Raw genomic sequence first — 68,909 nt, 5'->3', positions numbered from 1 at the left:
ACAAGATGAAACACGCCAACATCCCAAGGGACAACACCATGGGACTGATGGAAAAAGCATCAGATGGATCATGAGGGAGACAGAGGCGTTCTGTACGCACCAGATGTACTCGGCGATGATCTTCTCGGTGCAGTCCGAGAGGTCGAGGTTGATGAGATCAGAGAGCAGAGCCATGGCGACGACGAAGGCAGAGTAGCAGAGAAGTGTGATTGATCTCTGTGTGCTTGTGCCACAGCCGTAGCTGGCTGCCCCTCTATAAATAGGGGCGGGGCAGTGAAGGGAAGGAAGGGCCCGGAGAGCAAGAGAGTGGTAGGTGTGGTGTGGGCTTGGGAAGTGCGTTCCGTTGACCATGGCTCTAGAATTCAATTATGGAAGCAGCCTCCGTCTCCGTGGTACGGTTGACCATCCTCGCGACTGCAGACGTTTCCGGCTGCATGCATGTGCTGTCACTAGTGAATTTTGGAGGGCTTTGGTAACTGGAAAGTGGGTTTCTTTTTTACATACATGGTGCTTGGTTCCGTTTGCTATGTTATCATTCGGTTTGCTAAGGCTAGTCTCAATACATGTTTTATGAGAGTGTCATACACATTAAATAGGGTGTCACATAAGCAAAATTGCTGACTTGGCAGAGTCATTAAATGAAGGAGTTTCATCAGATGAGAGATGCTCCATGAAACTCCCGTGGCTCGGTTACCTAGTTTATAGTCTTGGTAACTGTGTCATGAAACTATGCATTGAGACTAGCCTAATACCGTTTTACGTGTTTCATAGGCCAGAATAGCATCGAGAGTGGAGTTATTATTTCTATGGCTAATCCGGTCACAGATCATCTGAGTAGATTTGCCTAAAAAGAGAGTTTTGCTCCGGTCGTCCTTTCAAAGAGTTGAACGGTGTAAAGAAACAACTAGAGCAAATCTTTTTTTAACTATATTTATTCTAGACAGAGAGAAATAATGGGTTGATATTTGTATATCTATTAATTTGATATCTACGTTCTGTGCTATTTATCTCTCTTCTATCTGTCTATATATCTACATCTTAATAAAATATTTATATATGCTACTTAATTATCTATCTCTTCTCTATCTATCTGTATCTCTATCTATATCTAATAACATTTGTATCCGTAAGCTCTCTAATGACCAAGGCTTAGGATATATATTTTTCTTGAGAGAAACTGGAGGGGTTTAACACCCCTACAGTGAAAACTATTATTAAAAAAATACAGTACAGTACAAGACAAACACGGAAGCAAAGCAAGATAAGGAGGTTCAGGAAACAAAAAAAGAGAGAAAGAAAATAAGAGAAATTAAAAACATTAAACAAGATTGTTTAACCATAGCTCTATGGAAGGAAAATAACTTCTTTTTGCACGAAGAAGGATCAATGCAAATTCTGACTTGAATGCCCGCTTTGTGGCTTCTACTGATGGCTGCACTTGATTGAAGATTAGACCATTTCTTGCATTCCAAATGGACCAACCCATTAGTATAATGATCTCCATGAAAAATGGTACATGCAGCTGTAATTTAAAACTTTCTATATTCCTGTGGAGATCCTCTTGCAGAATGACATGACAGTTAAACCATGCCCAACATGCTTGAGCAAATGGGCAGAGAAGCATTAAGTGCAAAGGATATATATTCCAAGCGTCAACTCCACCGTACCCATCAAATATATGGAGCGTGGAGTTATTTCTATGGCTACTCCAGTCACGGATCATCTGAGTTGATTTGCCTCGAAAAAACGAGTTTTACTCTAGTCATCCTCTCAAAGTCCACTATAACGAAACTCTTTATTTAATTGTATTGTTTATTGTAGACCGAGGGTAATAATTGGTTCATATCTCTATATCTATTATTTTGATATCTATCTTCTCTGCTATTTATCTATCTTTTTTCTATTTATCTGTATATCTATATCATAATATCTATATCTGCTACTTATCTATCCCTTCCCTATCTATGTGTATTTTTTTTTGAAACATCTATCTATCTATATATCTCTACCTATATCTTAATGCCTGTAACTTTTCTAATGACCAAGCCTAACGATATTTCAAGCTTCAACTACACCTGTCCAGGTAGTGACGTCCGGTCATTTGACTTGTCCATTTATGTACCGAAGTTTGCAGACAATAATCACTGAGGCCTTGTGTAGTTCAAAAAAAATTATAAAATTGACACCGTAGCATTTTTGTTTGTATTTAACAAATATTGTTTAATTATAGTCTAACTAGGCTTAAAAGATTCGTCTTGTAAATTACAGATAACTGTACTGTATTTAATGTTTCATGTATGTGCTGCAAGGTTTGATATAACGAAGAATCTGAAAAATTTTACAAAATTTTTTAGAACTAAACAAGGCCTGAGTACGGGAGCAGCAAGACACATACAAAGGACAAAAGCACTTCGACATCATCCGATTCAACCGCATCCGCAATCGATGGTGCGTCGCCCACTTGGCTAGAGGCCGCCAAATACTCTCGCGCCCCCGACCCTCGAGCATCGGCATCCGTTGAAGCGTTGGGCTTTGGACACAAAGGCCGAATTCCTATAGATCGAGGCCGCGCGCTATGGCCGGTGCCGTGTCACTGAGGAGCTCGGCGGACCACACGTCGATCTCGCAGTCCGCAGGGGAGCAACCGCGGCACAGTGCACGCCAGTTTCTCCGCGTATCTTGACCTGAGGACAGGCAGTGTAGTACACGCTTGCGCGGAAAAACGAAGCTGGGATCGATTATGAAGGTGATGCGTCCGTGGTGGCGTACGTACTGCAAGTGAGGTGCGCCGTGATCGAGACCGTGCGTCGTCGTCACGATATTGGTCACGGAATAATAAGGCGTTGGTGGCCGTACTTTGGGACTTGGTGGGCGTACGTGCACGGACGGCGAGTATGGACCGGTCGACCCGCCGGCCGGAGAGATAAGGGGATCTCTCTAGCATCAGCTTCTTTTCACACCCACCGTTCTTTAATCTTTCCGGGGTATTTTGTGGTGTGTATTTCGTGATAAAGGAACGCATGATTGCACACCCTATCAGACCAAGGAACCTAAGGCCCTGTTTAGTTCCCCACTAAAAAATTTTTCATCCATCCCATCGAATCTTTGGACACATGCATAGAACAATAAATGTAGATAAAAAAATAAACTAATTACACAGTTTAGTTGAGAATCACGAGACGAATCTTTTAAGCCTAGTTACTCTATGATTAGCCTTAAGTGCTACAGTAACCCACATATGCTAATGACAGATTAATTATGCTTAATAAATTTGTCTTGCTGTTTCCTGACGAGCTATGTAATTTGTTTTTTTATTAGTTTCTAAAAACCCCTCCCGACATCCTTCCGACACATCCGATGTGACACCCAAAAAATTTTCATCCCCAATCTAAACAGACCCTAACTCCTCCCTAGGACTGATCGACCTAACTTTGGAGATGTGCATCCCTGCAATATAGGTCTTGTTTAGTTCACACTGAAAACCAAAAAGTTTTCAAGATTCCCCGTCACATAGAATCTTTTGGCACATGTATAAAATATTAAATATAGACGAAAATAAAAACTAATTACACAGTTTAGCTGTAAATCACGAGACGGATTTTTTGATCCTAGTTAGTCTATGATTGGATAATATTTATCGCAAACAAACGAAAATGCTACGGTACCGAAAACTTTTCACTTTTCGGAACTAAGGGCTTGTTTAGATGGAAACGTTTTTGGATTTTGACACTGTAGCATTTTCGTTTTTATTTGATAAACATTGTCTAATTATGGAGTAACTAGGCTTAAAAGATTCGTCTCGTGATTTACAGATAAACTGTGCAATTAGTTATTTTTTTATCTATATTTACTACTTCATGCATGTGCCACAGGATTCGATGTGACAGGGAATCTTGTAAAGTTTTGGGTTTTTGAGTGTATCTAAACAGGGCCTAAACAAGCCATAATGTTTTACAGCATGTTACCACATGCCACTTTGCAGCCGTACGTACGTGATTCTGCACATTTCACTACGGTTGTCCACCGGTGCCGCTTCGATCAGGCACAGGGTGCAGCTCATGCACCACACGCAGACAACAAACAAAACGTCTGCGCTGGCAGGCTATCCGCTGATCCATCCACCAGCCTGTAGCTATCTTCAGAGTACGAAATAGTAGCGACCTGTTTACTTCCAACCCAAAACAATTTTTTTTTAAGATTTTCCATCACATCGAATCTACATCGAATCTTTAGACACATACATAAAGTATTAAATATAGATAAAAATAAAAACTAATTGCACAGTTTGATTGAAATCTACAAGACGAATTTTTTAAACCTAGCTAGTTTATGGTTGGACAATAATTACAAAAACAAACAAAAATGCTATAATGTCATAATTTTTTTTTCCGAACGGAACTAAACGCGGCCTATTACCATGATAGAGTCGTATGCTGCAGCTATCGACGATGACTGTGTGACTGTGTCAGTCTCTGAGTTTGACAGAGAAGTGATCCTGAGCAAGGCCTGGTTTAGTTCGCAAAAATTTTCAAAATTCCCTATCACATCAAATCTTTGGTCATATGTACGGAGTATTAAATATAAATAAAAATAAAAACTAATTGCATAGTTTAACTGTAATTTGTGAGATAAATCTTTTGAGCCTAGATACTCTATGATTGGACAATGTTTGTCAAATAAAAACGAAAGTGCTACAGTAGCCAAAACCCAAAAATTTTGCGAACTAAACAAGGCCCAAGTATTATAGTAAGCCAGCTAAATGCTGAAGTGGAGTAGAGAAAAAAAGAGAGAGAGTAAAAACGGACTGTAAGCTTACAGCCGACTCAGACACAAAAACCAAGAAAGACTGTGAGATAGACAAGTGGGCCATGTATTAATAGTGATGAGCTAACCATTATATGAGTAGGCTGCAAAAAGGCTGTAAAGAAATCTTACGATCAGCTGCCTGACTGTATTATAAACAGACACTCGTAGTCACAGTGCAGTCAGCATTGATCTCGTGCACATGCACATGCACATCCGCAGGCGCATGCAGGAAAAGTACAGTATACAGAGCGACGCGTACCAGCGAGAATGCCGGATTTGCCGGCCGGCGGATCTGCTATGCCACGCACCGTGTCACAAGTATCTTCCGATCGGAGTAGTGGAGGAGGCTGGAACTTCATTCTATTATTATATCAAGATTTTTTTTATAAAAAAAAAACATATCACTAGTGCCATGCAGGCATCACCACATGAGGCTGCCGAAAGAGGCCGGCATTAGGCAGCGTCCGTCCAGGTCCAGCGCGACACGACACGACTGCATGAGTGACCCTGTAGGGCGAAACGGACACGGGCGCACGGCGCAGAGCGGAGCCGAGAAGCGAAATCGAAACGTGATACCACCAACGTGAGAACAAAGCGACGAACGACGCCGTGTCACCGAATCCCTGTTCCCTACCAGAGAATCAGAGAGATCGTCCATACTCACTGACGGAGCCACGGAGGCCGTACGCCGCACATGCACGCTGGGCAAGGCCGCGGCCGGCGCGGGCGCGGGCCCTTGAGCTGCTTGGGCAATCGCCACTCGACCACACCACCCAGTACCAACAAGCGCCCGAAAAGCGCATCGCGCAGCTGCGGCAGCAGGAGTGAGCGACCGCGCACGGGCCGTAGTAGTACGTGTGGGGCCTGACGTGCGGCACGGCACAGTAGCAACGCTCTTTCGACACGTTGACATGATGCGAGTAAAGTTGAGCATTCAGCCTGTAGATCAAAGGCACGGCCCAAAACACGGTAATTTGATCCGGTCTAAGCACGGCATAGCTCGATTCCAACCATGTCTATGCTGGCCTGAAGCACGTAGCAGACCGTGGTTGGGCTGACTCCTTGGCCCGCGCGGGTGGCCCAGCTTGGCCCGCTTTTAACAGCAAGTATGGTGTCAGTCTTATGCCTTTTGGCATATAAAATATGATCTTCTAAGTATATTATGTTACTTGAATTATGAAGTATCATATCTATGACTTGAATATGATTTACTTATGCTTATTGAATTCTGTATTAAATTTAGTGTTTTTTATATAGCGGGCCATGGGCCGACCTAAAGGGCTATTGGACCTCGTGCTTTTAGGGCCGACTCGATCCGAATATCGGCCCGTGTACCGTGCCTAGGCCGTCAGGCAGGCACGGTGGCCTGTGAAGGCACGGCTTGATGGCACGCAGGCCATATGGGCCCGTGCCGTGCCGGGCCAGGCCGGCCCGTTGCTCATCTTTAGATGCGAGCAGGCAAGTATAGTATGTGTTCCTCGGCAAAGTTAAATGGGCTCTTGAGGGCAAGTGTTCTCACTCTTTTCACTATTAGATTTATATTGTGAAGTGTGCAAATACCAATCTCAATGAAAATCTGTATTGACATGTATATTTACACACTTCTCAGTACAAATTCAACGGTGACAAGGTGGAGAGCACATATCATTAAAGGCAAAAAAAAAAAAAATCGCCTCCCGTGTTCCTCAGGCAGACCTACCACTTGCAGCGGGTGCAGTAGGTGCAGCCAGATCACGATGAGACTACGATCACAGAATATGAGAATAAATAACTTAATTCCTATATGTATCTCACAGATGGGCATGCACGGCGAAAGATGAACCGGCCAATCCATCGAGGATAAGGAGAATCAATCATCATCATCTTATCTTTCACATGCACAAAAGCACAATTGCACATTTCCAGGTATTCCGTTGCGCTCTTCGCCCCCTCCACTTTTTGTGGGTTGGTGTTCTTTTGTGAAGTTTGGTTGATAAAACAAAACGGCGTGCATAAGAATTCCACATTTGCAGCCTTGCTCGTAAGCTTTCCAGCAAACCTAGCTATACTTGGGCCTTGTTTAGTTCCTAGCATTTTCGTTTTTATTTGACAAATATTATCTAATTATAAAATAATTAGAATCAAAAGATTCGTCTCGCGATTTACAGACAAACTGTATAATTAGTTTTTGTTTTCGTCTATATTTAATGCTTCATGCATGTGCCGTAAGATTCGATGTGATGAAGAATTTTTAAAACTTTTTAAATTTCGGGGTGAACTAAACAAGACGTTGGAGTCGATTTTCCTTCTGGAAGAAGAAAGTACGCAGCGTCGGCCTCCTATCAACTCGCCCCTCCGAACTGAACAGCTCTGAAAAAGAGGCAAAATAAGCACGTCTGAATGTATCCCTCGGTGAATTGCACAAGGAAGGGTGTGCTCCCTTGCATAATTATACACCCCATTTGCCCACAAAAAATACAACTATTTGATTTATGTAGATCAAATTAGCTTACTTGACTAAGTTTGTAGTGGATCGTATTAATAATTATATGTCGACTAGCTTTACTATAAAATATATTTTATAATCAATTTAATGATACTTATCTTGTATCGTAGATATTAGTATTTTTATATAACTTGGATAAAACTATAAATTGTTTGATTCCTCAAGAAACGAGAATTGTATTCTTTTATGGGCAAAGGGAATATATATACATAATACATCAAGACCTTATCTGCTCCTAATAATCATGTCCTGAAAAAATCATATACTTTCTACTTCCCAAAATTAGTATTACTCTCTCCAAGTTGGTAAAAGAAGTCATTTTAGACAAAGTTTGGGTCAAACATTGAGAATACAAATTACGAATATGTTTTAAGTTGTTGAGTTTGAAAATGTGAAAACCATATGAATAATTTGTCTTGAAAAAAAATGCTTTCATTAAAATATACATATATCATTTTTAATATATATTTTATAAAATAAGAAGTCAAAGTTATGATTTCAGACCGTGTCGCTGTCCAAAACGACTTCTTTTACCAACCTGAAGAGAGTATCTTGCATTTCAAGAGCCAACCAATCTTAAATTAACTAGGTTTAAAGAAAAGTAAACTAATATTTATATCTTTAAATAGATTTACTATGGAAACATATGATGTGATTAGTATAATAATATTTATCTGATATAATTAAGAATAGTATTTTTGGTATATATTTGATAGAAGTTGAAATTATTTGATTTCTTCGTAAGATGAAAACTTAATTTGAGATGCAAAGAGTATGTCACATGGTCCTGTATGTACGTAGCTCTGAGATCTCTTAGGCCGTGGGCTTCATTTCAGCTAAAGTTCTTTTTCTCCTTGAACTCTAAAATCGGTAAATAGCATACCTCAATTTTTAAAACCGTTCATTTTACCTCTTGATCTGGTTATAGGTGGTTTCCAAAGCTGGTTTTGTTTTTTTATTTATTTGGCTAATTTTTTGAAAAATAATAGTAAATCGTGAAAATCATAAAAATTGAAAATTTATTTTTCTTGGACTCTAAATGAGTAGATATACACAATGAATATATGATATGGTATGCATTAGTACAAGCTTTTTGTTAAAACTTTAGATGCATGCTTTTCTGTACTTAATTCAAAGCTATGTAGCAAAAGTTTCATGCTCATTGGATGATGTATGACTAAGTTATAGAATTATTTAGTTTTATGTTTATTAAATATTTTAAAAATAGTTAAATATGTGTAAAAATAGAAACGCGTATGAATTTTTTTACTATAGTTAAAACATACAATAGTTAGATCACCATAAAAAATCATCACAATTGAACCATAGAAACTGCAGCTATGAACTGATTATAGATCTAAAACTACAACAAAAAATTTATATTAAAGTATATCATATTATATATTTACTGTGTATATTTACTCATGTGGAGTAAAAAATAATTAGATTTCTATTTTATGATTTTTCTTTGATTTACTATAATTTTTTAAATATTTAGCCAAAAATAAATAAAAAAGAGATAAAATCACCTATAACCGAGTTAGAGAGGTAAAATGAATGGTTTTAAAAGTTGAAGAAGATAATTTACCCGATTTCCTAATCCAGGGAGAAAAACTAAACTTTGAAGATTTCGGCAGCCTGTATGTTTTTCTGCCCTTCACGATAAGCCCACGGGCCACGGCTATACATGTCAATCTGGGTCCAATCGGCGAAGCGCACATTACAGTCCAGCCCACCGGCCCCAACCTGCTATGCCAGAACGATAGGCGCGCGGCACCGTGGGCCCCACTGCATCGCCTCTGCGACCCCCTCCCACCTCCCCCTTTCCGCAGCGCGCCCAGACTTCTTGGCTCTCGCCGACTCGCCGGTACGCGCCGCCGCGGCCCGCCGGGGGCGCGGCCGGAAAAAAGTGGCCAAATGGGGAACCCCACCTAACACGTCCCTGCGCACGGACAAAACCACTGAAAAAGCTCGACCGTTGCAGCTCACAGGAAGCAAGCATGCCGCCCGGGCTGGTCGCTGCCGCGCCAATCGGCCGCCGGCTCTCGACCGCAGCCTCCACGCCGCTGTCCAGCCTCACCGACGCGCTCCTCGCCACCCGCCTCGCTAGCCACCTCCTCACCACGCCACACCTGCCCGCCGCGCTGCTGCCCACGGCGCCGCTGCCGCTCCCCGTCCACCTCCACATCCTCCGCCACCCGGCGCTCCCGCCGGCCTCCAAGCTCTCCTTCTTCCTCGCCGCCACGCCGCCCTCCTCCCCGCTCCTCGCGTCCACCTTCCCCGTCCTCGTCCGCGCGCTCGCCGCCGGCTCGCCGCCGCTCCTCGACGCGCTCCTCCCGTTCGCGCTCTCCTCCGCGTCCCCGTCCACCCTCCTGCCCGCCCTCCTCTCGTCTCTCCTCTCCGCTTCGCGCCTCGACGCCGCGCTCTCACTCTTGGACGCCGCGCCGCCAGACCTCCTCCCCCGCCTCGCCGCAGCTGCTCTCCCTTCCCTCATAGCCTCCCCGAACCTCATCGCTGCGGTCCCCGCCATCCGCAGGCTGCTTCCCATCGCCTCCCAACCACCACCCGTCCGGGCCACGAACCGCCTCCTCCTCGCCTTATCGAAGGAGAACCTCTGCGATGACTTCCGCTATGTGTTCGAAGAATTGTCGAGGAGGGGCCTTCCTTCGAATGTGAGGTTATACAACATTTGCATCCACGCGTTTGGCAAGTGGAGGCAGCTGGGTATGTCGCTGAGGCTTTTCGCAGCAATGAAGGCCGCCACTCCTCCTGTTTCGCCAGACATATGCACTTATAATTCAGTCATCCGGGCACTTGTGGTCGGTGCACGGGTACCTGATGCTCTGGTGATTTTTGATGAAATGAAATCTTCTGGGATTGAGCCAGACGTCTTTACTTATCGAGCAGTCATGAATGGGTGCTGCAAGAGTTTTCGGATGGATGATGCACTGCGTGTGTTTCAGGAGATGCGGGGCAGCAGTGGGGTGAAGAGTGATGTGGTGGTGTACAATTCACTTCTCGATGGGCTGTTTAAAGCAAAGAAGCTTGACGAGGCATGCGGTTTTTTTGAGACAATGGTGGCTGATGGAATCCAATGCTCAGCAAGCACACACAACACTCTGATAGATGGGCTGTTTAAGAATGGGAGGGCAGAAGCAGCATGTCGGCTTTTTTACGAGCTGAGAAGGAAAGGGCAACTGTTGGATGGAATTGCTTATAGTATCATGGTGAGGGAGTTCTGCAAGGAGGGGATGGGGGACCAAGTTGCAGAGGCCGTAGAGTTGGTGAAGGAGATGGAGCAGCAAGGCTTCAGTGTCGATTTGGTTACAATAACATCATTGCTAATAGGTTTTGACAAGAGTAAACGTTGGGACTTGGAAGAGCAAATAGTAAAGTTTATAAGGGGCAGCTCTGTATTGCCGGATGCCATTCGGTGGAAATCAGACATGATGGTTGCCTTGAGGGGACCTCATGGCAGAGACAAAGATGGGACACCACTGTTTTCCTTTGATGGTAATATGGATGATATGATGAGTCTGGTTAACCATGTGGGACATACAGGTACTGATGAAGAAACCCCAAATAGTGATCCCAAGGATGATTGGTCACTGTCACCACACTTGGATCATCTTGCTAAACATGCTGACAGTTTGAACGGCTCTGCTGTATTTACAATGCACAGAGGGCAGAGGGTGCAAGGTATGGGTGCCAAGACTTTTGATGCTGACATGATCAATACATACTTGTCAATTTTTTTAGCCAAAGGGAAGTTGAGTGTTGCTTGCAAGTTATTTGAGATTTTTACGAATCTAGGAAACAAAGGGACAAGTTATACATACAATTCACTGATGACCTCGTTTGTCAAGAAGGGCTATTTGAAACAAGTATGGGCAATTCTTCATGAGAGGGGTGGACAGCTCTGCCCTAATGATGTAGCAACATATAATCTAATCATTCAAGGTCTTGGCCAGATGGGGAAAGCAGAGGTTGCTAGCACAATTATTGACCGGTTGTCAAAGAAAGGTGTTTACATGGACATTGTAATGTATAACACTTTGATCAATCAGTTGGGAAAGGTCGGAAAGGTTGAAGAAGCAGGTTGCTTATTTGAGCAGATCATCAGAAGTGGCATGAAGCCAGATGTTGTTACTTTTAATACATTGATCAATATTAATGCAAAAGCTGGTAGACTAAAGGAAGCTGACAAATATTTGAGGAGGATGATCACAGAAGGCATTGCGCCAAACTACGCTACAGAAACAATATTGATTTTCCTTGATAAGGAGATTGAAAAGAGAAGGAAGCAGCACAAATGAACTAGCAAAAAAATACGAACGAAAACAGTGTGATATCTGTTATTTGTATTAACCATTACAAGGTATGTTCTTGTTATATCCAAACTGGAAAACTGCTGTACAAATCATGATTATTGCAGAGCTGAATATTCAGAACTAATGCAGTTCAGAAGGCTTGGCTGAACCAAACTAATGGAGTGATGATCACTTTTGATATGCTCACTGATATTCCGGTATGGTTATTGATATTCCTGCTTTAACCATAAAGCAAAGCGCTCTTAATCTCTGATGTCTTGGCAGTTTAAAGACGTTATTGTGGGCTTCCAGTAAACAACTTAAGACAATTAGGCAGCCTGTTGGCCAAAGGACATATTTAATTCCACAAACTGCATCAATTGCATTGAATTAGATCTTGTATCACATCACACATCCATGGTCAATCTAAAGTTTTAAACTGCCATGAGGTAAATTTGGCAGCATTTGATTAAATTTGTCATATTTCTCTTTCCGTAGTTTTTTTTTTGGGTCTGTTATCTTTTGGAGTTTGTGTCCAGTAAATGTCAGACAAATGAAACTGCAGTGATCAATAAGGCTAGCTATAATTACTTGATCACAAATTCACAATTGTCTGCTGGAGAGCTCTTTTAATAATTCCTTCTTAGAGTATTGGATAACAGAAATTAAAAGTACTGAGTATGTACCTACAGATATTTTCGTTTCTTTTCTGGAGGGGGGCTCGTGGGGACCTTTCTTTTCCCCTTGAACTCCATGACAAAGATGTTAATTCAGAAATTCCATACAAAGTACTGAGTATGGAGCCATCATTCTTCCATTCATATCAAAAAAATAGGATCCCATGGGATCCGTGGAGTAGGCCGCTTCCTACTAGGATAGGTGCGGGCCCTACAACCAGTGCCTTCTCGTCTGATGATGGTTAAGTCTATGGATGCTTCTCTTCTGTTAATAAGTTAGAGAAGAGCTGTCTTTGGTGTTTAATCGCTTGCTTTTCCAGGGAATGTATCGATCAAGGTTGGTTTAAGGCCGTATCCATGGGGTATGATTGCGGATAGGTTCCTATGGTTCTTCCTAAGCTGGCAATTGACAAAGCTAGGTATGACTCTGTTGCATCACCAGGTTCATTGATCTATGGGCATCAATTGTCAAGAAAACCAGTTGTAAGGCAATAAATAGGGGATCTATGGCCAGAAATTGATATCTGTTGCACTGACTCAGTCATGCTCTGATTTGTCTTTACAAGGTGCAGTTCACATTATGCTATACTATGAGTTTCCATCAAGTGCTTGAACTCTTTCTCCCTTTTTTTTGACATGAATGTGCTATCAGTATGCATGTGTTACAACCAAATGTTTGGAGTATGTTACCTTTCCTATATGTTCTTAGCTTCTTTTATCAAACCCATGCTAAAAAGTATGACTTCTCTCTCTCTCTCTCTCTCTCTCTCCAACTTTTGAACTACGAGACTTTAAGCACAGGAAACAGACTAGGTCACAGAGGCACAGCACTAACAAAATGAGAATAGCAATAAGGTCTCTGATATCTTATTCTAACACTCAAATTTCTCTCTTGGTAACTCTAGCTCCTGGAATGCTTAATGTAGTGAAATAAACATTAGAAAACTTGAAACTCTTTTGTTAATTAGATGTTGAATGTGGCATGTATGTCATTCTACATTTTATTATAGCTTCTTCTAGTCATAACCTACAACAGTGCTTTGTTCCAAGTCCCCAGCTTGGTGTTTTGCCTGTTTTGCGAGCATTATATCCCTTGTATTCAATCACTTGCCCTCAATTTTTTTGGTATAATTTTATTTTTACTATGCTAAAACTGTGGTGCAATTGGTTGCATCAGATAATATGGTAAGCATACTCTAGGTACTGGAACATTAAGACATTATTAGAAGAAAGGGAAAGTCGCAAAAACTCACCTGCAAGTTAGGGGGGTTCAAATACCCACATGCATCTCACTGACTTATAGTCTAAGAACTGCAATAGATTCCCCTCACCCTGTGCCCATTGACTGGTCTATATAGTTGTTGTTTGGCCTCCAGCATCCCTCAACTCGTACCACATACACTTTGGTACTAGAGATTCCCCATTAAGGCCCTGTTTGGTACGACTCCGACTCCGGCTTATCAGGTAGTGCAGCTTATCTGGTGGAGCTAAACATTTGGCAAAAACGGCTCCAGTGATGTAATAAATTGTATTAGGTTTGTGAGGAGCCGTGAGAAGTCAGTTTTTTTGGCCTCAGCTCATCTACCAGAGCTGTTTTTATAGGCACATTTTGCTCGGGACATCGAAGAGACATGGAATTTGCTAGCTCACACCACCAACTTTGAATTTGGCTAAGTACCATTATTAATTCTTTGTTCTTTGTTATAACACACCGCTGCTCAACAGATATGGTTGACTCAATCAAGTTAAACAGGGCGAGCAGTCGAGCACTTGCTTTGCCCTTTGTCATTCATTCTCCATTCATCTCTCTCTCTCTATCATCGACGCCTCTTCCTGGATGACGATGACATCGGCTCCCCTTCTGCTTCCTTCGCTGCAACTTTTTGGTTGGTTGGTTGTGGCTGGTTGATTTGGGATAGGAGGTTCATGGTGATACTTTTAGCATACTTTTCAGTTAAGGTGTACTTGTTCTCTCGGATCAGTGGCATTGTTGCTCATAACTTTTTTTCCCTATATAATACATTTTATCTATAACGTGATTATGTTGCTATGCCTAGAATACTGAAGTGCTATATCATTATATGAAGTTTACTGTTACTGACATAAGGAGCTTGGCAAACAAAATTTGTTTAGAATATTTTGGTCCATGCGTGACACCAATTGTTTGTTCACAATAAGCAGACAGATACTATTTACTGGAAAGCTTAGTTTATGGACATTGTGTACTTTCATGCGAAGCTTAGTTTTGGTCCATATGAAGATGTTAGGATTGAACAGTCTGTACTTTTGTGATCTAGACTAGGAGGATCTCTATCATCAAATTTGTGGCAGATTTCAGTTGGAGAATTGATTGAGATTAGGGATGTACCCAGCAGCAAACTTTTGGGTGGGGGTTGGAGGGATCTGTACTGATGTATTCTGGTGTTGCTATTGCTCACATGTAAAACACTTGTACCAGGGTAATACATTTGGCTTGATATTTTTTTGTCCTCGTACTATATCATGCATCATTATCATGTAACTACCCCTGATCATCGTCCTTTTTAGGAAAAGGATTCTTCAATTAACAATTTGTATTAAGATATACAAAATCATGAAGTGTTTGGACCTCTGAGCACTCCAAGAGGTTGAACAGCTTTTGATTTTGTGCGCCTTTTCAGGGTAGAGTATATAAGGTCTTGTTTAGTTCTGAAAATTTTTTGGTTTTTAAAACTGTAGCACTTTCGTTTTTATTTAACAAACATTGTCCAATAAGAGAGTAAGTAGGCTTAAAAGATTCATCTCGCGATTTACATGTAAACTGTACAATTAGTTTTTATTTTCATCTATATTTAGTGTTCCATACATGTGCCACAAGATTCAATGTAATGGGGAATCTTGAAAAGTTTTTGTTTTTGGATGAACTAAACAAGGCCTAAATACCTCGTGGCAGCCGTGCTTGCATGTTTTAGTGATTGTTACCTGTAGATAAGATAGAGTTGGTAGACGACCACACTGTATCCTGCTTAGTTTATCACTGCAAACAAAGCACCTCCCTGGTTCCAAACAGTTTTGGATCTCATAATCAAATGTCGTAAAAGGCTCGTGCTTTGAGCCAAGTTTGTTGCATACTGATTGAATTTGTAAGACCTGGAGCCGCAATGTGGTCCTCCTCTGCTGTGCTGCGTGGGATGTGTGTCTTGTTTTCACGTGCACGCCTCGGGCATTGGCCGTTGCACGTCCGAAATTAGGTCAGAAAGGTTCTTGCTTTCTGCTCCTCCAACTCGGCGTGAACCGCACCAGAATCGGGAAGAGAACTCTTTTGAGGCCGTGCGTACTCGTCGATCGTCACCTGGTTTGTCAGATTGGATATGCTCTTCAATCCTTTCGTTGCAAAAAAAAAGTGAGGCCAGCCCTCGCAATTTGCTTATGGATGAAGCTCCCACAGGGTTTCTCATTCAATTTTACGAAGATTCCATGCGTTCAAATCTGAATTATTTTTGCATCACAGTTACAATCATAAATTCATGTGATTTACATACTAGTACCTGCTTTGCGACTTCGCATTATACTGATTACCTCATATTCACTCTGTTGTCTATTCTTCGACTTAAAAGTATCATTACCAAGGGAATCCAAGCTTATGTTTTCTTTTCTTGTTTTTGCATTGAAAGTATTGCGATGACTGATGCTGAACTTTGATTCCTCAGCGTACAGAACAGCATCACGCTGTCGGGTGTGGACGAAATGCATCCCTTCTTCCCTTCCCTTTATTTATTACCAACCATTTAAACGTGCCAAAGGGCTGATCTGTCTGATCATTTCCTCTGTGTACTGTCATGGCCTTTTTAAAGGGAGCTATCATCGTTTTTTTTCACATGTCTAATGGAGCATGATTTCGTCAGTCTTATGCATTCCATTTTTTCTGTTGGTAGAGGCAACAGCCATCCGAATCTGAAATTAACCATATGTCATCCACCAAAATAGCTGGTATAATAGCCAAACGTGATGATCACATGTAACCTGGTTTGTTCCATCGAAATCTGTTAGTTTAAAAGCAATCTATTGTAATGGTAGGGAGTAGGAGAATAAAAGCCGATTATAGTTGCGTCGTGGGCAGTTGTATATTGGTGAGTGAATTCACATGCTATGTGTGCCTATGCCGCATAGCTTGAACTCGTGACGCTGCTACCCTACTCCCTCTGTTCTAAAATACAGGCAAAACTATGCTGGTCAAACCTTTTAATTTTGACTAGATCTATAAAAAAATACGTGCAATATTTATATCTTCGAATAAATTTACTATGGAAGTATATTCAATGATCTATTTAATAATACTAATTATATACTAATATTAATATTTTGTTAAATATATATTTGATTAAAGTTTAAAATTGCTGACTTTTTGAGAAGCTAGAATAATTCTTTTTTAGACCAAGGGAGTACGTCACAGCCACAGCCTAACCTACACCACAACCATAGCCACACCCACACCCACACCCAATCATTATTGAAAGGTAAATCAAGACATATAATCCAATTATGAACCGAACTTGGTAATTCTGAAAGTATCGTGTAGTGTCTACACAATATGATGGTACTCCTAGTAGTAAATAAAACACTCATAAGCCAGAAACTAAGCAATATTCTCTTCCTGATATATAGAAGCCCAGGCCCGAGGCAAGTAAAACTTTCCTCGTATTTATCCTAGAAGCCCTTGACCCACGGCAAGTAAAACAATGTTGTAAAGTTCAATCGTGATTTATGCCCTAAGACCGCCACGAGTTCCTGGTTAAAATGGCATAATGCTGAAATGGTGAAAACTCATCTAAAACAGACCTTGAAGTTTTAAAACATTAAAACATGGCACATCCAAAATTCATGTTATGTATTTTGTCATAGATGTTGAGATTCAAGCTTGCTCTAGACTAATCCATGGTATTTTTTATGTTTATGTCGTTTTCAGCGAGCATATAGGCCTCTCATATGGACCTTGCAAAAGCTATTTGGCCTATGCAACAATAATCTCAAGCGTGGCCTATTTAGATCCCTTCCTCTAAACTTTAGAGTTTTAAAAGCTTTAGAGAAATTTAGCTCATTTTTGAACTCCAAAACTCTAATGTAAGGTGGGCTAAAATTTAGAACAAACTTCAGACCACTTGTTTGTAGTTTTAACTCTAAAGTTTAGAGGAGAGGATCCAAACATGTCTTAAATTTGCTTCATTGTTTGTATGTGATTGGATGGTGTTGTAATGTTGTATAGGTAAGGTCTCAAAGGACACCAACCATTAGGGCATGGTTGTTTGCATTAGCCTATATTTAGGCTAGTGCAGCGCAATTTGCCCCACAAAGACTTCCATGCAAGCTTGCACAGTGTTTAAAAATAAGCCCAATTCATAAATAGATAGTACTTTTATATTTGGTAGTATTAAGCAATTCAAATTTGCACAAGTTGATAGACACAAAAAAAGATTTTCACATCCTTCATCTCTACTGAAAACATAATTTGTATCTATAGTACAACATATAGGTGACTACATGTAGCAAAATAGAAATAACCAAGCACAATTTTACCTAATACCATTTGCCTATGTAGACAAACCAAAGATGAAACACCAAGATAATGCATACGTCAATGCTAGCTTATAATTATACTGGCTTAAAGTATACTACATAACTGATCTTCTTAAGAAAAATATGCAACATAAGGCCTAGTATAATCAATCAATCACGTACTAACCAAACATACCCATTGTACATCCACCGTTCCCGTGTAGTTAAAAATTATTCGTCAAAAAGACTCATATTGCACACACCTCAAATTAGGTGTAGGTACACCCTAGAAATATAAAATTGTCCACAATTTCAAAATGTCACCATATATATATGTCCTCCATGATCCAATTTTATGTGATTTATCTTTCTTCAATTCGTTGTAGCTTTGTCATTATACCGCCGTATAGTTTTCTTAGCGACCATGCTTTAACCGTGCCAAAGGCCAAAGCACATATATTTGGCTGCACATAAATCCATCCCAATCCATATGGTTTGAGACCGTCCGTCCCAAACCAAGTGGATTGAGGTGGATTTATATATAGCCAAACAAGCTCTAAGAGTACGAAACAGAACGGTCATAGTAATACTCCATCTATCCTAAATTACACAACACATTTTGATATTCTAGATGTATAGGTTTTCTATGTATCTAAAGGCGTGTTTTATAGGTGTTAAACTTTAACATGTACTAGAATTTTTGTTTTATTGGCATTTAATGTCCAATCATGGACTAATTAGGCTTAAAAGAATTATTTCGCAAATTACTCTTTAGCTATGCTTTTAGTTTCGTAAATAATCTATATTTAGTACTCCATACATGTGTCTAAACATTCAATGCGATGGGAGTTAAAGTTTTAACAACAACAACAACCAAATGGGGCCTAAATATATATATTTATATCAAGATATACATTATAAAATTAATAGATCTAGAAAAGACGTCTTATAGTTTGATGAGAAATTGATGGAGTAATAAGGTAGGTTTAAGGTCTTGTTCAGTTTGCGAAAATTTTTGGCTTTAATTACTATAACACTTTCATTTGCATTTGGTAATAATTGTCCAACTATGGATTAACTAGCCTCAGAAAACCCGTCTTACAAATTACAGACAAACTGTAAAATTAGTTATTATTTTATCTATATTTAATGCTTCATATATGCGTTTTAAAATTCGATATAACAGAAAATTTTGAAATTTTTTAGAATTAAAGCCTTGTTTAGTTCACTAGGTAAAAAAATTTAATGTGATAGAGAATTTTAAAATTAGTTATTTTTTATTTATATTTAATATTTTATGCATGTGCTGAAAGATTCGATGTGACGAGAAATATTAAAAAAAAATTAGATTTTAGATGTAACTAAACCGGACGTAAATAGGCCTAAGCCAAATCTAGCCGTACAAGTAGAGCGCTCTGCCGTGTAGTCAAAAGCTGTCGACGCTGAAACTGTCGAACGCTCGGCCGTGTAGCCGCCGGGGGGCGGCACGGCCTCTGACTTCCGGCGGAGCCCGTACAGGCAGTACTCGCGGAGACGCCGACGGCCGGTCTCGTCGACGTCGAGCTCGTGTTAAGCATGCCCCGCCGGCGCGGAAAACGACGGTAGAAAAGCCAAGCCAAGGAACAGGGGCGCGCGCGCGAACTCGTGGACGGATACGGATCCTGACGCCCTGATCCCACGCGGGCCCCGGCCTCCACTGCACCCCTCCCTCACGCACCCCACAGGCACGAGGCCACGCCCACGACCCCGCGACCCCGGTCCTCCTCCTGTGCCCCGCGCCACATCACATATCAATCCCGCGCCTGTGACTTTGTGACGACGCGTTCCGCCTTTACCCGACGCATAACGAGAGGAAAACAAATCAGAGGAATTCGACGAGGGCACCACCCACCAACACCACACCATGGCGGCCGCCGCCACCGCCACCACCACCTCGCCCTCAGCCTCCTTCCCCGCGGGGGCCTCCCTCCGCCGCGATGCGCGCAGGCCCTACTGCGTAGCCGCCGCCACCGCCGCTGCGGCGGCGACGGCCGCTGAGGCGGGGCTCGCGGCCGTCCCGGCGCCGCCGCCGACGCCCCTGGTGCATGTGGTGCCGGAGTCGCTGCAGCGGGAGAGCGGGTGCCTCGTGGCGGGCTTTCGGGAGCGCGGGGGCGGGGGCGCGGGCGCGGGGGACGCCGCGGTGGAAGGAGGAGGCCCCGGCGCGATGGAGTACCTCACCAGCGTGCTGTCGTCCAAGGTGTACGACGTCGCAATCGAGTCGCCGCTGCAGCTCGCCACCAAGCTCTCCGACCGCCTCGGGGTCAACCTCTGGATCAAGCGCGAGGACCTGCAGCCGGTAATTGATGACGATGCGCAGCCCTTCGTTTGCTTACCCCCGTCACCTTTTTTTGGTTGGCCTTGCGTTCATGGACGTGGATATTTGCGTACTTTTATTCCAAAAAAACAGCATCATTTCTTGGAAATGCTGGGGTTGGATGTTTCAGCTGCTACTTGTGTTTGTGGGATAGATTTGCACTCGCCAATGACCTTGTTCAGTGTCATATCTTTGGGATTTGGGGGTTTACCTTAGTACTGTCGTGTTATGTTGTTCACCGGGTTCCAACGGGATGCTTTGGATTCGCAGAATCACGGGGATAGGTACTCAGACATTCCCTTTGATTCTCCACCTTGGCTTTGATACGTTCTTGTCACGCTTTCTCCGAGAATAGACGTTGCAGGATAGTTTGCACTTTTGACTTGTTATTTATTATCGCTAATACTAGGAGTGCTGAAACCTTGAGGTGGCTGTGTTTTTAGCTTACATACTCTGTGAAACTTGATTCCACAAGTCTATAGGAGCTTATTATCTTAGTCTGTGAAACTTGATTCCACAAGTCTATAGGAGCTTAATATCTTTTTAGAATCTCAAAGCTCAACAAGCTAGACTTGTGAGCTGCAGCATGATTCAGGGTCTTGAGAATTGTACCTGGTCTGCTATATTTGTTTTTTGTGTGTTATTAGCAACAGCAAAAAACCACAATGAAAGGACGTTATTTGCATATTCTTTGGAGAAGGAGGAACCCTTGTATGCATATTAAAGATAAATTTCCCTATCTGGTATTTTGCCATACACACGTTTTATACATAATAAGGTTACTAATTTAATTTTGTTTGACTTTATTTAGCGTTTATATGTGCTATTCCAAATTCATTGAAAACTGCTATTCTACTTCTATGTTTTCTTTACTTTCCTCATATTTTGTTTGCTTGGTGTACAGGTGTTCTCATTCAAATTGCGGGGAGCATACAACATGATGGCAAAGCTCCCCCGTGAGCAGTTAGAGAGGGGCGTCATATGCTCCTCTGCTGGAAACCATGCCCAGGGTGTTGCTCTTTCCGCTCAGAGACTGGGATGCGATGCTGTCATCGTCATGCCTGTGACAACTCCAGAAATCAAGGTTTCTGATCTTTAGATGCTGAACTTAAGACACCCCTTTACATGATTCAGTTTACTTTAGTGCTAACTGAATAATAACGTAACACCTTAATTCCAGTGGAAATCAGTGGAGAGGTTGGGTGCAACGGTGGTCCTTGAGGGGGACTCTTATGATGAAGCTCAGTCATATGCAAAATTACGATGTCAGCAAGAAGGCCGCACATTCATACCTCCCTTTGATCATCCTGATGTCATCACTGGACAAGGAACTGTTGGCATGGAAATTGTTCGGCAACTGCAAGGTCCACTGCATGCAATATTTGTACCTGTTGGAGGTGGTGGATTAATTGCTGGAATTGCTGCCTATGTAAAACGGGTTCGCCCAGAGGTCTGCTTTCCATCTTTTAAAAATCCTATGCTGAAGATAACAGAGTTCCTTTACACGCCTTCATGGAGACTGTCGTGTCCCTGATATTTTAAGTTGAATCGTTTCATATTGGATCAATCTTGCTAATATAATTTCTTTCTGGATCTTGCTGATATTTTTTTGGAATGTTTTTGAAACATTTTTCTTTGTACAGGTGAAAATAATTGGAGTGGAACCCTCAGATGCAAATGCAATGGCATTATCCTTGTGTCATGGTAAGAGGGTCATGTTGGAGCATGTTGGTGGGTTTGCTGATGGTGTAGCTGTCAAAACTGTTGGGGAGGAAACATTTCGCCTGTGCAGAGAGCTAGTAGATGGCATTGTTATGGTCAGTCGAGATGCTATTTGTGCTTCGATAAAGGTGAGAACTATACATATGGGTGTTTTTACTGAATACTGTTAGAAATTTATAGTCTGAACTCACTTCGAGCTCAGTATACAATGTTGAAGAAAAGGAAGATAGTAATTTTGTTGCACCAGTATTCTCTGCTGTAGTGGTCTGTCAATATAAACCACCCAGTCATGAGTATTTTTAAGTTACATATTCAAAACACTGTGTAGGGGGAATGTTGTATAATGTTATGTCATTAACTATGTAATCTAGCATCAATTCCTGTGAATTGTAGAGTGTTGTCTAATTTAGTGAGGTGTTTGGGTTGTATGGATACACATATAGGATGCATAAATATTATGCAATGTCTATTGCATTCCAATCTTACATTCATACTCCTATCATCCTTCTTGACCAATGCTGCATTGTACATGCATTTTGATCCTTCTATATTCTTGGTGCTGAAATGTCTTTTTATGTGTGCAGGATATGTTTGAGGAGAAAAGAAGTATCCTTGAACCTGCTGGTGCCCTTTCATTGGCTGGGGCTGAAGCCTACTGCAAATACTATAACTTGAAAGGAGAAAATGTGGTTGCAATAACTAGTGGGGCAAATATGAACTTTGATCGACTTAGACTAGTAACTGAGCTAGCTGATGTTGGCCGAAAACGGGAAGCAGTGTTAGCTACATTTCTGCCAGAGGAGCAGGGAAGCTTCAAAAAATTCACAGAATTGGTATGCCTTATGAGGTAGTTCTGCCAACACATAATTTTAAGATCCATTTCCTGTCTTATGATTTCTCATTCTGCAGGTTGGCAGGATGAATATTACTGAATTCAAATACAGATACGATTCTAATGCAAAAGATGCCCTTGTTCTTTACAGGTATATATATCAAAGTTCATTGTTTTTCTTTAATTATGTATCCATATCAAACTACCAACATTATATACCTTGACTAAGATATATATATTTAGTTTATTTATCTAAGATTTTTATTTATTAGTATGTACAGCAACGGTTAGCTTAGATGCTTAGGTTATTATCTGTAACAGTGTCGGCATCTACACTGACGATGAGCTCGGAGCAATGGTGGATCGCATGGAATCTGCCAAACTGAGGACTGTTAACCTTACTGACAATGATTTGGCAAAGGACCACCTTAGATACTTTGTAAGTTGCATCTTTCACACTCTGTTGGCAAAATTATTTTGTCAAAGAGATCAATTGTAATTTTAGTTCATTTTTAGTGTTAATATGACAATAGTTAACTGGATTTGCATTGTGTGACATAGGACCCTATCAAAATTGTTTTACTTACCTCGCGTCCATTTTTGTGCGAATTTCTGCTATCTTGTTCATGATATCACATTATCAATTTTTCAGATTGGAGGCAGATCAGAAATAAAAGATGAACTGGTTTACCGGTTCATTTTCCCGGAAAGGCCTGGAGCCCTCATGAAATTTTTGGACGCGTTCAGCCCTCGTTGGAACATCAGCCTTTTCCATTACCGTGCACAGGTACATGATGAGTTTTGTCTGTAGCCTTCTTATAATAGTGTCCATTATGCAATCTCATAATTTGAAAGGATGATTGATTTTCACTTCTTTGAAAGCCAGAACTTGAACAGGAAAAAACATCTCTGCTCTTCAAATGATCATATGCCCCTTCCCATTAAAAAAAAATGTATGCCTTGCTGAAGTTGGTCTGGGACGTGTATATTACTTGTATTGATGGTACTAAACAATGGAGAGAACCAACAAGGGTTGCAATTATATACATTTCATCATCTGATCTAATTCTCTTGTTCAGGGTGAAGCTGGAGCAAATGTATTAGTTGGTATACAAGTGCCGCCAGCAGAGTTCGATGAATTCAAGAGCCATGCTGAGAATCTCGGGTACGAGTACATGTCAGAGCACAACAATGAGATATACCGGTTGCTGTTGCGTGACCCAAAGGTCTAATGTCATATGGCTTTGCTCCCATAAGTTGGTGACACTTTTCAAGGAAGATTCTGCTACAAGGTAGAAGGTGCAAGTTTCTTCTAAAGTTGAAATGAAGCCATCAGCAAATGTAGCTTCAGTGTGCCATCTGTTTATTCAGATCATGTAGTGTATCAGTTGTGTATCATTATTGTTGTTGTGCTTCGTGATCTCAATTTATCGGTTTGTGGCACCTAGGGTTTGTCAAATAATGATAACCAACATGTTATCTAAATATCTGATAATAATTATGTAATTGTGATTTGGGATGCATCACTGTTGTAAAGTGTAAACCCTTGTCTCTTTACAATATCGAGTTATCAACAATTTGAGTAAGATCTGAATGTTCTTTCTTTTTTGTGTATAACAAGAGTTGTAACTGAAAATAGATGGAAGGCATATTAAACCTCCTTTGTGCCGTTTGTTGTTGTCTAAAGTTCAAACTACGAGAAAGTCTTTCATTTTATTAGCATTCTCGTGTAAAGTGTGCCCAGCTTTATTTTACAGAATGCATATCATGTGACAAGAAATTGAGAATGTGTGGTCTAATGTTTTGTTTACATTGTTTCGATTGGAATGGTATTCTGTTACATTGTTTCGATTGGATTGGATGGATGGTGTCATGGTGAGAGAGCGATTGAGAATGTGTGTTGATGCTGTGTACTTGTGTTGCCGTTACTCAGAGTTGCAGCGAGGAAAAGGTACTGTTAGTTGTAACGTCGATTGGTGGTTAAGCTTGTCTCGGACAGTAATATTTCCTCGAATGTATCAATAACCAGACCTAGAGGACTTGTTTTCCTTAAACATGATACCTATGTATTCACCACATGTGTTGAACTAGATTAGATTGGAATTAAGACTCTGTTTGGTTCGATAAATTTTATCGCCTATAAAATCAAATGTTTAGACATATGCATGAAATATTAAATGTAGACTATTTATAAAATTAAAAATATAGTTAGAGAATAATTTGCGAGACGAATCTTTTGGGTCTAATTAGTCCATAATTGAACACTAATTGTCAAATAAAACAAAAATACTACAATACCCTATTAAACTTTAACACCCCAACTAAGCACCTTCAAAACTAAGTTTTGTTCTAATTCACTCCAACACTTATAGATTAGAGTAGATACACATGCTTAAGACACCCCCTAAACTAAGTTTTGTTAGTATCCCCCTTTGAGTTCTAACTTAGGCCTTGTTCAATTCGCAAAAACTGTTAGAAATGACACTGTAGCATTTTCATTTTTATTTGACAAACATTGTCCGATCATAAAGTAACTAGGCTTAAAAGATTCGTTTCGCGATTTACAGATGAACTGTGCAATTAGTTTTTGTTTTCGTATATATATTTAATGCACCATGCATGTGTCGCAAGATTCGATGTGATGGAAAATCTTAGAAATTTTTAGAAACTAAACAAGGCCTTAGCTTAAATCACGAAATAAAATTACAATTTCACTCCAAATCAAAGCTTCGTCGCCACCGCATCACCGCTCCAGCTCTAGCGTAGCTGTTGCTGAAGCGTCAGTTTCAGGCTCACGCACCACGGCACCAGCCGCCAGGAGGGTCCACACCAAGGCTGCTGATATCCAACGGCTCCCGATCCATAGCACCGGTCCATTCGAGCCCATCCCCCCCGCACGTTGTCTACGCGTTCAAATGTCCATACCGATCCATACCAACTGGACGACCGGCCCCACCTCGGAGTCCTTCAAACAATCTCTCTCACTGCTGTCGTGGCCCACAGTTTTATTGTCCCCATCTGCAGAGACTCAGCTCACCAGCACCGGCGCTCGAACGCCGCGTCCAGGCAAACCCATCCTTCCGACCCCGACCGTCGGCACCTCGCAAGCAAAACTACAAGCTCGCTTTTAAAATCTGTCGCTGCAATTCTCTCATCTGTTTCCCACTAGTTAGATCCCACCGCCTCCCGCCGCTCGCCGCCGACGAGCACCGCATCCTGACGCAGAGCCGCGGGCGAACCTTCGCGTGCGGCCTCGCCCGAGATGGCGACTATGGGGAGCCTGATCGGGCTGGTGAACCGGATCCAGCGCGCGTGCACCGTCCTCGGCGACCACGGCGGTGGCGCCGGCGGCGAGGGCTCCCTCTGGGAGGCGCTCCCCTCTGTCGCTGTCGTTGGCGGGCAGGTACGCTCCGCCCACCACCTCCAGATCCGTCGTGCTCAGGAGCCAGGTCCCAGATCTGGCCAGCGCGCTAACCGCTAACGTTTGGTTGCGTTTTCTCTTCTGATGATGCCTCCAGAGTTCCGGGAAGTCGTCGGTGCTCGAGAGCATAGTGGGGAGGGACTTCCTGCCCCGTGGATCTGGTAATGCTGCCGCTAGATCACGCAACGTGCTGTTCGATTTGGGTCCGCTCGGGTGCTTAAGGCTTCAGTTTGCGTTTGATTAGGTATTGTCACGAGGCGGCCTCTAGTGCTGCAGCTCCACAAGACAGATGGTGGTCACGAATATGCTGAGTTCCTCCATGCCCCGCGGAAGCGGTTCACCGACTTTGGTAAGACGAACGATTTGCATTATTCATCTCAGCAATTTACTACTTGTCTTCACTTCTTTTAGGCTAGTGTACTAAGATAACTGTCTGCTCGTTGGGAAGCTTATGGTTGGACTTAAATAAAACAGATACACATGGAACATTGTGCATCATCCGTCTTCCCAAAGATCGGATGGAATCTATGTACTTAAATGACTTCGTGCTCTATGAGTTATTGTATTAATGTATGGTGCTATTTACTATTACGTGCTTCCAATAATACTAATATTTAAGAGCAACAGGGCATATTAGGAGTTGCCTTTTCAAATTACAACTACAACCAGTGAGATGTAAACTATTGCACAACACATTCAAGAAATATTTGCACTGCATATAGCCTTACTCTACCTTAGTTGCTTTGTTTGTTCATAAATTGACGAAATGCAGTGGTTTTATCTTATTATTGTGCACTGTAGATCAGATGCCACACAAAATTACTCACTGTAATAAAAAAGACTGAGAAATCTCATGTGCTGTAGGAACTAATTGTGACTAGTTCATGAAAGAAATATATGCGTACCAGTTCATTGATGGAATTTTGATAGTTGTTTATGTTTCCATCTATGTCTATGTTTCCATCTATGTCTATGTTTTATTAATTAGATGCCAGAGTATTTGTTATTGAACTCCTCTTTCCATTTTTGTATATTTTCTGGGCATGTTTAGTTAAACTATCGTTATATCTGTATAATTGCAGCTGCTGTGAGGAAAGAGATTGCTGATGAAACAGATCGCATAACTGGGAAAACTAAAGCTATTTCAAATGTTCCCATCCATTTGAGTATATATTCGCCACATGGTAAGTATTGATGCTTGTTCTGAACTTCTGATTTCTGAAGTGTGCTTGGTTAATTTATTCCAAGCTTCAACAAATATGAGATTAGGCATTAGAATTTAGGACACCTTATTTAATGCGACCAAAGAAAATACAAATAATGCATGAAGTGATCAAAGATAAGGTAGGTGCAGTGGACCTAGAGTTTCCAACATTGGTCTTAGAATCAACGGATTTCTGATTTCATTGATTTTGCTCCTCCATTAAAACCTATAGATATTGTAGGTGTTCATGTGAATTGGCATAGGCAATGCTCTGAAATATGTGTTTATTGCTTTTTGGGGTACAAGAGGTCAGGTCAGAATAATGGTGTGAGATAGTATGAGTCATCTGTGCACTAAAACTTTTAAGATTAACTTTGCTCATATTGGGTAATGGGTGATGAAGAAACTCTTAAATCTTCTGTGCACTATGATATTGAATTAAGCGATTCTGGTTTCGTGGGTCTAGATTGTGCAAAAAAATTGTGTCCTGTTTTCTATTCAAGGTGTACGTATGCCTCAAAGTAATAGCCACATATTTAGACTTATGGTTCTTTCTGGTTCCTGTTCCTGAAGCACAAGTACCAAAAAGAAAAAAAGAACTATAGCTTGTTATGTTCTTGGTACATAAGCTTTATTATGTCACTTTAAGTTTTATACGCTGTGAGTACATTTATGTTCTGTATCCCTTGAACTGTCTGTAGATTAATGTCACATTTCTGTTTGCAGTTGTTAACTTGACACTTATTGATCTTCCTGGGCTGACAAAGGTCGCTGTAGGTAATGACTCAGTTGATGAATTATTTGCTTTGGTTTTGGTTACCATACCTTCTGTCATTTAATTTTTGGTACCTGCACCATTTTACTACAGAGGGGCAAGCAGAATCTATTGTTCAAGATATTGAAAACATGGTTCGATCTTATGTTGACAAGGTAAATAAAATCATCTCTGTTGCTTGCTCTTAATTATAGTGTGATGCTTACTTGAGTTACTTGTACTTCTTGAATTTTCTGTGGCACATGTAGCCCATTTCCGGTATTATCCTTATTTTAGCTTACATTGACTTGTGAGCCATATTTTCCCTGATCTGGGCACTATGAATTTACAGATAGACTTGTTGTTCATTTCACTCTAGTTACATAACTAGATCAGAAAATCATGAGCTCTATATTATGTTTTGCCATGTATTTTTAAAACCTAAGATTTTCTTTTACTTGTGTTCTTTTTGTCTGGAAACTTCAGCCAAATTGCATCATCTTGGCTATCTCCCCAGCTAACCAAGATATAGCAACGTCAGATGCTATCAAGCTTGCTAGGGATGTTGATCCTTCAGGTGCAGTTTTGATTTTTTTTTTCTCCCTACAGCATTTGAAACTACACTTTCCATTAGACAGGATTACCGCTAAACTGTTTTGTTGGCGTACCTAATAATCAGTGCAGTTCCAGTCATATGTATTAACAACCTTTTCTCTTAACATCTTAAGGTGACAGGACTTTTGGAGTCTTAACAAAGCTTGATTTGATGGACAAGGGTACCAATGCCGTTGATGTATGGCACTCTTCAATTCTTCTTTCCTCATCCTCCATGTACGTAGCACTAAAAATTCCTCTCCATGGAATCCTAGGTACTTGAAGGGAGGCAATATCGCTTACAACACCCCTGGGTTGGAATTGTCAACCGCTCACAAGCTGATATCAACAAGAATGTTGATATGCTCTCAGCAAGACGCAAAGAAAAAGAGTACTTTGAGAGTAGTCCTGAATATGGTCACTTGGCACATAAAATGGGTGCAGAGTATCTTGCCAAGCTTCTGTCACAGGTGAGGGTGTTCTGCTGCTGTGGCATGCTTTGAACCATAAACTTTTGAATTTCTCTTACTGACTACTGATGTATTTCAATTTTGTTTGTCCAGCATTTAGAGGCTGTGATCAGGGCCAAAATTCCAAGTATTATAGCCATGATTAACAAAACAATTGATGAAATAGAAGCCCAGTTGGATCGACTTGGTAGGCCAATCGGAGGTGATGCTGGGGTAAGAATTACTGTATTTTTTTAATGATCTCGGTTATGTTGCAGCCAGAATTATTCATATGCATTGTCAGTTGTTTGTGCCACAAGCTGCATTATTTATTTGCCGGGATGATGCCACTGTGCATTATATGTTTCTGTAAATCTTGTTTATGTTGTATGTCTCTCATATTGTTCCCATAATCTGCAGGCTCAGTTGTACACTATCTTGGATATGTGTCGTGCATTTGACCGTGTCTTTAAAGAGCACTTAGATGGCGGGTAAGATATTCAACTGGCCTTTTCTGTAACTTTTTTGTGCCTTCCATAATTATTGCCGATATATGTTGACAAGTTATCATACTTATATGCATTGTTAGGATAGTAGATAGAGCATTTTTAAGTAATGATGTTCATAATTAACTTAAACTTAATCATTACTACCTTATTTCTCAGGCGGCCAGGTGGAGATCGGATTTATGGAGTCTTTGACAACCAGTTACCTGCAGCACTGAAAAAGCTTCCATTTGACCGACATCTGTCAATGCAAAATGTTCGTAAAGTTATTTCAGAGGCTGATGGTTACCAGCCCCACTTGATTGCCCCTGAGCAAGGATACAGAAGGCTTATAGATAGTTCTCTAAGCTACTTTAAGGGTCCAGCTGAAGCGTCTGTTGATGCGGTATGACTTTTATGTTGATGCATATCTCCTTATAGTATTCTAGTTCATTTTTCGATTGTTGATGCATAAGCATAAGTATGTGAATAAATTTAGTAATTTCATTTCCTAATACCCGATATTACATATTCTTGTATTGTCCACCCATTAATTCATAACTGTTGGTGTCCATGTACTCCTATCTGCTGGTAAAAACTTTGGCAATCGCTTGGGCTTTTGGAATCATAAAAAAAGAGCTGAAATTAAAGGCTCATTGGCCTTGCTGCCAAAATCATATGATGTGCACTTATTACCATGACTGCATAACCCTAATCTAGGGACGTCCCAGTGAATGAATGAAGTCATATTTGAGTGATGTAGTGTGACAGTGATGTGCTGGAATGTGACGGAAGCGAAGTACAAACTGTTGATTTGACGCTAAATTGAAATTTTTACGTTGTTGCTTGATGAAGAGAAGTGTCAATATCCATGTTTTCTTGGTCATTTGAATTTCATTCGAAGCTATATTTCACAGGATCTTGGTCACTATATGCAGTTAAGGGCATCAGCGGTGGTGGCACTGGTTCATTGCCACCATGTGCAGTGCCCTGGTATAAAAAAAATTGCTCGTGAACATCACTCCACAAGTAGAGCCCCACAATAAGATTTAAGGGAAGAAAAAAGTGCAATGATGTCTTGAAGTAGTCCCATGGACAAAACTTTGGCAGACAAAATAATATTTAATGCACTTACATTGGCTCATAAATAAGTGTTGATTCTGCTCTCACCTGCTCATGCACTGAATATCCCAGTAGTTTGATTCAATATGGTTCGCTCTCACGCTAGCTCGGGGTTCGATTTTCTTTGCTACTGGAGAAGCCCTAATGATGTTCTCATGTTGCAGGTCCATTTGGTCTTGAAGGAGCTTGTTCGGAGATCGATTGCAGCAACAGAGGTTGCCTTCTCAGTACCTTGCTTTGTTTCTCGTTTTGTCTTATTGTTTTTCTCACTGGTCAATCTCACATTGTCTTGGGTATCATAGGAGTTGAAGCGATTCCCAACACTTCAATCGGATATAGCTGCTGCTGCAAACGATAGCCTGGAAAGATTCCGTGAGGACGGACGAAAGACTGTTCTTCGTCTAGTAGAGATGGAAGCCAGCTACCTAACAGTAGAGTTTTTCCGCAAACTTCCTACTGAACCAGAGAAAGCAGCTGATAAGAACACTCCAGTGAGTGATAGATATCAGGACAATCATCTCAGAAGAATCGGTAAATTCACCTTCCTTTCTCTCTTTGTAGATTTGTAGAAAAGGACATCTGGTTTCACAAAAATGCACAACCACTTCTTAATTTCTTATCCATCAGTAGAAACACAAGATTAAATAATAGAAAGTACTTTATCGGCCCAGTTGGTTTCCCCAACAGTTGATTGTAACCGCACTTCTATATCTCCAGTGCGTTGTGGAATATGAATATATGATATTGATTATGACCTAGGGAGCAATCAGCGTGGTGTTATGCTTTTTTCTACATAAACACATGATTGCGTACCATGGTCCTTTGTATTAGCTCAGACTGTAGTTTAGTTTCTGCATTAGTTGCATGCTTTGTGTTAATAGAGGCCATTATGATGTACTACTAATAATTGCTTGATTTTTGTTTTGTTTTCTTTTCCTTCTCAGGATCGAATGTGTCATCTTACATCAACATGGTCTGTGAGACTCTGAGGAACACAATTCCGAAAGCCATTGTACATTGTCAAGTGAAAGAGGCAAAAAGAAATTTGCTTAACCGTTTCTATGCTCATGTGGGAAGCAAGGAGGTATGTTTACCTTGATTCCTTGACTAATTACATGTTTTGTACATAATTTGAAGACAGGTGTTTGCGTTTGTAGTTAAATCTTGGTTTACTGACTACTGTTTTTTCACGTCATTTAATTGTTTTGTAAGGCCGCACTGGATGGGCATGCACAACAAATTTTATTAAACATCAGTTTTGTTAAATTTGATACGTAGACAGCCCTGGTTTCTTGTAGTTTGTGAACCTGGGAGTAGCGTTCAGTTCCCCCTTATTTTTAAATAATCTGGTCTAGAAAGTTTTTTAAAAGTTTTTTACATACACCTGATTACTACAACCGCAAATAGTTCTTGAAAGTTTTTTACATATTCCTTATTACTCCAATTTATGCAATACAACTTGGAAACAGCTGAGCGCAATATTGGACATCGAACAAAGTTATCTTTCCCTCATTTGCTTTGCTTTCATAATCCAGAAGAAACAGCTGAGCGCGATGTTGGACGAGGACCCTGCTTTGATGGAGAAGAGGGATGCCTTGGTCAAGAGGCTAGAGCTGTACAAATCGGCAAGGAATGAGATCGACTCGGTCGCATGGAAATGATTGGCTTGTGACAGCCACAGCTGGAATGTAGAATGTACAAGCGCAGCAGCACACGTGTGATTGCAGTAGAATGTTCAATTCTTTTTTACATTTGAATTTATCCTGGAGGCCTTGTACGCAGTTTTCACTCGAGTCTTTTTCCAGACATGCTTATTTGGCGGTCTTGGCCTTAAACACGATTGTGTTGTGCGTGGACGATCTGGTCTCCGGTTGATATAAGAGTATAGATGTATTCTTTTGTTGATTTTACTGACCTTGATGATCTCATTAGTTTTGCCCCGTTTTGCCCCCGTGAGAATCATGTTTTTGACTTAGGTGCTTGCTTGATAGCACTGAGTCAGTGGCAACAAAATGAAGGGAATTGTGGAACAAGGATGACCAACTGACCATGGTATTGATAAATATTGCTGCGTCAGTACGTGAATCTCCGTGTCTTCGATGGTTAACTCTTTACATGAGAAATACTAGTGCTCTAATTTACTGGAAGCACTTGCAAAGGTGCAGCTTAGACGCAACATCATGTGAGGTAACTGACTACATGAGGTCCCTGAGAGTTGTAGTTGTCCTGGCAGTCTTCTTTTTGCCCTGGAAAACAAAAACAAGTTCGATTTTTGAGACGTCTGAAAATGCATGTGCTATTCAACACCGAGCTCGCAAAGTAATACTGTATCTGCTATGCTATGCATCCATCACTTGGACTCGTATTTGCTTACTCTGCTCAGCAGGTTCTGGGAGCTGCTCTGCAGGGGCCGGCCGTGCTCGTCGTACAGTATGACCCCGCTGAAACGCGGAAGCTCGCACCGCGTCCCCATCAGAATCCTCCGCTGCCACACCGGCGTCCTCCTCGGCGTCATCGGCGTCCTGCACCCCTCCGCTGCCGCTGCCACTGCCTTCTTCCCGTCCGCCGTGGCGCCCCTGGACACCGTCGACGTCGACCTCATCCCGGCCGTTACCACCGGCTCCACCGCGACGCTTCTGGTGCTCCCGCACGGGAGCCTGGGCGGCGGCGGCGCGCGGAGCCTCCTGCCCAGCACGTCCATGCAGTCGTAGTACTCGTACCCGCGCTTCTCGGGCTTCCTGCTGCCCGCCTTGCCGGCCTTCTGTGACTGTAACTGTAACCCCGAACGGCCAGAGCTCTGTGGTGGTGGGTGGAACACGACCGCCTCTGGCTTGGACGGCCGGCCGTCGTCGTTCCTGACGACGAAAAGCGCCTTCGGCGTGCCGCGCCTTGGCTCAGGCTGCTGCTGCTGCCGCCGCCGGTTGGCCTTCCATCGCAACATGGACGAGCAGAGGCCCATGGGACAGTCGATGGAGATAGCAGGACTCCTCTTAATTAATGCAATACGGGCTCCAAGTCCGATCGAGAAAAAAATGGAGATAGCAGGACGCGAGCTTTGGAGCCCTGAACTTGGAATGAGTTCGGACGAAAACTGTGATCGCTGGCCGGTAGTTTTGCGTTGGTTTTTTTGTTTTATGGAGGAAGCAAGCAACCAAAGCAAAGATGATGACGACTGATGGGAGTGATCTAGCTGGCGAAGTAAAGGAAAGGTAGATTCAGCTGCTTGGGCTTTCTTTTGCTTCCGTGCTTAGGAGTATGTATCCCAAGCCTTGCTAAAGAATATGTAAATTTGGGTGTGGATCGGAGGTAAGCCTTTCTAAAGAAGATTTCGCTAAGGAATATGTAAATTTGGGGGAGGGGTGGACCGGAGCGAATTGCTTCGCTGCCATTTCTTCGAAGTGCGGCGCAGGTTGCCGCTTCTGCGAGGGCTCTACTGCGGCCGCCGCCTTGTTCGATCGAAGTGCTTTGCTTGCGTGGGACGTTTGTATTCCCAAAATCATCCAGGTAACCAAACTGTGTAATTAATTTTTTTTTCATCTATATTTAATACTCCATATATGCGTCTAAAGATTCGATGTGACGTGAAATCTGAAAAATTTTGTAAAATTTTTTGGGAACTAAACAAGGCCTTGCCCATTTGGGTTTGGACGACCATTCCGTGGCCTGATCAGTCGGAAGCAGATGACATGGTCTTAAAGAACAACAGAAGAATGCTTTGCAGTTGCAGTGCATTTCTTTCCTGCTATGCTAGCTAGTGCTATCACAGGCGGCTCTTGAAGTCGTCCCATTGCACTCCCTTCTCCAGGTACTCGATGTTGCTGGGGTCAAACGGCCCCCTCACCACGTCGACCGACTGTATGATCGCCCTCTCCGGCAGGACACTCCTCGACGGATCCGCGGCCGTTCCCCCGCTCAAGTTCGACGAGAAGCCCTGCGACAGAGCGAGATCACGCGTCAGCGACAGAATCGAATAATCGATGGGTCTTGTTCTTGTCTTGACGAGAGCCCCGACCCAATAGGCAGCCGCATTGCGTCCACCATCGTGGCAGTTCAGGAAAACTGCACTGCGCCAGTGTGCCACACAGCGTTGTAGTAATAAATAATGAGGTCAGTGTCGTCGGGTACCCTGAAGACGAGCACGACTTCGACCTCGTCGTCCACCCGGGCCTTCACGAGGAGCGCCTGGTCGCGGGCGTCCTCGGTGTACCGCTCCATCCTCGCGACGTCCTCGTTGTGGCCCCACTCCTCCTCGCCCTCCTCCTCATCGTCCTCGTCGTACCGCACCTGGCGCCTCACGTGGCAGACCGCTCCGTCCGCGCGCGGGTCGCCGACGCCGACGAAGAGGACGCGGGGAAGGTGCCCGAGGCCGCGCGCCGGGTGCGGGAGCGCTCCGCTGGCGCCGTGGAGGTGGAGGTGGAGGTGGTAGGGGCGGGCGGCAGGCGGAGAGATGGTCGGTGTGGCGCAGTGGAGCTGGAGCAGCATGCTGGGTAATGGCTGAGACTGAGAGCGCGAGGTGTCGGGTGGATAAGGCGCGGCCTGAGCGCTGTCACTAATGGTCGTCGTTTCTGGAGCCTGGCACTGGCAGTGAAGGGACGAGGATGCGAGTGGCATACCGCATCCGCATATATATGCCCTGATGTTGCCTCTCGAACTTCTAGCTAGTTCAAGACATCGCGTGCTACTCTAGTAGTGGAAAGTTCTAATTCTATACTGTACGAAGGAATTAGCTGTAATTTGCGAGTGGTCTTAACTGGCAAACTCTCGTTAAGAAAATTGAAATTCTCTCAAAAGACTTTTCAGATGTTGCAACAAGGTAAGATACTATGAACTGTGAATTTTTGTTAGGAAACACAAAACATCTTTCAGTTATTGTCAAATGCAATAACAAGTGTGATTATGTGGAACAAGCCAATAGCCCTTCAAGGCTGTTCTAAAAATTTGAGCGGGCCAGTATAATCCAGTTAAGGAAGCAGATAAGAAACACCCCCTCTGTCCCAGTATAATTAATCCGGTAAAGAAAGCAAATAAGAAATACCCCTGCCCCCAAAATTGATGACACTTTAGCTATGAGCCTGGACAAACATTTATCCAGATTTATAGCTAAATAAAATTATCTATTTTGGAACGAGGTAGTAGATCAGTTCACCTATCCTTTTAACCTGACCAAGCAATGATGAACTACTTTGCTAGCTTTCGCAAGTTGCATATTACAACAAAGCAGAGAGGGCAAATGTTTAAAAGGCAAAATCATTTGCTTGTGGCACTTGTATGATTCAATGGGGGCAACAAGCTTATTGAGTATGCTCTCCTCATACACAACACAGAAATGTACTGATCAAGTTTTGCTGCTCTGAAAATCTAGAGGCAGTCCAAATTATACACCAACCTCCCAAGAAAACAAGCAACGGGTGGTGAAACTCGTAGCAAGGAAAAAAGGAGACTAAGAAGTTGTTTGCTGAAGATTAGCTTGAAGGCGCGCAATTCTCACTTCTTCAGCAAGGTTGCACTGCATTGAGCCATAATCTTTGAAGCTCGAGTGATTGCATCAGTCATGTAGAAGTTTTCTACAACAGTTTTGAATGGTGTCGAGCTGACTTGTTGCTTTACTGGCGGCTTAACCTCAGCTGAGATTGTGGATGGCTCCCTCTCATCTAGGTGTACTAAATTTGGTGCAACCGTACTAATCCGGTCCCTCACAGCTGAGAGGCTGTCATAAGGCAGCTGAGCCCCAGCAACCTCAGAAAGAGCGCGGATGATCTTCCAGTCATCCCTAGCATCACCAACCGTGGGAACAGCTGGGATGGTCCACTGGGTGCAACCTTCAGTATTCTCGTAGGTGCCTTCCTTCTCACTGAATGCTGAAGATGGCAGAATAACATTGGCCCTATAGACAGCCTTGTCACCATGGTGTCCCTGATAAACAACAAATGCATCGTCTGGAAGCTTGTCCAGGCTTATATCATCAGCTCCCATCAGATACAAGAACTTTGCTGACTTGATGCTCTCGGAAGGATTAGCAACAAGCCCAAGATCAAGAGCTGCGGCCTGTGCAGCATGGAGCAACAGGACGTTAAGTCCATTCCAGTCTGGTCTTGTCACATTGAACTTCTTGGCTACAGTCTCAATAGTTGAGAATAGGGCATCCTGGTCTTCACGTTCAAATAATCCAGCTCCAGCAATGATGACAGGGTTCTTGGCTGATTGCAGTACTGAACAGAAAGGATGACGTCCCTCTGCAATCTCAACAAGGGTCTGTGGTCCTGTGCCAAGATGATCATGGTCATAGTTGAAGTCAGCTGGAGGACCAATGTAGCCCACCTTTGCTTGTGTTGCTTTAACAGTCTTCCGAATCCTGGCATTGACCATAGCAGCTTCCACCCTTGGCTGTTCCATTTCCATGGCACATAAAGAATGTGTCATTATAATATTATTAAGTTCACAATAAAACTTAATATCAGCATTACGTGACTAAAAGGCAGCATATGGAGACAAAAACTTTTTCAATAGTAGCACTTATAAATATGACACACCAAACTGGCCAGTTCAATTTATAACTTTTCCTAATAAACTATTACAATAAAGATGTCTCCATATGCTAGAAAACGAAGTCTACAATAACTTCTGTTTCAAGAACATCAGCCCCATTTTAATTTATAGAAACCATATAGCTATTGCAAAAACATGCCAACAGCACAAGATCCAGTGACTACACAATCAAATGCTATATTTCAGAGAATACAAGTAGCGATCAAGAAAATGGCACTAAGCACACAAGAGAATTTTACCTGAGTGCCAACCAAAAGGAAGACATCGGCCTTTTCAAGCCCAGCGATGCTAGTATTCATTAGGTAGTTAGATCGCAGATCTGCTGGAGGATTGGGACCATTTCCCTCACATAGCACCTTATCTGAACCCATTCTGTTAACAAAATCTTTCAGTGCCATCATGGATTCTGCATCAGAAAGTTTTCCAGCAACTCCGGTTATTTCTTCTGGTTTAACTTGATGCAAAACCTCAGCAACAACTGCAAGAGCATCACGCCACGTGACGGCCTTAAACCTGCCATCAGGACCACGGATCATAGGGTCATTTAGTCTTTGCCTCTTTAGACCATCATAACAAAACCGTGTTTTGTCCGATATCCATTCCTCATTAATGTCCTGCAAGGAACAGGAAAAGTGATGTTCACTGAACATATTAACATAATAAACTTTGTTTTCTCAAAGATATAGAATACCAAACTAAATGAAGTCAACAATACACCACGACGCATTAGGTCACATGAATACCCACCAACAAAACAAACACAAAAAATCAAAATTGTAAGAGAAATGGAGAATAAACAAACCTCATTGAGACGTGGAACAATGCGCATAACTTCAGGTCCTCTGCTGTCAACTCTTATGTTGGATCCCACAGCATCAGTAACATCAATAGTCTCGGTGCCCTTCAATTCCCAGTTCCGAGCTTTAAATGCAAATGGCTTGGATGTAAGAGCCCCAACAGGGCAGATATCAATAACATTTCCAGATAGTTCACTTGTCATAAGTTTCTCAACATATGTTCCAATTTCTTCACCACTGCCACGACCTAACATACCAAGGTCTTGAACTCCAGCAACCTCAGTAGCAAACCTAACACACCTGCAATTTGAAAAGAAAATAGCATCACATATCAGCCACGGTACAGAGCTTGCACAAGTAGCGAAACAATTTTTCTACAGCACAAGATGACAGTGCAAATTAAGAAACCAGTAGAACAAAGCATGAACAGATCACATAGAGTGCTAAGAATGAAGCCCTTACAGAATACACATAGAAACAGGATAGGCCTAAAAAAACACCTGAAATGATAACAATTGATATTTATCAACAAAAAAAAAGCATCACCTTGTACATTGGATGCAACGAGTCATCACTGTCTTAACCAAGGGACCCAAATTCTTGTCCACAACTGATCGCTTCATCTCAGTGAACCGACCACGGTCAGCACCAAATGCCATAGACTGATCCTGGAGGTCACACTCCCCACCCTGATCACAGATTGGGCAGTCCAGTGGATGATTCATTAGCAAGAACTCCATGACACCCTCCCTTGCCTTCTTCGCCACTGGGGTGTTTGTCTTAATCTTCATCCCTAATCCAGCAAGAGTGATCATTCAATACTCCAAAATTCACTAATCCAAGGTACAGCGATTTGAGGTATCTAATTTCTCCAACCATATCGAATGCTGTAGGAATCAAACGAGTAAATCTACGCAGAACCCTAAGTAGCTGAGGCAGCGAGGTACCAAGGAAATTAATGGATCTGAGCATTTGAGGCACACAACACAAGCTAATAAACAAGAGCAGCAGATCAACATTGTCTAAGTTTTCAATATCAGAACAGCACGAAAGAACATGAAAACCGCCGACGAAATGGAAGGGGGCGCATGAGTGGCCGACTGACCTGGAAGCGCGGGCATGGCACAGGAAGCGACGGGCTTGGGCGACTTCTCGACCTCGACGAGGCACATGCGGCAGTTCCCAGCGATGGAGAGTCGGCTATGGTAGCAGAAGCGCGGGATGTCGACGCCGGCGACCTCGCAGGCCTGGAGCACGGTGAACCCCTTGGGGATCCGCACCGCGTGGCCGTCCACGAACACCTCGAGCGCGTCCTCCGGGTTGGGAGGAAGCTCCACGCGGGCGCCGCCAACGGGCTCCCGCGGCGGAGGCAGCTCCGGGTCGGCCGGCGCCACCGCCGCGCCGGCCTCCGGCGATCCCGCGGCGGCGGTCGGGGAGATCCAGCGGCAGGACGCTGCCACGGCGGGGCAGCGCGACGATAGGCGCGAGTTGGACTGGCGGAGAGCCCGCGCGAGGAACGCCATGGCGGCGGCGGCGGCGGCGGCGGCGAGGCGATGGGATCGAGCGGGGACGGTAGAGAGAGAGGAGCCCTCGACCTTGGGAGAGTGGTGAGAGAGGGATGGGTTGTCTCCGGAGAGGGGTGGCCCTGCTACGTGTACACGAGGTTTCGCGAGCGGTGAGAGGATGCCATTGGGACCGGGTCCGCGGGCCCCAATAGCAGTGGGAAATCGGTTTTGCGGTGGCGGAAGGGGCTCGTGGGCGCTGTATTTCGCTGCGGTGTTGAATCTCAACCTTGAATGGACACGGTGTATGGTCAGCGGCCACGAAATGGCTTGTTGGGAGGAAGAGTGTGCTTTTTTTTAAACAAAGCCTTCTCTGAAAGATGAAAAATATAACTAGAGGGTTCATCAACCCAAGAACATGACTCTTTTGACATACCAGATGGGTTCTCTCAAAAAAAAAACTTGCCAAGCTAACTCATGAGTAACATTGTTGGTTTCTCTATCCAAATGCTCAATGAAGAGTTCTATAAAATCCTTCCATAGATCATAGCATTCATAGAAAATTGGAGCAAACGCTATTGCTGAAAAACCTCATCTTGTATAGTTCTCGACAACCTCACCTTTATTTACCCCGGATATATTCCTTCATTTATGAGAGGAAAATTGTTATTCAAACAGAGTTTTTAAAATTATAGTATTAGAATAAGAAACTTATTGGCATGAAAGAACAAAGTCCACTTGGTTCGAAAAGGTGATAACAATTCTGAATTTTTGTAGATTTTTTTAGAGGATTTTTCGTAGAATTGTTAACAACATGAAGGGATGGAGATGTTGTTCATAGGGCGTGAATAGACATTTTTTAGAATTACAATTTGTGAACGAAAGTCACACAATATTGGAGCATCTTGTATGAATGCCAAAGCTTCCCATATTTTTGAAAAATTCAAATCAGAGTAAAGTGCATATGGTATAAAAATATTGTTGATGAGGTTTATTTATGCATAAAACAAAATTGATTATACAGAAATATAGAACTGCAACATACCCATCACAAAAACAGACCACTCGATTTTATAGAGGTTGAACTACATAACACCAAATCTACTTGTTATAGCTTGTGTTTCACTTTTTTGTTGCAAAGGCTTTCCAAGGATTGTACATTGAAGTTCCTACACAAAAATAAGTACAACCGAGTAGTTCGTGACAACTACAATGAATGCATATCAAATCTCTACTAGTACTTACAACGTCCATACTTTAGTCCATTGTCCCTCATCATGAATTTCATGAATCACGAAAAAACAAAAAAAAATGCTTGAAGAATGTAGACGTCCCCAACATTTGATGACAAGACTATCATAGAACTCAAGATTAAACAAGGATATCAATCAAATAGTCAAGAGAAGCAATAAGGGATTCGAGATCAAGTGGAGCATGAAGGAGTCAATGCAAACGAATGCTTAAGGATTGAAGACCTCTCAAGATTTAAGATCACCGATTAGGGGAGATCTAGTACGGAATTGCTTGACCAAATATTTAAGTGTGCGCATTGATGCAATCTCGATGAACAAATGGTCCAAAGAGCTAGGTTATGTTGCAAGGAATCCAACGGTACAAGTTTTGCCTCAAATTGAGTTCATGTGAAGAAGTTAGAGGTGAGACCAGAGGAGATTGCACACAACGGACAATCCAGTAATGAGGTAAAAGCACACACCAATTATAAGAGTTGGTGTCTAGCTAGTCACTTTGTGTGAAGGAACTGTGCTAATGGATGCACTATATGGGCCAGCCAGTGTGAGATAAAAGCACCAAGCAAACAACTTAGCTAATACATACTAGGATTGTATGCTATAATGTGCTTACCTCTAGGGTTTAATTCTGCAACTAAGGCCCTATCTTAGTGTTCTATTTACTATGGACATGTTTAGCGTGATAGCTCTAAGAACTCATTGCTAGTATGAATCTTTCTAGTTCTTAGGTCAAGACCACAAGTGGGGAGTAGTACTTTTGATAGGCTGATAGGCTAAGATTTGCCGTGATGAATTTTTAGAGCCTCAGTTCACCCTCCTAGGGCCATTTGATCCTTACACCTTGCCATCTCCAAAGGACGTCACTGCTTTCGAGGTGGAAGATGTAGAAAGAAGAAAGGTAAAGATTGCAACACGATGTGATGTCGTACTAGATCGAGTGCAAAGAGAGATGCATGGGGCATGAAAATAGAGTGCCACCGATTGATATATTGAACCTACTCTCGTTTCTCGTCTAGACTTGGGTTTAGGAGATCCATAGTAGCATGCCACGTCAAGGAATAGAGTTGGTCAGGATCCGTTTGGACCTACACGACACATGTAACAAGTTAATGGACCTTAGAGTTACATTTTAGATTTTAGATCTTAGATTACATCTAGGACAAGTTTGGGGAACTAAAGATGTACTTTGAATGTTTGAAGACCTCGATGATATCACAAACAAAGTTCGAGGACCACACCTGTTGTACACACTACTCATCTATTTGCCCACGAATTTAGCACTGAAATCTGTGTCAAGTTTACAGTTTTAGTATTCTTAAACTAAGCTATAAATGGAATGTTTTTGGAGCTGCAGCTCTGCGAAACAAGTCCTATCTATCTGAACTTTTTTAGACATGGCTTAGAGTGTCCTCAAACAATAGCTAGTTTATACATGTCATGTCATTTCTACTTTATTGTGTGAGCTCCAGATATAAATATTTTTTTATTCTATATCTTCTCTCACCCTTCTATCATTTTTTATGAGCAAACTCATAAACTATCTCGTTTTCTAGAGCGAGATAGGTGTTAAGACGAGAAATATTTTTTCTCCTTTTCATCTTCTCATCTCTTCCAGAAAAGTACTAACATAAATTTCTATGAGCTAACTGAAGTGGCACCATTGGAGACGTCCTTAGTCGACTAGCAAGAGAAACGGGCAGCATAGTTAACTTCCTCTGCCGTGAGTTTTATTTGAACACGACTACTGGGCGAGTATTTTTGATGTAACTAATGTTGAACCTTAAGTGCCATACAAGCAGGACTAAAAAGGATGATGCAAATGCACCGCATCCGCATGGGGCGGCGGCTGCCAAACAATGGTCGCACCTGAAGTGTTACGTTACGGCGTGGTGAATTGGCAAGTCTAACATGGGGCACGGCTGATCACACACGTCGCCCGACATATTCTTTCAGCTAAAAAAGACGTCGCTACCTGATACACACATACACAGTAGGTCATACGAGAACCGCTTCCTTGACTCGTTGTTGGTGTTATTGTGTTGACACGGCCATTTTCACACACGTACAGACTGAGCCCTCATCTCTCTACCTTTTGTTCTAATAAACGCCTAACATGACAATTGGCGCCGGTACACCTCAATATTGTTCGTATTTTTATCTGTCACGTTCTCACACGTCATTTCGTTAAAAATGCTTGTTAATCTCTGATGGGCGGCACCTATCTCTGCAGATTAATTAATTAAACAGGTGACGGTTTTATTATATTCGACGGGAGATATTCGTGGCAAGAGTCTTATTCACAAGCAAATCCCAGCCACCGTGGCCGTCCCTGACGAACCAGAGTCTACAATCATTCAGGAAACCGGCCGTTTTCAACTATTGTCGTCTGATGGAAACATCATCTTCTACTTCTAGATTTCGTTCGAGGGAAATACACATCAGTACATCACAGTTTTGAGTATGACAGGGGTGAAAGCAACACATACAGATACAAATGACTCAAAGCGGCAGATGTATAAATAAGCAGCCATCTAATGATCAGATCGCTCAGCTCTCAAGTGTAGCTTTTAGCTCTAATCAGACACTAGGCAGAGGTAGTTGCTTGTAAAAAGTTAGCGACTAAACAGTTGGTTAAGCTCGATCATGGCTCTGGCAAGAGCGAAGAGGCTTCCGCCACTCCACCTCTCGTTGAACGTCCCTTCCCGTCCGGCCGTCCAGGAGCCGTCCTTCCGGCACGCCAACCCTCCTCCGGTGGTGGCCGCGCCGCAGTCCGCCTCGACACCGCTCGCCCGGTCGAGCCAATTCCGCCTCGCCGACTTCGACAGGCTCGCCGTCCTGGGCCGCGGGAACGGCGGCACCGTGTACAAGGTGCGGCACCGCGAGACGTGCGCGCTCTACGCGCTCAAGGTCCTGCACCAGGGCGACGCCGCCGCCGCCGCCGAGGCCGAAATCCTGGGCCGGACCGCCTCGCCGTTCGTCGTCCGGTGCCACTCTGTCTTGCCGGCGGCCAGCTCCGGCGACGTGGCCCTGCTCCTTGAGCTGGCGGACGGCGGGTCGCTCGACGCGGTCAGGACCCGGCGCGGAGCGTTCGCGGAGGCGGCGCTCGCGGAGGTGGCGGCGCAGGCGCTGTCCGGGCTGGCCTACCTCCACGCCCGCCGCATCGTGCACCTCGACATCAAGCCCGCGAACCTCCTCGCCACCACGGCCGGGGAGATCAAGGTCGCCGACTTCGGCATCGCCAGGGTGCTCCCCCACGCCGGCGATCACTGCACGTCGTACGTGGGCACCGCCGCGTACATGAGCCCGGAGCGCTTCGACCCGGAGGCGCACGGCGGGCACTACGACCCCTGCGCCGCCGACGTGTGGAGCCTCGGGGTCACTGTCCTGGAGCTCCTCATGGGCCGCTACCCCCTGCTCCCCGCCGGGCAGCAACCGAACTGGGCGGCGCTCATGTGCGCCATCTGCTTCGTCGAGCCGCCTGCGCTGCCCGACGGCGCGGCGTCGCCGGAGCTCCGGAGCTTCATCGCCGCGTGCCTGCACAAAGACTATTGCAGGAGGGCGACCGTGGCGGAGCTTCTTGCCCACCCGTTCGTCGCCGGGAGGGACGTGCTGGCGTCGAGGTGCGCGCTTAAAGAGCTGGTCGCCGAGGCCTAGCTAGTCCGCGGCGGCGAGGTCGTCGTCGTGCGCGAGGCATCGTCGTCGATCACGCGTCCTAGCAAAGCTCATCTAGCGGCTATCGCGCTATGATCTACCTGGCCTGGTTGCCGGCGCCATGCACATAGGCAAGAACAATTTTGTTAGACCTGTACATGCTACTGTAGACTTAGTTGTAAATTTGTACAAGATATCACATAGAGTAGGAATGTAAATGAACAATAAGCGATAGTTTACTAACTGTCGCTAACACTGTACAGTAACAACTTGGAGTTTACACATGCTAACATGCTTTGTCACAATCCTTATGAGTTTTTTTTTCTCGAATACACAAAAGATTTATGTCTCATTATATTAAGCCGGCTTCAGGAGTTATTGTGAGTCATTTTTTTTTAAACGGGGTAAAATAAAATGGCTCCACCAATAGAACCTCTAAAAACGCGCTCTCATTGAGTTTTGGGGTGCGAAGGAGCCAAAAATAATGGCTTCTCGTGGCTTCACCTCATCCCAGATGAAGTTATGTGAAAGCACATTTTAAGAAAGAACCTGTTTTGTCAAACAATTTATCAAAATGGCTCTAGCTCCACCAATAAAACTGTTTATGGAGCCAAAGCCCTCCAAAACAGCTTCACTAGTGAAGTGGAGCTGTTCTAAACAGGGCCTAAGATTGAGAAAGAGAGCTTTACAAGACGCACCATCATGGGGGCACACTAGGAAGGACCTATGATTTTTCAATAAGCTTATCGCAACCTAGCGTAATTAGTACAATGAATTGTGTCTCCATTTTGGGAGTGTTTGGCACTGCTCCACGAACTCTACTCCACAAACTTCATTATGGAGCAGCTCCACAAAAAACTGGAGTTCGTGGAGTATCTCTTGAGGTGTTCTCACAACTCTTTTTTTTTCTCGAACTGAGTGCGTGGAGCTGAAACTGTTTGGCTAAAAAACATGGAGTAGAGCAGTCCCAAACACCCCCTTTATTTCGAACTCTACTAATTCGCTGTGGAGTATATGGATTAGCTTGTGAACATTCAACAATGAGGCCTTGTTTAGTTGTCAAAATGAAATTTTTTGGTTACTGTAGCACTTTTGTTTGTTTGTGATAAATATTGTCTAAATATGGACTAACTAGATTCAAAAGATTCATCTCGCGATTTACAGACAGATTTTGTAATTATTTTTTTATTTTTGACTATATTTAATGCTCTATATATATCGCAAGATTCGATGTGACAGAAAATCTTGAAAAGTTTTTGTTTTTGGATGAACTAAATAAGGCCTGAGTATCACTTGTCCAGTGTTCCTATGCTTTCGGACTCTTTGCGATGCTAGGCCTTGTTTAATACATCAAAAATCCAAAACTTTTACAAGATTCTCTATCACATCGAATCTTACGGCACATAAATAGAACATTAAATATAGATAAAAAAGATAACTAATTGCACAGTTTACCTGTAAACCACGAGACGAATCTTTTAAGCTTAGTTGCTCTATGATTGGATAATATTTGTCAAATAAAAACGAAAGTGCTACAGTGTCGAAATCCAAAAAAAAATTAGATCTAAACAAGGCCTAGCTAGCGTTCAGTTTTATCTGCTCCGTTGAAACAATTTATTATAAATGCAACTACGGCCTTGTTTAGTCCCAAAATTTTTGGAAAATCGACATTGTAGAACTTTCATTTATATTTGACAAATATTGTCTAATCATAGACTAACTAGATTTAAAAGATTCGTCTCGTCAATTTCGACTAAACCGTGCAATTAGTTTTTATTTTCATCTATATTTAATACTTCATGCATGCGTCTACAGATTCAATGTGACGGAGAATCTGAAAAATTTTGCAAAATTTATTGGGAACTAAACAAGGCCGTACGTCCAGAAATTTTCCCCAGTAGCACTAAGGACTTGTTTAGTTCACCCTAAAAACCAAAAAGTTTTCAAGATTTTCCGTCACATCAAATCTTGTGGCACATGCATTAAACATTAAATATAAACGAAAACAAAAACTAATTACACAGTTTAGCTGTAAATTACGAGACGAATCTTTTGATCCTAGTTAGTCCTTGATTGGATAATATTTGTCACAAACAAACGAAAGTGCTACAGTACGGAAAACTTTTCACTTTTTGGAACTAAACAAGGCCTAACCTCCTCCGTCTTTTTGTTTACCCCAACTAATGCATGGATGAAAAAAAGTTAAAGTAGGTTGAAATAAATTGATTCAAGGCCACGTCTTACTTGCGGTGGCGGGAAAAAGAATGGAAGAATCCCGCAAAACGGTTATTGCATATATTTTTTTTACTAAAATTGCAACTTTATGTAGGCATAATATGTGATTTCGGTTCCAATAATAAAAAAACTCGTTAGATACAATCATAAATTCGACAAAAAATGACCTATTTTGGCAACACAAATACAATTAATAATTTACAAATGTTTCTATGGTTAAAGACAAAATATTGATATGTTATGATACAAAGACAAACAATAAATCATAAGAGTAACAATTTACTTTTCCAGTTGTTTGTATAAGGCCTTGTTTAGTTTCTTTAGAAAAACTTTTCGGGCTACTGTAGCACTTTTATTTGTATGTGGCAATTATTGTCTAATTGTGAATTAACTAGGCTCAAAATATTCGTTTCACAAGTTATAGACAAACTCTATAATTAGTTATTTTTATCTATATTTAGTGCTCCATACATTTACCGTAAGATTTGATGTGACGGAAAATATTGAAAAAATTTAGCTTTTGAGAGGAACTAAACAATGCCTAAGAGTGTTGTCTAAAATCATCTTAAAACTTATCTAAATATAGGAGACTTTATCTAAAAAAAATCTAAATATAGGAGAAGTACAATAATATTTACTTTCTCCGTCTTGTAATATAGTTCATTCTAGCATTAAAAAATTATTCTCGAATATAGTACATTCTATAGGACAAAAATCAATTTCACATTAAAGACTTTATGTTTATCGACCAATCACTATTAATTACAATGATGACAGTGTTTAACTAGAAAATAAAATAAGGGTACATGTGTTTTTTATGTTCTTACTAAATTTTTTAAAATACACTATATTACATAACAGAGGTAAGAAGCCATAATCAAATATTTTTAAAATACACTATTAATCAAGTAATCCAGTATTTTAAAATACTTGATTACTTAGGGCTTGTTTGGCACAGCTCAACTTCACTAGTAAAGCTGTTTTTTTAGAAAATAGCTTCATGAGTGACTTTCTAGATGAAGCTGAGCTGTTTTGGAGAAAGTGTTTGGCAAAATAGCTTCACCAACTACTTCATGCATAGTTGAGAGAGAGAAATGAGGGAAAAGCTGCAATAAGCTATTTTTTTCCACCTTCATCCAACTTATGTCTTTGTGAGAGGATAGAAAAAACAGCTTCACCCATGAAGCTGTTTTGGAAATAAGTGTTTAGCAAAAAAAAAAAGCTCACAACAGCTCATGAAGCTGTTCTAAGCTGTACCAAACAGGCCTTAGACACGATGATCTGCTCGTGTCACGAAGCGTCGCTGTCGAGCAAGCCGAGCCAAACAAACGAATACCCTAATCATACTTTTCCCTTGAGACGGAATACACTATAGTCATAGTTAACTGTACCAGTGTCATGCAGACGTGAGACGTGGTTGGTTGACGCATCAGCCAATTACGTGGGCGTGCACCATCCAATCCAACGATCCATGCCATGTTATGGATGATCAGATTATTTAATTTAATTACATACGCTCTATAATCTGGCAGCTGTTTCAGCTAAATAATATTATTTTTTCTCAATAAATCAGCATCAACCATTTTTCCGCTCAACCATGGCTGATGCTGATTTATTATAGAAAAACATTGTTATTTCGCTAAAATAGTATGACTGATAAATTTAAGCGAATAGGACCGACCAAAGATTTGGCAAGTAAAGGTTAAGTAAAGAAATTTGCTATGAATTTGGCAAACAAAACGTGAGAGATTAATAAATTCGAGTAGCAAACCAAAAATAACATCCAAAACTATGGCCTATCAAATCTTTGGCTTGACTTTTTTTTGAGAATTACAAAAGTAGACATTTACAGCACACGCACACTAACCCCCTATAAACTCACGTACGCAAACTCTAGTACTGTAACCTTAACGAGCACCTCTTAAGGACTGAATCACGAGATTCCCAAAAGTTACCAGGCGTCTCGTTGTCGATGAAGACATCTTCTACCATTAAAAATATAACACCATTAAATCTTAAAATAAATTCATACTCATGGTAACCCGAGTGGTGAGTTCCATCACAAAGAAACTCAACAGCTAATCTATGAATCTATGATCAAAGCGAACCAAAACAGGTTCTATATATCCAACACAACTTTACAGACCCGATGTAATTTTATTTACGTATCAGACAATGATATTTTGATGTGAAAAGAATGCATTTGATGCGACGGCAGTCTTAAATACTGTAACGTTTACTCTAAAAAAAAAAGTTGCAACGTTTAAGGATCTTTGAAACAAATTTGACGGCCAATGGTTACAGAAACAAGCTTCCTATATTTCTTAAATTGATTCTTGCATCAGTTTTGGCTTATGACAAGAGAAATTACGCATCAAAGTACGGGCCATTGATCTCATGCTGGCCTGCTGGGTCTATTTTAACATTTCCCTGTAGTAGATTAATTGACAAATTGTTATTGGCAATTGGCATCATAGAAAAAAAAGTCCGGGCCGGCCTGTAATCACCTTCGGCCCTTGTTCTACTTTGCCAAGTCTAGGCCGCGAATAATTGGCCCAATACTACGGCCCATAACCACCACTTCCCTTCCTTTCCCTTTCCTTCACACGTCGCCCCTATTTTCTCTCTGTCCGTCTGCCTCGCTTCCGGCCTTCCCCTTCTTCCCTTCCTCTGCAAGCCGCAACGCAAAAGCGCAAGGAGGATTTCAAAAACCCTACCTCGCTACCCTACTCCGTACCCACCCCGATCTCCCTCTCCCACCCAGATCGCCGGCCCGCGGCGGCGCTAAATGGAGGTGCCGCCGGAGATGCTCGACGCCCTCGCGGGCTGGTTCGCGCAGTCGCTCTCACCCGACGCCGCCGCGCGCCGCGCCGCCGAGCAGAGCATCTCCTCCGCCGCCTCTTCCCCGGGCTTCGCGCTGGCGGTCCTCGCCCTCGCGGCCTCCCCGCACCACAACCTCCAGGCCCGCCAAGCCGCCTCCGTCCAGTTCAAGAACCTGCTCCGCCGCCGGTGGCCCAAGCCCGACGCCGACGCCGACGACGCCGCCGACCACCTCCCCGCCTCCGACTGCGCCATGATCAAGGCGCACCTCCTCCAGCTCCTCCTCACCGCCCCGCCCCTCATCCAGGCGCAGCTCTCCGAGGCCCTTGCCGCCGCCGCGGCCTCCGATTTCCCCGCCAGGTGGGAGTCGCTCCTCCCGTCCATCGTGTCCTCCCTCGGCACTGCCGTCAACGCGGGGGACATCGCCGCCACCAACTCCCTCCTCGCCGCCTTGGTGTCGCTCTTCTCCCGCTTCCGCAACGCATTCGACAATAATGCCCTCCGCCTCGACCTCAAGTACTGCCTTGACATCTTTGCTCCTCCACTCCTCGAGGTCTTCCTCTTCGCCTCCCGCCGCCTTCAGGCCGCCGCCACCACGGCCAACCCGCTGGAGATCCGCCCCGTGTTCGAGTGCCTTCGCCTCTGCTGCGAGATCTTCTACTCGCTTAACTCCATCGACCTGCCTGAGTTCTTCGAGGATAACATGCGCCAGTGGATGACAGAGTTCCGAGCTTTCCTCACCACATCCTACTCACCGCCTGTAGAGGCAGATGGTGCCCCGGATGCGCTCCGTGCTGCTGTCTGTGATAATCTGCAGCTTTATATGGAGAAGTACGAGGAGGAGTTTAGGGGATACCTGAAGGAGTTTGTTGAGGCCGTGTGGGGGCTCCTCATGGTGCAGACCACATCTCCATCCCGTGCACAGCTTGCCGTTACTGCGATAAGGTTCTTGACTACAGTTGCTGAGAGCGTGCACCATGCCCTATTTGGGAGTCCTGAGGCAATGAAGCAGATATGTGATAGTGTTGTCGTGCCTAATTTGCGCCTGCGGGATGAGGATGAGGAGTTGTTCGAGGGCAACTGGGTGGAATATGTTAGGCGTGACTCTGAGGGTAGTGATGCAGATACGCTTAGACGGGCAGCGTGCCGGTTGCTGCGAGGCCTTGCAGCGAACTACCGGGAGCAGGTGGCTGCACTTGTGTCAGCACAGGTCCAGCAAATGTTGGCTGCATATGCTGCTAATCGGGCAAACAACTGGAAGGAGAAGGATGCTGCAATATACCTTGTTATTGCTCTTATGCAGAAGCCTGGTGCCACAGGTGGCGGCACACCCGTGGTTGACATGGAGAGCTTCTTTACATCTGTGATTGTGCCTGAGCTCCAGGCCCCTGATTGGCAGTCTGAGCCAATGTTGAAGGCAACTGTGCTCAGGTTCTTGAAGGAGTTCAGGGATCAGATCCCCAAAGCCACTGCACTGGCACTCCTACCAAGTGTGGTGAGGTTTCTGACGCATGAGTCCAATGTTGTTCATTCATATGCTGCAACTTTTATCGAGAACCTGTTGATCATCAAGGACGCTGTCCCGGTACCAGGGTTGACCACAGTGACCAGGTGCGTAAAATGCCGACAACCCCCATTTTGGCTGTCATGTGATATATATCCTCTTTTCTTGCTGTTTATTTACCAGTGGCTCCATAAGGGATGCCTTTTGAGTTGAACCACATAATGTATCAACAGTAGTCTTGTGCTGTTAGAGTGATTGTTTATTCAATGCTCAATCAGTTACAGTTGAATCTGTTTGATCTTTGAGCCAGTGTTTTTCCAGTTGTAGATCTTAGAATAGAGGGTCAGAGGAGCAGGTGACTATGTTCCTTAGCGCTGCGTGAGTTTGTTTCCTTTAGTGCTGGTTTGTTTCTTTTCTTGCCAATCTGGATTAGTTTGTTGAGTAGACAAAAACAATACTTTGGAGTCAACGACAAGCTAGAATCCTCCTTGTTTGCCTCTATTGTTAGAACCCTCCTTGTTTGCCTCTATATTCTACTCTGCCTTTTCAGTTCATGTACTCTAACGGTGCATCAGCTTTCGGTTAGCACTATGGGCTGAGAATAAGAACCTTAATGCAGACCCTTTAGTTCCCTTATTCTGACATGGTAATGCTTTGGTACACTGAATTTCTTATTGGTACATGTTGATAAGTTAATCTTCCTAAAGTTGGTTTACTGCTAGAATATGTTTGCTTGCAGTACTGAATTGTTAATGCAAGCTGACTGATTTACTCTACTCCCTCCATAGTCCATACCCATAAAGGAAGTCGTTTAGGACAACGACACGGTCTCCAAAGCCTAACTTTGACTCCTTGTTTTTATAAAAATATTTATCAAAAAGTGCTATATGTATACTTTTATGAAAGTATTTTTCAAGATAAATCTATTCATATGGTTTTCACATTTCTAAATTCAACAACTTAAAAGTTATTCATGATTTATGTTCCCAATTTTTGACCCAAACCTTGTCCAAAATGACTTTCTTTATGGGTATGGAGGGAGTATGTATTTACTTCTATACAAAAGATGTGCTTAATTATTCTCATGACACGCAAAGCAATTACACTAATTCTGGTTATAGGCAGCTTGTTCGATGATGTATTAGGTTTTTGTGCTACCGTTTTACTTTCATGCAATGTTACTGTGCAAATAAATAGGATATAAAAATGCTGACTTACATTTTAGCCTAATCTATGGACTGCTTTTTTTTGGACTCCAGGTCTCCACGTTATGTTGCTGCTGATATCAATCCATTTGCCCCACAGATCATTCAGAACCTGTCCACAGCACTAAGTTTCCCTGATTCATACGAGAACCCCTACCTGATGAAGTGCCTGATGCGGGTGCTTGGGATTGCTAATATAGCTGGTCAAATTGTTCATGAGATCACTGCTCGACTTGTGGGTATTCTCATGGAAGTGTGCAATAACCCCAAGAACCCTGACTTCAACCACTACTTGTTTGAGGCTCTGGCAGCAGTTATTGGCCGGACTGGTGAGCAGGACCCAGCACTACTCCCTGCTTTTGAGGCCAGCCTCTTCCCAGTGCTCCAGAGGATATTGGTTGAGGACATCTCAGAGTTCTGGCCATATGCTTTTCAGATATTTGCACAACTCGTCAATTTGAGCCAACCACCTCTCTCGCAGAATTACATGCAGCTATTTGGTGTTCTTCTCAGTAATGCCACTTGGGACCGGCCACCATGTGTTCCTGCCTTGGTTCGCTTGCTGCGAGCGTTCCTTAGGAAAATTCCAAATGAGCTAAACCAAGAGGGCAGGCTTCCAAATATCTTGGCAATATCCCGTAGTCTCCTCTCACGCAGCAGCACTGAAGATTCTGCATTCTACATGCTGAACACAATAGTGGAAAATGTTGGTTTTGACATTCTGAACCCATATATAAGTGAGATATGGAGTGCTTTGTTTACTCGGCTGCAGGGTAGACAGGCAGTGAAATTTGTGAACTCTCTTGTGGTTTTCATGTCACTAGTGCTGGTCAAATATGGATCAAGTGTTCTTGTCAGTTCTGTTGATGCAATTCAGCCAAATCTTTTCACCCAAATCCTTCAGCGATTTTGGATTCCCAACCTCAAATTGATCAAAGGTGCTCTTGAAGTTAAGTTGACAGCAGTTGCTTCGACAAAGTTGCTTTGTGAGTCTGCGGTGCTGTTGGATGCTGCTGCAGCCCAGTCGTGGGGGAAATTACTTGACAGTATTGTCTCACTGTTGTCCAGAACGAATCAAGATGGGGCACAACAAGAGCAAAATGATGGTACTGATGCAGTGGATATTCAGAAGTCAAGTTATTCTGTCTCATTTGTACGGCTTCAATATGCTGGAAAGAGTGAAGATGACCTATTGAAAGAAGTAAATGATACAAAACAGTTTGTGGTCACATCCTTGGCCACACTTTCTGCCCAATTTCCTGGGAGGTTTGGTCCTGTCATTGAGCAGCATGTGGACCCAGCGAACAAAAGTGTGCTTCTTCAACTTTGTGCAGCCTACAATGCCAACATTGTCTAGGTAAACAATTTCATTGATATCCTTTTATGAGCTTAAGACATGGAACATCTATTTGATACTTTTACCATTTTGTTCTGAAGTTTTATAAATCATGTACATACCTGTTAACAAAGTAACAACAGGAACTGCTGAATGCTATGCAAGGTTATTTGAGTAGCATAGTTATCATCTGTGATGAGTTAGGGCATCCAGCTTCGTATTCATAACATCTCTCTGGTCACATGGAATGGATATTGATTAGCCATTGCTATGAATTGTTGTGTTCTTTTTACAATTTTATATCTAGTTGCTTCAAGTATATCATTGAAAAGCCTTGCACATGTTCATATTATTTTGAGCACTGAAAAAATGTTCATATATTAGCCACTAGTGGCTATTGAAGATTTTTTGGATCTCTTCTCAGCTTGCAATTCATGACAGTTATCAGTCTCCTTCCCTCCTCCTTCCCTCCCTCCCTCCCTCCCTCCCTCCCTCCCTCTCTGTTTTGGGAACTCAAAGGTTATATTCAAACTGCATATTCTTAGGTCATTGTTCTAAATTTATAATTATGGGTACTTTGGTAGTCTTTAACTGTCGAATTTGGTTGGAAATTGGGTGTTGTGTGCACTTAGTGGTCTCAACTCAAGTCTGGAGGAGGATTTAGCTACATGGCTGACCCCATTAATAGTCACTCTTGCTACAGACACATTTAATGACTATTTTTTTTCCTTTTAAGATGTCTTACGCGATGTTATAACTCCTAAATACCAAGTACTGACATTATAGTGTTATTGTGGTATGACTCATGAAACTGAAAGTATTATCTTCATTCCCATATAAACCAACTTCTGGAGTTGTCCTAAGTCAAACTTTCAGCTAGAACCTCAAAATTTTGTAGCAGTGATCCTGAATGTGCTATCTTGTTGGTTTTTCATTCTATAAATACTAATATTTTTTAATACCTTGTATGGAATGTGGGAGGCGACATGTTTGCTTCAGAATTGTTGACATTCCAATGGTTTTTGAAAAGAATCTACATTCACTGCAAACTTGTAATTTTGTCTTTTGTGACCCAAGAGTGTCACATGCCCTTGTTAATTTGTGGACTCTAACTCTTGTTCTCCCTAAATTTCAGGAGCCAATTGCATTTGAAGGCATATGCTTGTCTTCTAATGGGTCTTGTCGAAGATGAATCTATTGGAGTTGTCTGTCTGTCAAGATTTTCTGGTGCCATCCTTGTTTGTTTGGTGGCAGGGTGTTGGTTGTGTCATGGGAAGGGTGCATGCGAAAACATGCAAGGAAAAACATTAGCTTTGTGGAGGATTTGTCTATTTGGTTTGGCTGAGGATTTAGTTTCGAGGCTGAGGTTCCTTTTTTGGGGAAAGTCTAATGGTGTACTGGTCAGATGTACCTGAAAGTCCTGGATCAATGGTTGTTGGAACGCGCTGTAATTTTGCCTGCCTGCCTTCCATGGTCGCGAAATGCTATTCTGCAGGTGCGTGGCCAAAATTGACCAAGGGACCGTATAGTCAACTTATCTTTGTTCAATTTCGCGAGTATTTGAAATCTACGATCATGCAGTTGCTTCTGCATAAAATTATGTTTGGATCCCTAGGGATAACTATAACTATTAGCTGTTAAAGTTAGCTTAGCTATTAGATAATTCTCTTCGGCTTCCGTCTGCTTCCTCTGCGTCTGGGTCTTGCAAAAAAGAAAAAGAAAAAGCCTTGCCTGTTTCTAACAAGCTTGGTTAGTGTTCTGGAAGGCTTACCGTTTACCTTTAGCCTTTCATGTACCGTGCAAATTCAGGCCGCGTATTTACCTGTATGCCCTCAAAATAATGCGTCTTCCTTCTATAAAAGACACATAATTAGACACATTTATATGTGTGACCTTATTTTTGTGCAATATTACTACATAAATCTAAAAAAGACAAACTAAACTCTGTAATTTTTTTTCTTCCTCCTTGACTTGACAGTTGACACCATTAAGTGCTAGAAACAGACGAAAGGTCATAAATAAGAGAATTTTATTTATTTTCGGACCTTATAAATAAGTTAAAAAAAACGGGCCATGGAAAAAAAGATGCATTATTTTGAGGGCTATAGGTAGATATCTCGAACTAATTTGGTTAACGATCGGCTCGTTGACCTTATCAAACCAATTGGATCTGCCAGTTTCAGATGCAGAACATAGTTTTTTTCCTCAAAACCTACGACAACGTTGATCAATCATAAGATTGCAACGATAGTTTGAGATCAGTTCCGTGTAACCTTTTAGGATGTCTGAAGCAATTTTGATGATCAGTGCTAAACCAAGCAAATTTTGTGTTCTAATAATTTGAGCAACTACAAACAGCGGAGGCTAAAGGCCCAGTTAAAAGGCCGAATGCAAAGCAGCTCCTCGAAGGTCCAGTTAAGCATCCTTTTCATTTGTAACTGGACAAGTAAGACGCAGATTGTGATGGAAGAAGCCTGGCAATCCGAGCTGATGGCTTGTATTCAGGGGCGAAGGCCATACCAATTACTGTATCATTTTATAACGTGAGAACGAGAACATTTGCGTTTTCGAAACATAGATGTTTCTGAAACATGGATACAGAAATATAGATCATGTTCTCGTTTCTAGGCTGCTAAGCGAAAGCTACTCAGGGCACTCACAATGCAGACTCTATCATAGAGTCTAAAGTTATTTATTACCTCGAACAATGTGGACTTGGAGTCTAAATAAGACTTGGTGTCTTAGTTTTTCTACCTCTTTCTTCAATAAATATGGTGCCACATCAGCAAAATACCATAAATAATATGTAATTAATTGTCTTGGACTCTGTGATAGAGTCTTGCATTGTGAGTGCCCTCAGTCCTTGGGCATTAGGGCACTCCCAATGCTAGAAACTACATATAGTTTCTATACCCATTAATTTTTATAGACACTATATATAGAAACTATGGTCCCAATGGATAGTTTTTATAGAATATTTTTATGTCCAATCACATTCATTCTCTCTTCATTCTTAGCCAATCATATCACTTCATGTCTTGGATTTTGTGTAGACATGGTTTCTAACTTAGACCCAGTTTCTATGATTTTTACTCTCTCTCTTCAATAACTACATTGCCACATCAGCAAAATGCTTAGGTGACACTGCAATTAATGTCTATAGAAACCACAATGGTTTCTGCATTGGGAGTGCTCTTAACAAAGTGGTATTTGAAATGGATGCTATTATGGTAAAACAGGCGTTGCAAGTATCTAGCTTCAGACTGTCGTCCATGGGAGGTTTTGGTGCATGAACTTGAGGAGCTCCTCAATGAAGAGTTTTCAGAAGCTAGAGTTAGAGTAATACAAGTCCCACGCGAATGTAACAACGTAGCACATGAATTGGCTAGATCAGGTAGTCTAAATCAGGATGACATATTTTTTTTTTATTCTTGGTAGTTTACAAAATGCATGTGTTGGTGACCAGTACTTTATCTAGTTCCCTTAAAAAAAGACGCAGATTGTGAGGAGAGTTTTTAAAGAGATTGCAACATTTCAAAATCACATTTGCTAGTGACCGGAAGGATTGCTCGTTGCAATTGTTCGTTCTTGATGCTTTCATTTGTCTGTTTTCGTAGTTGATTGGGTTGTTTCCTTCCATCAAACTTGAAACTAGAGAGTTATATCCGCTGCTGTTCCAAGTTACGGTGGAACATGTTTACTTAATTATGTCTCCAATTAAACACGAGTGCTTGTGTTTTTGGCTAACCATCTTTTTTCAATGCTAGATGTCTGTCACTCTGTGTTTTTTTAGCGTGGGTGTTAAAGGGTGTGTATGTATACGTGGACTGATGTTTTTTTTTTAAATGTTACATTTCATTTCCTTCAAATTGATTTCTTTATCTTTTTATATAGTATATTAACCACATTAGTCACGCGAAACGCAAGTGGCCTCGTTTTGTGTTGTTTGGATTGGAATTTGGAAATTAGACGAAGGTCTAGCCGTCTAGGTCGCGACTGATGGCACACGGTGCGTCCAGCGCCATTAACAAAATCAAGCCGCGCTCATTCCTGAACGGAGTGCCTTTGTTGACTCTGTTGAATTAGGACCAGCCTCTTGTTCAATCAAGCTAATCCAAAGTGTAATTAATTTCGTAGGAAAAATAAGTGCAGGCGTGCTGAATTGCTAATTTCTTACCGCGTAGTCGTTAATGATTATCCGGTCCAGGGGATTTTTTTCGGCTGATCTCCCAGTTAGTTTAAAATGACATTGCTATTCTACACTGACGGCGGAGCCGTCAAGATTGCGAGTTACACCAATGCTGTCTCCATCTCACAGGCTAAGCTAGAGAGCCCAAGGTGTTTGGAGATATGCCTGTTCGAACTTTCTTAACGCCTACTTGCAATGCAAATATGCAAATGCTTTCACCGAGCCGAACGTTCGCCATCGTTTTCCAAGTAAAAAATCTTGGGAGTAAAAAATGGGAAGAAATCAAATCGGAAAATCACCGGTCCTTGCCTGTCACTCTCTAGGCACAATCAGCACAAATGCTAAATTAATCGGAAATTGTAGTATATAAGCAGACCAAAGCTGTAGCAAAAATCCTCCCTTTCCCAGTTTCCCATCTCTAGCTATTCCTCCTGGTTAACGTGCAAATGGCTCTGACGGCCAGAGAGAGGAGGCTTCCGCAGCTGCACATCTCGCTCGACGTCCCCTCGTGCGCCTTCCGGCACCCCAACCCGCCGGCGGCGGCCTCGACGTCCGCGTCGCGAGCCAGCGGCGAGTTCCGGCTCTCGGACTTCGACAGGCTCGACATGCTGGGGCGCGGGAACGGGGGCACGGTGTACAAGGTCGCGCACCGCCGGACGTCGGCGCTGTACGCGCTCAAGGTGCTGCACCGCGGCGACCCAGGGGCCGCGTCGGAGGTGGACGCCCTGCGGCGCGCCGACAGCTCGCCGCACGTCGTGCGGTGTCACTCCGTGCTCCCCGCGGCGTCCCCAGGCGACGTCGCGCTCCTGCTCGAGCTCGTCGACGGCGGCTCGCTGGACGCCGTCGCGGCCCGGCGCGGGGCGTTCTCGGAGGCCGCGCTCGCCGAGGTCGCCGCGCAGGCGCTGGCCGGCCTCGCGCACCTCCAAGCGCGCCGCGTCGTCCACCGCGACGTCAAGCCCGCGAACCTCCTCGTCAGCGCCGCCGGTGAGGTCAAGATCACCGACTTCGGCATCGCCAAGGTCCTCTCGCGCGCCGGCGACCACTGCACCGCCTACGAGGGCACCGCCGCGTACATGAGCCCCGAGCGGTTCGACACGGAGCGACACGGACACGCCGACCCCTGCGCCGCCGACGTGTGGAGCCTGGGCGTCACCGTTCTGGAGCTCTTCATGGGCCGGTACCCGCTACTCCCCGCGGGGCAGAAGCCCAACTGGGCGGCGCTCATGTGCGCCATCTGCTTCGGCGAGCTGCCGTCGCTGCCGGACGGCGCGGCGTCGCCGGAGCTCCGTGCGTTCGTCGCCGCTTGCCTGCAGAAGGACTACACCAAGCGGGCTTCTGTGGCGCAGCTTCTCGCGCACCCGTTCGTCGCCAGAAGAGACGTCGCGGCCTCCAAGGACGCGCTCCGGCGACTGGTGGCCGGAGCCTGAACTGGCAGCGCTGCTTAGGCATTAGATTGATCACAAAGGCGTAGGATTGTACATTTGTACAGATGTGCATAGCTCTTTGTTACACAGTTTAGTAATCCAATCTACTAGGGACTAACATGAAACAATAGGAAGATTAAAAAAAAAACGAGGACAAGATTCTTCAACAAAGACAGTGCATAAATAAAGGGACCGATTAAGGATTGCTTTAACATGGTTTAACGATACTGTGAATCAAGTTTGCCAGTATGATGCGAGGACAAGAACCATCGCCTTGTTCGTTTAGGCTTATCAGCCGAATCTTCTCACAATAAATCAGCCAGCATCTTCTCACAATAAATCAGCCAGCAGTCCTTTCTGCCATAGCCACATTAATTGTCACAGTGACATGTGGAGCCACCTGCATGAGTGCCCCCTGTCGCAGAGACACAGGTCCTCTGGTTAAATTTTAGCTAGCTAAACTTTAGTTATTTTAATAGCTAAAGTTTCAAACACGCTAAGTAAAAGGAGCTAAAATAGTTTAGTTTTACTAATCACCCAAGAATAACTAAAATAATTTTAGCTGGCTAAATTTTAGCAAGGGAAACCAAATAAGGTCATAATCACACATGCATAAACACATACATACATGAAGGCTCACCACTATAAAGTCTCATAGACTGGACTGGATGTTAATCCATATATGTTCCTAATTTGTTCCGTAAATCTCAAAGTACATACGACCCTCATACTCAGACTGACAACAAGAGCCTTGCTGTGGATGAACACATTGTCTACCATTGAAAAATAGTTAAATCCTAAATAGAATAAATTTAAAAATATACGAGCACCCATATTAAATTGATGACTTAAATCCAAGTGGACCAATTCCACCAGATATGGTCTTAGTTAATGTTGATTTAGATGACTACCACACTATGACAAAAAGGGATCTCATATTAAGTTCTGAAATCATGAAAACGTAGGCTTACTATTTATATAACTAAAAATATTATAAATTTTCCCACTCAGCCAAGGTGCTATAACTAAATATTGTAGCATAACAACGTAACCATCATAACCAGGATATACATTTGGCCATTTGGCATATTCTCTTTTTTTTACATGCTATCCTTTTGGGAATCACAAACAATACACGACGGTTCGCGCGATGGGAGAGCGCGTGACCCATGCCCTCCTTGCACTCGCCTCCTCCCAGTGTCTTCTCCTTCCTCTGCTGCCTCTCTTCCTCCCGCCTATGTTCACCACACACCCTTGCCCGCTCTTGCACCGGAGAGGGAGAAGAACCGCCTAGGGTTCCAGTGAGGAGCTCATCGAAGACGAAGAAGAAGACGACAACACAGCTAGGGTTCCGGTGGCCACGCCCCACCCTTCTTCCCCAAATTCGGTGGGCTATAGAAGGGGACGACCGCTGGGGGAGGGAGGCCGACCAAGCGGTGGGGAGGAGGTTGGGCCGTTTAGGGGGCCTGGCAGTAGTAGTGGCGGCCGAGCTAGGTTGGGGAAGGGGCACCATGGCCGAAGCTTGAAGTTTGGTGTCGTCGAAGAGCATGTCCATGGCTTAGCTTCCGCGAGAGGGGGAGGAGAAGAAGGTGGCCGTCGCGAGCACTTGGGTTTGCTGGAGCCGCGGGGGGCAAGGGCGAAAAGGAGGGCGAGGTCGAGGACGAGCGTGGGTCGAGAGAAGAAGACCGCAAGAGTGTGCTTGTCGTGAGGAGGACCACAGAGAAGAAGCCACCGCGTGGAAGAAGAAGAGGTCGCACACAAGGCGCAACGGGTCACAGGATAACCCTCTCGTTTGGGAATACTTGATAATAGTTTAGCAACTTGGTTTCACCCTCAGGGCCTTATGAGCAATGATCAAATTAGGCCTTGTTTAATTCTGAATTTTTTTTGGTTTTGGGTATTGTAGAACTTTCGTTTTTATTTAGCAATTATTGTCTAATTATGGACTAACTAGGCTCAAAAGATTCATCTCGTGATTTACAGGCAAACTGTGTAATTAGTTTTTATTTTCATCTATATTTAATGCTTCATACATGTGCCGTAAGATTCGATGTGACGGAGAATCTTGAAAAGTTTTTGATTTTTTGGATGAACTAAACAAGGCCTTACACACTAACCAACCATGATCAACAATTGTCGACCACTTGCAAATAGCACTCGAGAAGTAGTTAAATAGAAATCTTCACGGACATTCTTTGTTGTAATGGTCATACTCTAGCTAGAAGAAGGATATGATTTTTTTTGGCAATTGGATATATACAGGATAGATAGCGGCAAAAATTAATCCAGCCTATCTCTTGCTTGCATTCGAATGCATCCTCGAAGTTATCAAAAGAAAAACGAAAAGAAAGCAGTGAATTGAGATGACGTAGCAAATAAAAGACGTCAGCATACATATTCACTTGCGAATTACGATCACTTTGATGGACACAGAACACGTACCGTCGTCATTTGTCACGTCCTGGGTCCTCCTATAGTCCTATGATGCAAAGACGCCACCTAGTTAACCACGCTAGCTATTTCACTGGAAAATGCAGGGCCCTATGTGCACAAGCATTCCGGTCACGTTCACCGGTTTACATGTACGCTGGTACCAAAGTACGTGGCCACGCACACGCACTGATATATTGGAGTTGCCTACTGCCGTTGGAGAGTAGGAAATTTCCTTGATTTTACGAGAAATAAATTGTTTTTAGCAAACACTACAATTAAAAAAAATGGTTTTTTTGATACGCTATGGCCATGATGTTGCATGATTGGTTAGGTCATTGGATGATGGGAAGTTAATAGGTTATTATTGGGCGATGGCCAAGATCAGGGAGCGCGGCTACATGGCAGGGCAGGGTCAGGCCGCAGATGAGCTAAACAGCGTTACCATAACAACAATTTATAGATGTGATAAGTGCATTAATTTTTATATTGTATACATACTCTCTGATTTATTTTAACTTTGTTTAAAGATAAACTTCTCTAACCTTAATCAAGTTTAAATGATTATGTATCTTTCTAATTTTATAAAGAAAATAAAGAGCCGTTTTTTTCCTAAGAGTTTCTAAGATTTTGTAAAACGCTCATGTGTCTTTCTAACTTTGTAAGAGAGTTTGTAGAATTTTTTTTCTAGTATACATTCGTGAGAGTTAACATGAAGGCTTCACTGTGGACCTATAGTCAGGATTTCTAGAGTTTGTTTGACTGAAAAGTTATAGCTAAAAGTATTGTTTGCTGACTTTTTTGTGAAAGAAAAACATTATTAAATGGCTGTTAGATTCGTCAGATAAGCTCAAGCGAATATTTTTCTAACACAATATGTGTTTAGTTAAACATTTATTCCATCTCTTTCCGTGACATCATGAATATATATACTCCCTCCGTCAGAAAAAATGTAATATAAGATCCTACCCGTCAATATAGTTCAACTTTGACTAAGTTTTTAGTAAATACTATTAGCATTTATGTTTTCAAATAAATTTATTATGAATATATATTCTACAATGAATCTAATGATATTTACCTTGTATCCTGAATGTTGATATTTTTTAATATAAATTTAATCAAAGTTTAAACTATTTGACTTCTCGAAAAACGAGAATTGTATTTTTTGTGTGGATGGAGGTAGTATTAGCTTTCAACTTTTGATCTTATTAGCTGTTGTAACTTTTTTATCCATGTGTTAAATTAGAACTCTAATACTTATGACATGATATTTTTCTTTACTAAAAAATTCTAGCTAGGTTCTGGACCACTTTTCTTTTTGTGTTGTTGTTGTTGTTGTTGTTGTGTTCATGGGTTTTGATTTACTCCAGCCTCTCTCTAGGTATTCCTCGGGGAACACCGGAAGGTTTCTTGTGTGTCAAAGAGAAACGTCAAGATTTTCTTGCTTAAGCACAATGCAAGCACATAGTTGATTCGTTGGCTGTAAAACTCTGATTGTTAAATTTAAGCAAACACTACTGGTACAGTGTGGTATAGATTAATAACCGGCTAGACTGTATATATATGCATGGCAATTTACACAGACACACGGGGCAATTCTCGAATAAGCGTCAGGTATTGCGTCATCTAGAAACGTAACCTCCGCACAGGCTGGAACAACAACGATGCTTGAGTAACGAGTGACGCCAGGTTCGGGCGTTTTATCCTCTATTGGATGGAATCAAGCCAAGAGACGCAAACAACAAAGCAGCCATTTGATCGACACGCGTGATGGCTACATGCATGCATGGATGATGCTTTGAGTTGAGGTACTCTCAGGCGCAAGGCAACGAACGATCACGGTCACGCGCGCGTCCACTGTCGCTGTCTTTGCTGAGTGGCACCCCTACTAGAATAGTGGCTTCCTGGCCTTAATTCAATCGAAGGCTGATTCGGTCGTTCTGTCCTCGCCTTCAACCGCGACGTCATGGGGATTAGTCTACCTATATATAGCATAATCATGTTTGTAATTGCTAGCTTAATTATAACATGATTATGATGTTCACCAAGTAATTCGTGTATAGATGGACGAACTTGGTGTGTATCTCAACTGGTTGGGTTATTCCTTGGAACTTATCTACATGGATCTAAGTTCTCGACCTAACAAGAGTGTTCGATCATTTTTTTTTTCTAAATTCATTCAATTAGTGGTATGCGATGTGGCCATCGATAGAGAAACATAAATGGAGACTTTGTCGGTCTCATTCTTATTCTTTTGGAGGAGTTTGTAGGAATTGAACAAGCGTGGAGGGGCTTGGAGAGGTAATTCCTAGTAGTAGGGAGCATGGATCTGGCTAGCGTTAAATCAATTTTTGAGACGACGATAGTAGAGACAGGCAAACAAGAATAGGTTAGATGGTTCTAGGACGCTTGACGACATGAGGAGGGGAAGAGGTAGGAGATTTGAATGCCTCCAATTTTTCAAGGAACAAGGCTCTGCTGGAACTAAAGTCTGTATGACTTCAAACGCTTCTGTTGACTCCGTGCTACAAGCGTGGATAAGAGCTCGTTAGAATCTAGGGCCTTATGAAAACGGATTAAACACGGACTAATAAAGACTAACGGACTCTAATCACCAATTAGCCCTTATTAGCTCTTATTAGCCTAGAATTAGTCTACATTTAGCCTTTCTAGCCTTGCTAGTTGGTATAAAATACAGGTAGCCGCTGATCTAAATACCACCCGATGAAACTAAGAAATAATCATTCTACAGGTTTCTGATTATTTTATTATTACTTTTTAGGAAATAGACTGTGGCGGTGTTTAGTTCGTGAGGAGAAAAATTTCGCGACATAGAACTTTTGTTTGTTTGTGGTAATTATTGTCCAACCATAGGCTAACTACGCTCAAAAAATTTATATCGTAAATTTCGACCAAACTATGCAATTAGTTTTTATTTTTATCTATATTTAATACTTTATGCATGCGTCTAAAGATTTGATGTGACAGATAAATTTGAAAATTTTTAGATTTTAGTGTGGAAGTAAACAAGGTCTGAGTAATTGCAGAGCCGAAATTAGGCTTTGTTTAGATCCAAAAAGTTTTTGAATTTTGACACTGTAGTATTTTCGTTTTTATTTGATAAATATTGTCCAATCATAGAGTAACTAGGCTTAAAAGATTCGTTTCGCGATTTACAAGTAAATTGTGCAATTAGTTATAAATTTTATCTATATTTAATGCTTTATAGATATGCCGCAAGATTCGATGTGATAAAGAATTTTGTAAAATTTTGAGTTTTTGGCAGCATCTAAACGAGGCCTTAATCGGATCTCCTTACGAGACCTTTAAACCGTCATATCACATGGGTCAGTGGCACACGTGTCGCCTGCGGAAGCTTGCTACGGTGCATTGACATGTCCGCACGCAGTCGTGGCGCTGAAAGCCGACGAGCAGGACCATACACACACAGGGGAGCCCTCGAAGCTGGAGCAAGTTGCAGCCGCGAAACCATCACTGTGACTCCGTGAGCTGGGAGCGGTTTTGGATTAACAGTATGCAGCAAAAGATTTTTTTAATTCATTATTATGACGACCAAAAAAAAAAAGGACAGTTGCTTGGCTAATAAGCACTAGCTAGCATCTAGCATTCGGAGTGGTGGTTCTTCAGCCTCTACCATGCAAATCCTCAGCAAGCAAGTTTATGTAACAACCTATCAATTCCAAGACGGTCATCACAATGTTTTTTTTTTAAGATAACGATCATCACAATGTTGTGAGGATTATATTGTTTAGAGCACTCGATCGACGGGTATTTGGTGGCCATCAGATCACTCGACTTAATTCTAATTTCTATGTCGCAAGAATCTTTCTTTTTTGTTACAATGTCTGATGAGCACATGATTAGCTTAATATCTGCCGTGATGAGTGATGGCCGACACAAATCTATATTAGCTCTTCACTGCCCAGTAATAGGCAGCCGCCAGCGCTGCTCTGACAGGTGCACCATACCTGTTGCAGTCGGTTCTGTTACCAGTCCTTTCCGCGATGACTGAGATGATGGTGCCACAAAAGAGATATACCGAGATAAGGATCAGGATATATTTGGAATAAACATAACATAGCTTATACTCCCATTGTATATTTTAGTTTTCAGGGCGGCGATAGATTAATTGCCTGATGTGATATCGATCGTATATGCTATCAGCTTATTATTCCACCGAAGCATTTCCATTATTTTCCCATGCATATCCTTCGTCTTAAAGATGCATGCATGCACTACGTACTCCTAGTACAGGTGACTGCAACATACCTGGGTCAATATCAATGGCTAATTAACATTGATTATCTGGATGGTGAAATGTACAAATTTAATTACAGTCTTTTTTGTGCATGTAAAATATTTTTTCACTCCCTGTATAACCTCTGAACATATGATTGATATGTGCACATATGTGTCGAGTTGTGATAAGTAATTGTCAGGAGATGATCTGACTTCGGTTGAGGCCTTGTTTAGTTCCGAAAAATTTTGGGAAATGGACACTGTAGCACTTTCGTTTGTATTTGACAAATATTGTCCAATCATGAACTAACTAGACTCAAAAGATTCGTCTCGTCAATTTCGACCAAACTGTGCAATTAGTTTTTATTTTCGTCTATATTTAATACTCCATGCATGCGTCTAAAGATTCGATGTGACGGGGAATGTGAAAAATTTTGCAAAATTTTCTGGGAAGTAAACAAGGCCTGAGTGAAAAGCCGAAAGGTATTGTCAGGATTTGTGATGAGTACAAATTTACAGTCTTTTTTCTAATTGCTTCATTTAGTCTCGGATCCAACTTTGGCTCTGAGACTTAAAGATAAAACCTGAAGGTTTGTTATCTACTAGTGTGAACACCGACCACAGATCAAATTTTTTTCTCGATCGGGTGGTTAATCCGTATTTCATCAAGATGAGCGTAACAACGTGTTACAAAGATTTATGCTGTGAGGCAGTGGCCAGTGACGAGTACTCGGCCTACACCCAATCCTCTGCTTCTCGAACGGTGTCGTCATGTAGTCTGTATAAATCCGGTGAGGAATGGCGACCAAAAACCAAGGCGTTCCTTCCAGAGGTTCCAAGCAATGAGCAGGAAGATTGAGTCCGCCGAAGGCCTTAACCCCTTGTCAACCCTCTTGCGTTGGCGTAGCCACCATCCAGCGATGTCCTCCTCTTGTTTAGGTACTAGTGCTCCCAAGCCAAGTGGTGAAAGTAGCGCATGCCAAAAGCTGCCTTGCAAGCATGCATCCCAAGAACAAATGGGCGATGGACTCCGCCACTTGCGCTCAGAACGTGCAAACGTCTGTGTCCTATAGGCCATGGCGCTTGTGCCTAGCCGAGGTCCATAGCCTGTTGTGCAAGGCTAGCTAGCGGAAGAACTTTACCTTTGGTGGCACCCATGCACGCCAAAGCTCCCGTGCTCCTAGAGCGAGGTGGAGCTGGAGAAGAATGCTCTATATGTTGATGATGCCGAGTAGCGCCCGTCAGTGGACCACTTCCAGATGAAGCGGAAGGGATCCAGCACGACGCTGCGAGTTAGCTCCCAAACTCGCAAAAACTGGCAAATTACTATACTGTTGTCGCTCCAACAATGCCCCTCGCCCAACGGTTGTGCTCTGTGGCATCGAACAGAGTCCGATGATGACCAGCTCTTGATATCACTGCAAATAGGTGCGACACAAAAGCCTCAAAGGTCTGACCGGTGACCAGACATCGGTCCAGAACAGAGTCGACGCTCCATCTCTGGGCACAACGGACAAGCTGATGTCCGCCATTGCCCTGACCGTGCCCTCACTGTGCCCTAGAAGACCGGCCCAGGATCGCTGTGTTTCGATCTGGCGTAGGCATTCCCAGCGCGGAGCGCAAAGCCAAAGAAGCGAAGATCAACTATGCCAAGTCCACCAAGATCCGTCGGCCTGTAGACCCGTGACCAAGCCACCAGCGCCCACCCGACAGTATCCGCACCAACCCAAATGAAGGCCCTCCGACGTCTATCGATTTGCTTGATCGCCCAATCCGAGAGGCAGCACGCAATACTGATATGAGTTGGAATTGACGACAAAGTTATTTTGGTCAGGACAGCGCAACCGGCTGTGGTGAGCAACCCCGCTTTCCAAGTTGGGATACGTGCACGTTGCCACGTCACCATGTGATTATTCATAAGATATTTACTCAAACCAGACACAAATAAATGACATTTGAGATATTGATATGGTTTACAAACACAACTTTGACTAACAATACTTGTTATAAATATTTAATAAACATACCAAAAGTTCACTTTTATGAATCTATGTTTTGAGACAAACTATTAAACGATTTTCAATTATCCAAACTGAATATACAAATAAGAAGTAACAGACAGCCGAAGGTTGGATTAGTGAACTTTAAAATAACACCAATAAATCAGTTTTTATTGCAGGGAACAATTCTTTCTTATATATAAATAATATGTTTTCCTTTTGAAGCGTCCAAACGTAACACTACTCTTATGTGACTTAAAAAACCCCATTATGACCGAACAGCTTAGTGCCGTTGTTTGCCATGTCTAATATTCTTGCAATTATCATAGAAAGTGTGGTGAGCAAAATTGGGTCATGTTTGGTTCGCTCCATTGCATGCTATGCCGTTGTTGTATTCGCGCCAAAATTGCGGCGAGCAAATTGTCCACCATACCAGTGGCAGCGTAAAAATGAACTAGGATGTGATGGTGAGGTTGTGGCATGCTGTGGCACAACGCGACAAGTTGGGCAGCCAACCAAACGCGCACTCGAAGCCACACTTATGATAAAGTTTGACAAAAAAATGAATCTATGGCATGTAAAAGATAGGACGCCAAGAAAGTGTAGTGCACCATAATAATGAGAGTGTACTAAACAGTTGCCTAAAACAACATGATATGACTGACATTTTGCGTGGCAAGCTTTAGCCACGAACCAAATAGGCCCTAGCCACTACCCAAGGTCTGCTTGGTTCATTAACAAAAATTGCCACGCCATAGGTTAGTCATGCCACAATTTTTTTTGACAGTTATTTGGTTCAGTGTCACAATTATACCACACCACATTTTTTTTAGTTTTCTTACCAAATTTTATCATAGTTGTGGCTTCAATTTTACTCGTTACACTCGTCGTGGCGGTTTTTCAAAGGTTAGGTGTGGCAAACTATGACACTAATCACTAACCACACACAGGTAGTCATTTCTTTTTTAAAAAAAAGCGTTTTACGACTCCCTTGTTCCAAGTAAGAATAAC

At 42.7% G+C, this 68,909-nt stretch overlaps 10 protein-coding genes across 14 annotated transcripts in view; 6 read left to right on the top strand and 4 right to left on the bottom strand.

Moving 5' to 3' along the window:
• Positions 1-366, bottom strand: part of LOC110431761 (glutamine synthetase root isozyme 2) — a 3,214-nt gene extending 2,848 nt beyond the window's left edge. The window contains exon 1 of the mRNA XM_021451303.1: positions 101-366. Coding sequence (XP_021306978.1) covers positions 101-351 — 251 coding nt within the window. The 5' untranslated portion in view covers positions 352-366. The remainder of the gene's footprint in view (positions 1-100) is intronic.
• On the top strand, positions 9,134-14,757 carry LOC8063382 (pentatricopeptide repeat-containing protein At4g01570). Of its 4 annotated transcripts, none has more exons than XM_021451085.1 (4): positions 9,134-11,669; positions 11,757-11,819; positions 12,294-12,519; positions 12,599-14,757. In XM_021451085.1, the coding sequence occupies exon 1, from the start codon at positions 9,292-9,294 to the stop codon at positions 11,605-11,607; it is 2,316 nt and encodes a 771-aa protein (XP_021306760.1). In that variant the 5' UTR covers positions 9,134-9,291; the 3' UTR covers positions 11,608-11,669; positions 11,757-11,819; positions 12,294-12,519; positions 12,599-14,757. The 4 variants fall into 4 exon arrangements, with proteins under 4 accessions (XP_021306760.1, XP_021306758.1, XP_021306759.1 ...); XM_021451083.1 differs by having other exon boundaries at positions 11,752-11,819; XM_021451084.1 differs by lacking the exon at positions 12,294-12,519.
• LOC8062907 (threonine dehydratase biosynthetic, chloroplastic) lies at positions 19,604-24,436 on the top strand. Its single transcript, XM_002466529.2, has 9 exons — positions 19,604-20,145; positions 21,068-21,247; positions 21,344-21,613; positions 21,807-22,013; positions 22,470-22,718; positions 22,795-22,868; positions 23,039-23,156; positions 23,370-23,504; positions 23,797-24,436. Exons 1-9 carry the CDS (start codon positions 19,714-19,716, stop codon positions 23,947-23,949), a joined length of 1,818 nt encoding a protein of 605 aa, XP_002466574.1. The 5' UTR covers positions 19,604-19,713; the 3' UTR covers positions 23,950-24,436.
• On the top strand, positions 25,841-32,686 carry LOC110432893 (dynamin-related protein 1C). Its single transcript, XM_021454015.1, has 16 exons — positions 25,841-26,120; positions 26,236-26,299; positions 26,383-26,487; positions 27,221-27,322; positions 28,069-28,119; positions 28,211-28,272; positions 28,583-28,673; positions 28,825-28,889; positions 28,966-29,160; positions 29,254-29,373; positions 29,560-29,630; positions 29,805-30,030; positions 30,911-30,961; positions 31,049-31,277; positions 31,691-31,830; positions 32,282-32,686. Exons 1-16 carry the CDS (start codon positions 25,980-25,982, stop codon positions 32,405-32,407), a joined length of 1,839 nt encoding a protein of 612 aa, XP_021309690.1. The 5' UTR covers positions 25,841-25,979; the 3' UTR covers positions 32,408-32,686.
• On the bottom strand, positions 32,783-34,213 carry LOC8062906. Its single transcript, XM_002463952.2, has 2 exons — positions 33,121-34,213; positions 32,783-32,992 (listed from the first exon to the last, which is right to left on the bottom strand). The coding sequence occupies exons 1-2, from the start codon at positions 33,703-33,705 to the stop codon at positions 32,942-32,944; spliced, it is 636 nt and encodes a 211-aa protein (XP_002463997.1). The 5' UTR covers positions 33,706-34,213; the 3' UTR covers positions 32,783-32,941.
• Positions 34,324-35,821, bottom strand: LOC8062905. 2 transcript variants are annotated; one of them, XM_002463951.2, is made up of 2 exons: positions 34,872-35,821; positions 34,324-34,677 (listed from the first exon to the last, which is right to left on the bottom strand). In XM_002463951.2, the coding sequence occupies exons 1-2, from the start codon at positions 35,355-35,357 to the stop codon at positions 34,507-34,509; spliced, it is 657 nt and encodes a 218-aa protein (XP_002463996.1). In that variant the 5' UTR covers positions 35,358-35,821; the 3' UTR covers positions 34,324-34,506. The 2 variants fall into 2 exon arrangements, with proteins under 2 accessions (XP_002463996.1, XP_021309701.1); XM_021454026.1 differs by having other exon boundaries at positions 34,540-34,677; positions 34,759-35,821.
• On the bottom strand, positions 35,969-39,714 carry LOC8063381 (NADH dehydrogenase [ubiquinone] iron-sulfur protein 1, mitochondrial). The gene is made up of 5 exons (XM_002463950.2): positions 39,195-39,714; positions 38,636-38,882; positions 38,095-38,389; positions 37,532-37,906; positions 35,969-37,130 (listed from the first exon to the last, which is right to left on the bottom strand). Exons 1-5 carry the CDS (start codon positions 39,610-39,612, stop codon positions 36,231-36,233), a joined length of 2,235 nt encoding a protein of 744 aa, XP_002463995.1. The 5' UTR covers positions 39,613-39,714; the 3' UTR covers positions 35,969-36,230.
• Positions 43,485-44,495, top strand: LOC8063380 (mitogen-activated protein kinase kinase 9). Its single transcript, XM_002466528.1, has one exon. It carries the CDS (start codon positions 43,485-43,487, stop codon positions 44,493-44,495), a length of 1,011 nt encoding a protein of 336 aa, XP_002466573.1.
• Positions 49,369-55,160, top strand: LOC8063379 (exportin-2). The gene is made up of 3 exons (XM_002466527.2): positions 49,369-51,158; positions 52,311-53,613; positions 54,728-55,160. Exons 1-2 carry the CDS (start codon positions 49,516-49,518, stop codon positions 53,611-53,613), a joined length of 2,946 nt encoding a protein of 981 aa, XP_002466572.1. The 5' UTR covers positions 49,369-49,515; the 3' UTR covers positions 54,728-55,160.
• LOC8062904 (mitogen-activated protein kinase kinase 9) lies at positions 58,024-59,417 on the top strand. The gene has a single exon (XM_002466526.2). The coding sequence runs from the start codon at positions 58,228-58,230 to the stop codon at positions 59,206-59,208; it is 981 nt and encodes a 326-aa protein (XP_002466571.2). The 5' UTR covers positions 58,024-58,227; the 3' UTR covers positions 59,209-59,417.

The sequence above is a fragment of the Sorghum bicolor genome, chromosome 1, assembly GCF_000003195.3.
Source record: "Sorghum bicolor cultivar BTx623 chromosome 1, Sorghum_bicolor_NCBIv3, whole genome shotgun sequence".
NCBI classification, from domain to species: Eukaryota; Viridiplantae; Streptophyta; class Magnoliopsida; order Poales; family Poaceae; genus Sorghum; species Sorghum bicolor.
The sequence above is the reverse complement of the archived record's forward strand: the minus strand, read 5'-3'. Positions and strand labels throughout refer to the sequence as shown.

Bases quoted from the DNA above. Each gene is read 5' to 3' on its own strand.
- LOC8062904 (XM_002466526.2), top strand. From the start codon at position 58,228: ATGGCTCTGACGGCCAGAGAGAGGAGGCTTCCGCAGCTGCACATCTCG.
- LOC8062907 (XM_002466529.2), top strand. From the start codon at position 19,714: ATGGCGGCCGCCGCCACCGCCACCACCACCTCGCCCTCAGCCTCCTTC. The intron at 21,614-21,806 runs GTCTGCTTTCCA...TTCTTTGTACAG, and splicing joins TAAAACGGGTTCGCCCAGAG to GTGAAAATAATTGGAGTGGA. The intron at 23,505-23,796 runs GTACATGATGAG...TCTCTTGTTCAG, and splicing joins TTTTCCATTACCGTGCACAG to GGTGAAGCTGGAGCAAATGT.
- LOC8062905 (XM_002463951.2), bottom strand. From the start codon at position 35,357: ATGCCACTCGCATCCTCGTCCCTTCACTGCCAGTGCCAGGCTCCAGAA. The intron at 34,678-34,871 runs GTACCCGACGAC...GCTCTGTCGCAG, and splicing joins AAGTCGTGCTCGTCTTCAGG to GGCTTCTCGTCGAACTTGAG.
- LOC8062906 (XM_002463952.2), bottom strand. From the start codon at position 33,705: ATGGGCCTCTGCTCGTCCATGTTGCGATGGAAGGCCAACCGGCGGCGG. The intron at 32,993-33,120 runs GTAAGCAAATAC...TTTGTTTTCCAG, and splicing joins CCCAGAACCTGCTGAGCAGA to GGCAAAAAGAAGACTGCCAG.
- LOC110432893 (XM_021454015.1), top strand. From the start codon at position 25,980: ATGGCGACTATGGGGAGCCTGATCGGGCTGGTGAACCGGATCCAGCGC. The intron at 30,031-30,910 runs GTATGACTTTTA...CTCATGTTGCAG, and splicing joins CTGAAGCGTCTGTTGATGCG to GTCCATTTGGTCTTGAAGGA. The intron at 31,278-31,690 runs GTAAATTCACCT...TTTCCTTCTCAG, and splicing joins CAATCATCTCAGAAGAATCG to GATCGAATGTGTCATCTTAC.
- LOC8063381 (XM_002463950.2), bottom strand. From the start codon at position 39,612: ATGGCGTTCCTCGCGCGGGCTCTCCGCCAGTCCAACTCGCGCCTATCG. The intron at 38,390-38,635 runs GTGATGCTTTTT...TTCAAATTGCAG, and splicing joins CGTTGCATCCAATGTACAAG to GTGTGTTAGGTTTGCTACTG. The intron at 37,131-37,531 runs GTAAAATTCTCT...GAAATGGAACAG, and splicing joins TCCTTTTGGTTGGCACTCAG to CCAAGGGTGGAAGCTGCTAT.
- LOC8063379 (XM_002466527.2), top strand. From the start codon at position 49,516: ATGGAGGTGCCGCCGGAGATGCTCGACGCCCTCGCGGGCTGGTTCGCG. The intron at 51,159-52,310 runs GTGCGTAAAATG...TTTGGACTCCAG, and splicing joins GGGTTGACCACAGTGACCAG to GTCTCCACGTTATGTTGCTG.
- LOC8063380 (XM_002466528.1), top strand. From the start codon at position 43,485: ATGGCTCTGGCAAGAGCGAAGAGGCTTCCGCCACTCCACCTCTCGTTG.
- LOC8063382 (XM_021451084.1), top strand. From the start codon at position 9,292: ATGCCGCCCGGGCTGGTCGCTGCCGCGCCAATCGGCCGCCGGCTCTCG.